At 35.6% G+C, this 72,089-nt stretch overlaps 5 protein-coding genes across 9 annotated transcripts; 2 read left to right on the top strand and 3 right to left on the bottom strand.

Moving 5' to 3' along the window:
• Nucleotides 1–12,201: 12,201 nt before the first annotated feature.
• Nucleotides 12,202–21,769, top strand: LOC140887730 (probable LRR receptor-like serine/threonine-protein kinase At1g53440). Its single transcript, XM_073295169.1, has 24 exons — nt 12,202–12,685; nt 13,771–13,948; nt 14,292–14,363; nt 14,457–14,525; nt 14,642–14,713; nt 14,797–14,868; nt 15,020–15,091; nt 15,377–15,448; nt 15,560–15,631; nt 15,764–15,835; nt 15,950–16,021; nt 16,190–16,261; nt 16,389–16,454; nt 16,712–16,771; nt 16,906–16,944; nt 17,031–17,080; nt 17,160–17,524; nt 18,836–19,031; nt 19,115–19,252; nt 19,370–19,488; nt 19,685–19,895; nt 19,985–20,222; nt 20,470–20,620; nt 21,257–21,769. The coding sequence occupies exons 1-24, from the start codon at nt 12,565–12,567 to the stop codon at nt 21,665–21,667; spliced, it is 3,060 nt and encodes a 1,019-aa protein (XP_073151270.1). The 5' UTR covers nt 12,202–12,564; the 3' UTR covers nt 21,668–21,769.
• Nucleotides 21,770–21,912: 143 nt separating this feature from the next.
• On the bottom strand, nt 21,913–24,072 carry LOC140887731 (uncharacterized). Its single transcript, XM_073295170.1, has 3 exons — nt 23,346–24,072; nt 22,639–22,756; nt 21,913–22,539 (listed from the first exon to the last, which is right to left on the bottom strand). Exons 1-3 carry the CDS (start codon nt 24,056–24,058, stop codon nt 22,300–22,302), a joined length of 1,071 nt encoding a protein of 356 aa, XP_073151271.1. The 5' UTR covers nt 24,059–24,072; the 3' UTR covers nt 21,913–22,299.
• A 1,353-nt stretch (nt 24,073–25,425) lies between these two features.
• On the top strand, nt 25,426–29,333 carry LOC140892903 (protein GRAVITROPIC IN THE LIGHT 1-like). Its single transcript, XM_073301940.1, has 2 exons — nt 25,426–25,554; nt 27,693–29,333. Exon 2 carries the CDS (start codon nt 27,693–27,695, stop codon nt 29,046–29,048), a length of 1,356 nt encoding a protein of 451 aa, XP_073158041.1. The 5' UTR covers nt 25,426–25,554; the 3' UTR covers nt 29,049–29,333.
• Nucleotides 29,334–29,603: 270 nt separating this feature from the next.
• Nucleotides 29,604–32,218, bottom strand: LOC140892017 (pathogen-related protein). Its single transcript, XM_073300743.1, has 4 exons — nt 31,998–32,218; nt 31,650–31,782; nt 30,116–30,414; nt 29,604–30,013 (listed from the first exon to the last, which is right to left on the bottom strand). Exons 1-4 carry the CDS (start codon nt 32,151–32,153, stop codon nt 29,843–29,845), a joined length of 759 nt encoding a protein of 252 aa, XP_073156844.1. The 5' UTR covers nt 32,154–32,218; the 3' UTR covers nt 29,604–29,842.
• Nucleotides 32,219–58,548: 26,330 nt separating this feature from the next.
• LOC140887056 (uncharacterized) lies at nt 58,549–64,348 on the bottom strand. 5 transcript variants are annotated; one of them, XM_073294070.1, is made up of 10 exons: nt 64,218–64,348; nt 63,979–64,025; nt 62,089–62,235; nt 60,895–61,011; nt 60,561–60,754; nt 60,372–60,477; nt 60,134–60,281; nt 59,778–59,917; nt 59,101–59,267; nt 58,549–59,015 (listed from the first exon to the last, which is right to left on the bottom strand). In XM_073294070.1, exons 3-10 carry the CDS (start codon nt 62,147–62,149, stop codon nt 58,722–58,724), a joined length of 1,227 nt encoding a protein of 408 aa, XP_073150171.1. In that variant the 5' UTR covers nt 62,150–62,235; nt 63,979–64,025; nt 64,218–64,348; the 3' UTR covers nt 58,549–58,721. The 5 variants fall into 5 exon arrangements, with proteins under 5 accessions (XP_073150171.1, XP_073150169.1, XP_073150172.1 ...); XM_073294068.1 differs by having other exon boundaries at nt 62,089–62,260; XM_073294071.1 differs by having other exon boundaries at nt 64,135–64,251.
• Nucleotides 64,349–72,089: the final 7,741 nt, after the last annotated feature.

Below are 72,089 nucleotides of genomic sequence, written 5' to 3' on the forward strand. Positions count from 1 at the left end.
CATCATCTTCCTCAACCGAGCAGCCCCAAGGAAGAACACCATAGCCACGTTTTTGAAGGTCCAAAGCAAGTCGTCGTCGTCCCGTCGTCCCGGAATCGTCCCACGCTCGTTTTTCTCTTCAAACTTCGGTGCTAGGCATGTTTTTATTCTACTTTTTCGTACAATATCAGTGAATATTATGTGTGCGTGGTGTATGCGTGATTTGTTCTTGAAAATTTTCAAAAATTTATTTGAGTTTGTTCTTGGTGCTCGATTTGATGTATTCTCCATTCATGCTCACGCTTCTTCATTCCATGGCACGTCTAGCTGTTGGCCGAGGGTCTAGAGGGGGTGTTGGTTTGGCCTGGACTCGAATGGCTCGAGTGGTTCGAGCCAAACGAGCCCAGGAGAGACGTAAAGGCGGACTGCACCTCTATGTGTGCAGACTAGGGTTTCGGGTTTGAGGCTTCGAGTTGGGTCCTGTGGGGTGCATGGGCCGGGTTCAGGGGCTAGGTTCAATCCGCCCAAACGTGGGCTACGTCTGGGCGGCGGCGCTCCGGCCAGGGGCGGCCGGAGCAGGCCGGCAGCAGCCAAGGAGTGGCTGCTGCTCACGGCCGCAGCCGAGAAGGGATAGGGCGACGGGTCCTATGGTTTTCAGTTGGGTCCGGGTCGGGTCAGTAGGGTAGTGGGTCGGGTTAAGTTGGTCCGGGTCCGGGTTGGTGGGTCGGGCTCGAGTCTTTTTATTTTTAAAGTATTTTATGAATTAATTGGTTTTTGGGCCAATTAATTAGAAATAAAATTATTTGGACTCCCAAATAATTTTATTTGGGTTTTTAAAATTTTAATTAAGTTAGTCCATTAATTTTATGGGCTTTTGAGCCCATAAAAGTTATTGGGCCAGTCTTTGGGCTTTTGGGCCCATTGGGCCAGTTTAAGTTGTTATTGGGCTTAGAACGTTTTATGGGCTTTAAATTATTTTAATTGGGCTTAGAACAATTTTATTGGGCTTAAATATGTTATTGGGCCAGATTTAAGTAATTGGGCTTGAGTGTTAGGGCCAGCAGTCCAGTACTGTTATTAATTATAACATATATAATAAACTCGTGTAGTTAGTTTAAAAGATAGACAATGTTTAATGTTTTAGGAAAATTCAAAATGATATTATATATCATGCACCAAGACTTATTAATTAATTGGCATAGTTTGAGGTCCAGAATTAAAATTATTATTCCTAAATTTGACAATAAGCTTAAAAAAAACTGTTTTCCAAATAAAATTCAAAGATTGATTTAATAATGCCTACCTAAATCTTTCAAATTGGAATTTATTTTTTTTATTTAAATCGATTACTGATGCGTACGTGCATGCATGCATGCATGGAGTCAAACTTGATGTGCGCAGTTGACATTTCCATCATTTCGGTCCTCCTTCTTTAACATAATTGCTTTATTAAAGCAGTATTTTCAAGAACTTTTTTTTAAAAAGAAAAAATAAAAAGAAAAAAAATAGGTTTTTGAACATTTTTTTAGAAAACAATGCTTTGAGAGTTTTTTTTTTTAATTAAAGAAAACTTCGGCACTGGTCAATTGCATTTTAATTTCGTGGGTTTCCAGAATTTGGAATAGTGGTCAATTTAAACTGACAGTGTTTACTGTTTAGAGCCCACCTACGTGGATTATTTGGTCCGAGATTTAATTTTGATGTTTTGCTTGAATTTTTGACTTGTTGGATAAGATATCAAAGAACCGTGTCATCATCTAATTAGATATTGGTTCACATCCATTGAATTGTTTTAAATTTTATGACTTATATTTTAATAAACAAGAAATAATAATATAAATTAAAGCATATGATTTTATTATATTTAAATCTCGATTAGTATGGTAGTTCACACACAAATAAAAAAGATATTTTTTTTAAAAAAATGTGTACGACTGAGAAATATAAAATTAGACTTCATTTTTTAAATATATAAATAATATTTTACGATGATAAAGTTTTATACTTTCTTAAGTGTTATTTGTAACATATAAAAATAAGTGATTTTGGATTTTTTAAGAAATTTTTAAAATCTTGAATTATAATATTCTACGTGACCTTATGACCCATGCATTTTAAAATTGCATTAATAGTATATATATACACACGTACACTAATATATAGTAGTTATATATAAATAATAGAAATACATACTACTGGACGACGTACAGCATAACAATTAAATCACGAGTGATTATTGTAGCTGTGAGTGTAACATGATTTTCAGTATTTCTCGAATCCGAAAATATTGGTTAATTAACATATATTTCTACAAAGAAATAATAATATAATAATAAATAATAATATACTACTTCGATCTATGTTATAAATTTATAATAATCAATGTCCTACGCAGCGGGTGGGCAGACGTCTAGCTAATAGAAAGGTGGAATTATTGGAAATGATGATGTTGATCTCCTAAAGTTCTTTTTTTTTTTTTCAAAGGCAAGGAAAGACAAGATTGATAATTTATTATTACAAGCCAACGTGGTATACTCGATGCGTGTCTCGTATATATAATTTAATAAAAACTCCAATTTGATAAAGATACCGACAGGAAAAATTTGAGTTTGACAAAAAAAAATGGAAAAGGAGGAAGGAGGTTAGAGGAAAAACCGATGAAAAAGTGGGAGGAAATGAGACATGGAAAAAGTTTTTTTTGAGTTAATGTGGGGTGTGGAGGTATAATGAGAAAATTTTAAAAAATTACCATGACACCAAAGACAATTTTTATAAGCCACACACACTTAATAATATAGTAAGATAATAAGATATATAGTAGGATATTGTAAGGTTATATTTTTTTCACGGGAGAAATGATAATTTAGATCTTTTTTGACCCAAAAAAAAAAACAAAAGAGTATAATTTGGATAGAGATATTTGAATTCATGATTATAAACATCCATTTGATTACTTGTACGAATTTATGTGATGTGAATTTCAAATACGAACAAATGTTTTTTTTAATATGGTAATTTATACTTTTTTCTATTTCTAGTCATATTAACTATGAGTTTGCAGTTTTTCCGTGACTTAATTTTTATGAATTGATTCGTGAATTATTAACACCAACTAATGTCACAACATCTATGTGGGATATGAATTTGTTGGAGTGCAATAATTGTCTCTGCTGGTAGAGCTGTCGAACCATGACGCTTGAGCTGTTGTGCGGTTTAAAAAATTTGAGTTGCACCATTATCATCAGCTATAACTTTTGGTAAAGCGTCAAACGCTCGACTTTACAATTGGTATCAGAGTCAAGGTCATACTGCTGTGTAGTTTAAAAGATTTGAGTTACACCATTACAATATACTGTTTAAAATATTTGAGTTGCATCATTACCACTAACTATAACTTTTGATAAAGTGGCAAACGTTCTATCCTAAAAAATTAATAACACAACATATTACATCATCACAAAAACTTCTTTCGCATTAATATGTTAATTCGGGGAAAATTTTTTGTAAAAAAAAAAAAAATTGCACTGAGAAGCACACGCGCTCCAGTGGGGGCGTGAGGTTGAGGACATGGTTGTCCCCACCTCAGTTCCCCAAATTGCATTCTCTTAAATTACATTAAAAAAAACAATTAAAATTATTAATTTTAAAAGAGCCGTCGAGGCTGTTTTAATTTACAAAACAATTATTTATTTTAAAAATAAATTAAAACGGTTGTTTTATTTTTTTTTAAAATAAAATAAAATATTTAGAAAGAATCATTTGGATCTTTTAATTTACTAAAATCAATTGAAAAATTTATAATGTCCAACAGTTTATTTAATATAATAATAAAAACTCTCACTATAAATAATAATCAATTTATGTCGATTATTCATCTTAACACATTTTCATTCATCAATCACATCTAAAAATAATTGTATTATTTATTTTCAATAATATTAATTTTAAAATTATAAATAAAATTATTAAGATAATATTTAATAAGAATAAATATGAATTAGTACTGGACAGTGAGATCCACAACAAGTATTTATATTAAATGAATGTGAGTGTGTATTAATAATGAGAACTAGCAACCGATGTACTGTACATGCTTTGCGTATATGTAAATAATTTAATATTTAATAAAAATTATAATAAATATGAAAATTTAATGATTTGAAAATAATATGTTGAATTTAAAAAAAAAACTGCAATGAAATTAATTGAAATGAATCCTTAACTTGAATTTAATTAGTATAGATAGTGGGTGACTTTAAATTTTTATGGTAGAAGTGAGAAATGCGGTTGTATATTTTATCATTTTAATCCAATAATACACGTGAAGTAGAATGTATATATATGTTTGAGCTTTGAGGGTTGTAATTGTGAATTAACATTGGTGTAATCAAACAGATCAAAACAGTTTTTAAATGTGTCTCAACCTTTATATAATACTAGTGGGCGATAACACACACATATTGCTTGTGTAATGTAATACATAAATATTATGTGTTGTGTGTATATTATAATTTATATATCATTTATTTTTAAATTGTTTGATTTAAAATGATATTAATTTTTAAAAAAAATTGACATTTTTATGGGTTTTTTTTTTTTTTTTTTTTTTTTTTGCAATTTGAGGGTGGGCATACCAAGAGACCAACTAAAGTGTTCTTGCTTAATATATACTGGTCACTTGACACACACTCTGCGTATGTAATGAAATATATATATATTTATAAAGATATATCATGTGTTACATACGTATTTTGAAATATTATATTTTTTAAATATATATATATATATATATATATATATATATATATATATAAATGAATGGAACAACTTAAAAATTATGAAGTAAATATAACGTGTAGTGGGTTGGAGGAGGGGGAAAGAAAATGGGTGAAAGTGGGTAAATAATGAAAGACATATAATTCTTATCTTTTATATGGGTAATTCAGTCCTTGCACATAAAAGATCAAAACAATAATTCTAAGGCATCCCCCGCACCCTAGGGTTCCCGAGGGTTCTTCAGATCTTTGTCACTTAATGATAATCCACTTTGGATGGTTCCAATTTCATACATCGACAAGGATGTGGGGCTAGATAAACTGTTGGTTCCTTTTGCTGCCCGCAGAAGGGCTTTTCTTGCATTGTTCGAGTCGCCACAAGCAGGCCTCCCAATGATTACGTCGATCAGTGTTTTAAAAACCGGACCGGACTGGCCGGTTCGATCGGTTCGACCGGGAACCTGTCGCTGGTCCGGTCCAGAATACCCCTAAAAACCGTTTTAACGGTTCAACCGCTCAGAACCGGTCAAGAACTGGTCAAAACCGGTCGAACCGGCCAAGAACCGGCTAAGAACCGGTCCCAAGAACCGGCCAGAAAACCGATTGAACCGGTTTTCGAATTTTTTTTAATTTTTTTTAAAAATTGTTTTTTTTTAATTTTAAAATCTTAATTTAATATTTTATTATATATATACACATGATTATTTGAAATTTGTACTTCGTTAAAAATATTATTTTTCTATTATTATATTTTTTTAATTAATTAATTTATTTATAAAAATATAGTATATATAACTATAATTAATATTTTGAATATATTTATATAGTTATTTATTTTTTAAACTATGATAAATATATTTTTGTTTATTTATATACATCTTTTAGATTTATAAAATTTAAAAGATATTATTAATTATATTATATTATATTATATAAACGGTTTTTCGGTCCGATCGTCCGGTTAAAACGGTTGAACCGATTGGACCGTTTTTTTAAGGTAGACCGGTTCGATCACCGGTCCGGTTATGAAAACATTGACGTCGATTACCCCTCTCGTGGGCAAATTTTCATCAGCTCATTCATGTTGTTTCCCAGTTTCATCATGGCTCTTTTGATAGTCACGTTTTGGTTGTTCGTGCCGACGTCTGTCATCTCGCTTCTCATCGCGGGACTTGTCCACAAAATTTCCCAAATGTCCGCGCTTTATGAGTTTTTCAATTTCTGCTCGTAAACTAAAGAAATCTTCTGTAGTATGACCTTTATCTTTAAGAAAATGGCAGTACTTGTCCGAACGTTGGCGCTTTGGATTATTTTGCATTGGGCGAGGAGGACGCAACAATCCTTGTTTTTCAGCCACTACAAGTATATCGGTCAGACGTGCATTGAGGGGTATATTCTGGAGGCGGGGGCTCTGTGCTGTCCGCTTCTCGTCTCGCTTTCTAATATCTGATTTATCTTCTTCTCTCTTTATTTTATTCTAGTAGTGTTGCTCTACAGATTCTTCAACCCGTATGTATTTCTTAGCTCTTTCCAATAATTCATCTAATTTTTTGGGCGGTCTTCCCGCTATTGATTCCTTGAACTTCTAATGACGCAAGTTTTGCTGCATTATTCCAGCTAACAATTCATGGTTTACGTGTAAGACTTTGTGCACCGCATGAGTAAACCGCCGAACATAGTCCCTCAAACTTTATCCTTCTTTTTGAATGATTATAAACAAATATGCTGTTGTTTTCAGGTATTTCTTGTTAATTGAAAATTGCTGGATGAAGCAGTCAGTAAGTTGCTCTAAATTGGCAATAGATCCATAGGGTAAATTATTGAACTAGGTTAGTGATGTTCCTGATAATGTTGTTCGGAAAATTTTACAGTATGCAACATATGTGATATCATACAAATTCGCTTTCGCGTAGAACTTGTCAATATGTTCTTGGGGGTCACTCGTTCCATCGAACTCAGGTAAGCTGGAGATTTTGACCCCCTTTGGTAATGCTTCAGATAGAATGTCATCAGTGAAGGGGCTTCGACGTGACGACAAGATTGCGGATGAATTCTCTCCAGTTAAATGTGTGCGAGACCCATCCTTCCGGGTTGGATTATTGGTTTCGTTTTCAACAGAGGTGTCGTGAACTGTGTGAAGACTTGCTTCACCGTCTTTCTGAGTAGTATTTTTCTTGGTCCCCTCAGGATATTTGTCATTCACTTTAGACTTATATTTATTTGGGTCTTAGTTATTAGGGTCACGCGATGATGAACTTTCAGACCGAGCCTTCTTCTTGGTGCTTTTGCGCTTACGGGTTTCCAGGTACTGAGCAACTGCATCTTTTGCTGCGAGTGTTGTTGTGTTTTTCATTAGCGTAGTCAAGTCTTCATGGGTGAGAGTAATGCTCGGCGGTGCGTTTTCATTGTTATTATTTCCTTGAGACATTTTTGAAGTAATATGTGCTCTCAATGACGTAGAGAATAGTTTCCCACAGACTTTGCCAAGCTGATGTAGCCAAAAATCACTTGTACCCCACACGTTGCTTCCGCAAAGTCCGGAGTATCAACAAATCCTTGTAAGCTCCCTGTGGAGATCTTCAGTGGGTTGTTCCTACGTCACAAAACAAATTTAGAGGCGCCGGGAGGGTTCCCGGTGAAGGCACTCCAACGCTCAAGTCAGTGATTATTCAAGGAATAATAATCAAGAGAAGAGCGCTTTAGTGCTAAAGAAAGTGTGTACCTTAATAATGAGGTGACTTGAGAGCTATTTATAAATATTTAGAGAGTTTCACGGGCTTGAGCCTCTTATGAGATTTTGTAGAATTTGGGGCCTGCTTAAAGTAAATATATATAATATTGAAACAAGCTTGGGCCTAAAAAATATTTGGAGTGGACCTTCGTGATTGGGCTCAGGCCCAGTCGAATTTTTAGATGTAACCCATCCGTAATACATAAATATTATGTGTTGTGTGTATATTATAATTTATATATCATTTATTTTTAAATTTTTTGATTTAAAATGATATTAATTTTTTTAAAAAATTGACACTTTTATGGGGGGTTTTTTTTTTTTTTTTTTGGCAATTTGAGGCTGGGCATACCAAGAGATCAACTAAAGTGTTCTTGCTTAATATATACTGGTCACTTGACACACGCTCTGCGTGTGTAACGAAATATATATATTTATAAAGATATATCATGTGTTACATACGTATTTTGAAATCTTATATTTTATATATATATATATATATATATATATATATATAAATGGAACAACTTAAAAATTATGAAGCAAATATAACGTATATATGGTTGGGGGAGGGGGAGAGAAAATGGGTGAAAGTGGGTAAATAATGAAAGACATATAATTCTTATCTTTTATAGGGGTAATTCAGTCCTAGCATATAAAAGATTAAAACAGTAATTTTAAGGCATCAAACTATTATAATATAGATATAGAAGATATATATAAGGTGCGGGGGATTCTTGTACATTCGTACCCAAAACAACTCCGATTGCTTTGAAATTTTCACTGTAGGATCGTCTCAAAAATACGAATCCAACGATATATCATATAATACCAATTTCAATCTCAATGGCCGGAATCGTGAAGATGGCCGATAATTGCAGATTTCATCCAATTTATTGTCATCTTCACGATTCCGGTCATCGAGATTGAAATTGATATCTTATGATACATCGTTGGATTCACATTTTCGTGACGATCTTACCGTGAAAATTTCAATACAATCGGAGTTGTTTTGGGACGCGGGTGCACATGGATGTCCCACACCCTAGGGTGCGGAGAATCAGGTCTGATATATATCTATACCTATTTATTATGTAAGAAGGTCATATCACAGTCTCTTGGTATGGTCACAAAAAAAATTTTAAAAAAAAAACGAAACAAAACTTAACCACACCACTCAATTAGGTTGGGAAAAAAAGGGAGATATGTTATACATTTACCCTCGTCTTCCCAAAAACGTGGGAAAGAGGCCGACTCACTTAAGTCAAAGTATATATTTTTTTTGTTACGTTTCACTTGCAATGCATGTGCTATGCCGCTAATATAATAGAATAGATCGAATATATTTGTTAATATAAATAGTATGACAAATGGACCCCACACGTTCGATATGGTGGATTAATGTGTATTAACAAGCACCAATGTAGATGTCCAAAGAATTATCAAATAAATAATTAAGGTGTATACGACGATTGGATAAGAGTTTGATTAATCGTATGATCGAAATAGCAGGATTGTTGTTTTCTTGTATTGAACTCAGAATTCGAATCACACATTAAAAAGTAGGATTAAAAGGATTGCATTTTCGATGTAACATATGCTTAATTCTATATATGATTTTGGTATTGTATAATGTCGAATGTCAGTTTTAATACTTTTATAATCTTTTTAGTAATTTTAGTATTACTTTTTGGACATGTTGCTAATGTGGCACTACTACATAGTCGATGTGCTAAATATCGGAAGATACAATAATAAAACTGAAATATGATAAATGAATAATTTGTTTTTCTATAATTTGCATTTTTTTACCTATCAACGACGAATTTGAATTTTTAATCATATACATTGCATAATTTTTCATTTTGAATCATGCTTACGGTGAATTGCATTTTTAGTCATGTGACCTTTTTTTTGTTTTTTGTTTTCCCCGTTTTTTGACTAGAATCATCGTGTTTTCCGAAAATGGCTTATATGAAATCATAAATGTTAACATGGATTTTTGAAAAGAAACTTGCAGATGAGTAATGTTTTTTTATATATATAATATTATGTGATCTTCTAAAAATCCATGTCAGTAACTACGACCATCCTTAAGCAATTATCGACCGACATTATACATTGCATTAAAAAAATGAGCAAAAATGAGAAAAAAAATGCAAGCTACCGTTACTAAATATGCAAACTAATTGTTAACAAGATCGAAACAAGTACCAAAATCACAAAGAAGCAAGCATATATGACCAAAATATAGTTTTTTATTTCGAAATGTTACACTATAAAATTTTCAGTTAAATGGTATGAATACTATTGTCTATACAATCTTCATCCAAAGATTATTTAATTGAACAAGTAACCCCTCAATGGTTGCCTTTGAAAGGAAGAAGCCAGCCGGCCAGAAAAATTTAAAACTGGATGGATAAGAACTAGAATATCGACAAAAGGTGTGGGTCAGATTAGAATTAAACAAAATATCTGTCCTCAAATAATAATTAATAATAAAAAAAAACAAGCAGCCACCATCATAGCCGCTGAATTTGAGTATTACTTCCATAATCCAAGTCAAACTTTCTTTTAACTACGCTTTTAGTTTCTACCAATCCTTAATTGAGAGCTAATTGAAATGTTTAAATCAAAGTTTAAACAAAAAATCTCCCTCCTTTAAATCGGCTTTGTAACATTTGTTTTAAAAAAAATTACTATACGGACACGTTCGGTTACATATTCGATTACATATTATCTTTGAAGCTACGAAACTATTTCAATAAAAAGATTTTCTATTATATTGTACGTAAAATAATTTTGTGTAATTTTATTATAAAACATAAAAGATTTCGTATATTGATGGTCAAACTCTGCTGCTTATGAACTAATTAATTAATGACTTATAAAGTTCAATTTCAAATTTGACCACATACTCCCATTTATAAATTTCGAGTCTTAGGTATGTTTGGAATAAATTACTCTATTTTGGTGATAGGAATTAATTTTTTTTTAAAAAAAAACTAACGAAAATTATATTTCTTAAGTGGAATCCTTTTTATTTTTAATATAAAACAAATATATTTTTCTTTGAAAAATATTCTTCATCCATCGTCACACCGACTCACACTCTATTTTGCGAAAAATAAGTGACAATTTAATTTTTAAAATTGTTCTTGTACAAAATCCAAAGGTCACATCAACACGAGACTGAATCTGATTACCGAAATAAATATCAGCAATTTAGATATTAGTCCCTAAACCCAAACACAATTTCATCGTCAGTCCATTGTCAGAAAAATATAGTTTAAACTCCCTGGGCCCACATAATTTTTCTGATAAAATTCGGTACAAAACGTTGAAAATATGATACAAATACACGATATTTGAGTATCAACTGTGGTATATCTGGTACAAATATATGATTTTTGATTACTAAGAAAATATTGATATTAATGACACATTTATCTTATTTTGATGAAAATCGGTACAAAACATTGAAAATATGGTATTAATATATGATTTTTGAGTACCAAATGTATTAGATCTGGTACAAATTTATTATTTTTGAGTATTCAAACATATATTGCAAGTTAATTTTAATAAAGATGGTATGAATTACTCTCAAAATCTTATTTTTATACCTGGTCTTGAATAATTAGTTCTTCAATATCATGTATTCGTACCATATTTTTATTGTTTTGTACCGACTTTGTATGATTTTTTTAGTATTCAAACATATATTAAAGTTCATATTAGTATTGATGTTCAGATTTTATACTCAAAATCTTATTTTTTGTACTCGATATTGAACAATTAGTGTTCGAATATCATGCATTCGTACCATATTTTCAATGTTTTGTACCGATTTTCATCCAAAAAAAAAATGTGGGTCCAGAGAGTTTAAACAAATTTTTTACCGACAAGGGATTGAAAAAATATATATGTTTGAATTTAGGGACTGATTTCTAATTCACCCAATAAATATCTAGCTAGGAGCGTACGTTTATTAATGACATGGTCCTTTGTTGGGGTAACGTACTTTTCATATAATTATTCTATAATTCTATTTACATGACTTTTTATTTTATAAAATAATATAACAAAATATACACAAAACCCTCGTAAGAGTATTTTACGGATTAATTTGTGAGACATATTTTCAATCTAATTAAAGAAAATGTTTATTTTTTATGTCAAAAATATTATTTTTCATTGCATGTATGAATCGAGTCTACTCGTCTCACTTGAGATTTACTCTACAATATATAAGCATCAATCATCATCAATCTAATAGAACCATTTTAGAACAGTGTTTGAGAGAGTTTTTAAGAAATACTTATCAGTTTTTTTTAACAAAATTTTAAAATTTTGTTAAGAAAAAACTAAGAAACTTCTTAAAAACTCTCCCAAACACTACCTAGTTAATTGTCGTTGATGATCTAGTCAACATCAAAGAACATTTCGAAGTAAATTTAAAATTTTATGTAATAAATGGATGGACTTACGAATAAAATGAGGGATTCAACGAAGTCAGACTATATAAATTATTTATTTCAAAAGAAACTATATAAATTATTGAGCACAAAAAATCATATAAAAATAATTTTATGGGACCGATTTGTTATTCTAATTCACGAAAAAAATATTAATTTTCAAATTTAAAAATATTAAATTTTATTATAGATATCAGTTTCACAAATACAGATCCGAGACAGTCGAGATAGACTTTTTGTCGTCGGCTGTTTATCCATCCCCCAATATGATATTTTAATAATGATTGCTTTTTGCAGCGATCTTTCGAAGAGAAGTTTGACCCCTTCAAACTCTTTCCTTTCACACCATTTTCTTAAAATTCCAAAGATCAATATATACTTTTCAACTGCTTCATTATTCTATTCTCCCGCCAGCCATCGATTTTTAACTACCTATTTCATCATCATTCTTGCTCAATTTGATGCAGGTTTGCTTGCATATAATTACAAAGCACATACAGCAGCAGTATTTTATACGTATACATACGTATAAAAGGCAGTTTAAGGTGGTCGGGAGACGGGATTTCTGGTGTCTGAATTTATCCCATTTCATACTTCTTTGATGGGTTTTTTCCTTAGAAGAAGGGTCTGTAAGAAGGCAGATTTCTTGAGAATCTTTTTCGTCAGTTTCTGTGCATTGTTTGTTTTCACATCTGTTGCTCAACTTCTGCCTGAAGATGAAGGTACACTGTTTAAATTGCTAACAAAAATCCTTTCCTTTTTAGTGAAGTTGTGCGTATATGAAGGTGTTATTTATTTAACTTTACATTCCAAGTACCGTTCGTGACGGATGAAAAGGGAATAGGGGTGTTCATGGATTTTTTGAACTTTAATTGATTCACGAAATTTGTAGTTTTTTATTATGAAAAATTGCTTTTTTGGTCCAGCACAAATGTTTGTCGCTTTATTTCAGTTCTTTATATTTTTAAATTTCAGTTTTAGTAAGTTATTTTGTCATTTCAGTTCATTATATTTTTATTTCAGTTCTTTATATTTTTAGATTTCAGTTTTAGTAAGTTATTTTGCTATTTCAGTTCATTATATTTTCAGATTTCAGATTTAGTTGGATATCATTATTTTTTGGCCAATTTTAGTCCATTTTAAGATGTGACGCTGACATGGCACCAATTCAGTGCTGACGTTGAGCTGACGTGTACATTTTCGAATAAAAAGGATCGAAATTGCCAAAAATCGGAACATGTAGAACTAAAACTGAAATATGAAAATATAGAATACCAAAATCGCAAAATGACAAACATGACCAAATTTGTCTTTTTATTATTGAGTATGTGTATACAGTTGATTCTTAGCAATAATATGAAGGTATATGACTGGTGTACATCCACATCTAATCTGTATTGTAATAGAGGCGTTTCTTGTTTTTCTGAATTTTATAGCATCATAAGGATGAAAAGATTGTAAACACACAACGATTATAACAAATAATGGATTATTTTCTCATCAAATTATTTTTTCCATGAAATTTCTGAGTATAAAGTGGAAATTTCTTGCTTTTATCATAAAATTGCACGTTTTGTTGAAAAAGAATAAGATCCTTGACGAATTATTGATACATTACTTTGTGCGATGCTTGTGGTTTTTCCTAATTCTTGTCACCAATCGGTTCGTGCCTCGTTTTCGTGATCTCCAAGATGCCATTTCATTAGATGTTAATTTCCAGAGCTCCTCTTTTAAATTCACGCAAGTATACGTATACAGATGAATTGACTCGTGACTTTATGGTTAATTGTTTGACTGTCATTTACAGTGCAAATTCTTCAAACAATATCTTCAAAACTACGCAACACGCACTGGAATGTCAGTCGAAGCTCTTGTACTGACGCTAGCAATGGATTTAACGTGACATATGTGCCTCGAATCATATACAGCGGTGTGGCTTGCGACTGTTCTTTCGATGGCAACACGACATGCCATGTCACTAACATGTAAGCTTTTGATTTCATACCCATCGGCATTTGATCATCTAACATATATGTCACAACAGATCAGATAGTTGGCCATCTTTATCTGTTAAGAAGTGATGTTGAGTCCATAAGCTAGTGAATGTTGTCTTAAATTGACACACGCATTCTAGAGCTCAAGGATTGCAGATTGTATGTTTGTTGAATCAAAGAGCAAACACAAATATATATGACTAAAGTAATCCTCGATATCGTTTAGATAACTGAGAAGCATGCATACCTGGCTCATGTTTTGAGTTTCTGGAATCCTCTGAAGAAATTCTCATAACTTCAATTTCAAATCCAAATATTTGTTTTGCATTTACAGCCAGTTGAAGGGTCTCAACTTGACCGGAACTTTGCCAGAGGAATTTGCAAATCTAACTTATCTCCGAGAAATGTAAGGAGAAGCTTCTATTTTCAGGTCATTTCATTGCTGTAACGCAAATGCATTGTGAAAGAAGACTTATATTTCGCTTCTTTATCGTTACAGAGATCTCACTCGAAATTACATCAATGGAACAATTCCGCCAAGTTTCGGGCAGCTTCGTTTAACTATATTGTAAGTTGCATCTTCTCCTCCTTTCAGAAAACAAAAGACAAAATAGTGGAAGCTATAGCCTAGATATAGTATATTGTTATGATAACTACTGGTTATCGTATCTTCTATAATTATAGGTCGATTCTTGGAAACCGTATAAGTGGTTCAATTCCGGAGGAAATTGGCAACATTACCTCACTTGAAGACCTGTAAGTTATGATTCATGAATAGTATGTCAATCGTAGAAGAAAATAGATTTGTATTTCATTGCACATTGTTACCTCTGCTCCAGGGTGTTGGAGGATAATCTGCTCGGAGGAAATCTCCCAATAAACCTTGGAAGCTTAAGCAACTTGAAAAGAATGTAAGATTTTTTGTCATAATTAAGATTGATTATGTAATTAAAACCGGCAAGTCTTGGGTTTACTTTTTCTTTTCTTTTTTTGCATCTTTCTTGAATCCTATGCTTGTTTTGAACATAAATTGGTCTCTTACGTTGAAAATTTCTGTTGCAGCTTGTTTTCTGCAAACAACTTCACGGGGACTATACCAGAAACATATGGAAAACTAAGGAACTTGACAAATTTGTAAGTGATGATTTTGGAGTGCACTGGATTTAGCCACAGTACCTTGGCTATGAGGCATTGAGTTATGCAGTTATATGGCCATTGGCCAGAAACCATAAGAATCCGTGCTTCGTCTTTTACTTTAAGCCAGCCATTTAGAGAGTGTTCACAGCCTCTAAAATTCTAAAATAAAGTGATTATGGATTTTTTCTTTTTTCCAAGAGAGTCATCACGACCTGAGCTAGGATTGCGACTTTTCTTCGAAATCTATACGAGTATCTGAAACTTTCATTACATGGTTTTCAGTAGGATCGATGGGAGCAGTTTATCTGGAAAGATACCTGATTTTATAGGAAACTGGACCAAACTTGACAGACTGTGAGTATCTGAGTTATACCATTGATTCTCTTTCTTCCCTAATTATTGTCTATTGAGAACAGCAACATGTGTTATCTTATCTTTATTACAAGCCATATTTAATTCTTGTAGAGATTTGCAAGGTACGGGAATGGAGGGTCCAATACCTGCTACGATATCTCAACTGAAAAACTTGACACAGCTGTAAGTTACGGTAGTCATTTAGAAAAACTTGCATGATTTCGCATAAATTTTCAACCAAATGAAGGGAGACGTCAAATTTGGTCAGCCATCAGTGCTCACTTAAATTTCGGTTATTGCTATTCTTTTTTTCAGGAGGATAACTGATCTTAAGGGAACGAGCATGACTTTCCCCAATTTGCAAGACACGCTATCCATGTCGGAATTGTAAGCATCTTATTCTTTTATTTTCTTTCATGTTTTCAAGAAATGTAGTGTCCTATGTCCATTTAGAGGGAATCTTATGTGGATGTACTGATGTCATAAAATCACTTGATGCAGGATATTAAGAAATTGCTCGATTACTGGTCCTATTCCACAATACTTGGCAAACATGAGTGAACTAAAAACAATGTAAGTCACATCTCTCTCTTATGTTTTCATGTTAAACTGGCACAAGAACTTGTCGAAATGAAGCAGCGTGCAATTTTTAATGTTTTTCAATAAAGATTATCTTGTTATGTTTTCCTTCTTTTTCTGGAGATACTTTACTAGGCTTATAAACGGAATATTTCTTTACAGAGATCTGACTTTCAACATGTTAAATGGTCAAGTACCGAATGAACTCGGGGGGCTAACTAAACTGGTTAACCTGTAAGTATCGTGTTCATGAAATATGGATCAGCGTGCATGGTTCTCTTGAATCTCCTCTCTTTATAGCTATGTTAAAAGCTCCATTCATGTTTCATCAACAAATTAAGATTTCAAGTTCTGTTCATAGGTTTTTGGGTCATAACTCGCTAACTGGAGAGATACATGGTTGGATTTTGAACAGCAAGCAGAATATGTAAGCATTTACCCTGCTTTGACTATCGTGTTATTAAATTTGATGCTAGTGTACCATTACTTGTTACCATGAAATCAGTTTCCCGCTCCCGCTCCCATTTTATTTAAGTCCGGCTATCTCTTGAGTTCTATTTATCATGCAGTGCTTTTTAGACTTTTATATGTATACTTACGCTTTTACGCCTCAAGTAATAAAAAGAAGGAAACAAGGAACTAACACGATGTATTTATGACCAATTTGACCTTAAAATATTGCAGGGATGTATCATACAACAATTTCACGCAAGCAGGTTCAGGTGGCTGCCAGTTCAACAATGTGTAAGTTTCTCTCTACAGATGCTTTTTTATGACATACGACATTGACGATAGAAAGAATGTGAAATTTATCTGTATCAATCCATTAAGTTGAATCTTTTGATGATTGCTGCTTCAATATGCTTGGACTTTCACAGGAACTTAGTTGCCAGTCATTCGGCTTCAGCTCCCGAAACGTATGTTCTCGTATCTTCCTTCAAGAGTTTTATTTTTTTTCCAAAGTTTAAATCCTCCTTATCTCTGGCACTTCTTATGTTGACAGAGTATCTTGGTGTTTGAAGCCGGACCTCCCTTGCCCTAGAAACGCTAATCGTAAAGGCTTCTTCTACCTTAGATATTTGATTAATATGTGGCTATAAACATGGGTAATCATCCTTTTCTGAACCTGCAGTTCATTCTTTGTTCATAAATTGTGGAGGAGGAAGGACCACCTATCAAGGCGATGAATATGAGGAGAACACGAGCCCTAGTGGCCCTTCGCACTTTGAATCCAATGACAGACGGGCTTATAGCAGTACAGGGCGGTACATGAATAACGATAATGCTAATTTTATTGCAAGGAGTTTTTCTCCCATGGTAGAAGCAGATGCAGAATTTTACCAAACGGCTCGTCTTTCACCTTCTTCACTCAAATTTTATGGACTTTGCTTGCGCCAAGGTAGCTACAGAGTACGTCTTCATTTTGCTGAAATAATGTATTCTGATGACAACACGTTTAGCAGCCTCGGAAGAAGGGTCTTTGATGTAGCTATCCAAGTAAGTGAATCCATGAAGGATACTTAACATATGATTATTCTTTACATTTTTTGATCGATAGTATCAACTTCCCTCACTTCTGTGCTAATTATATTGCATAGTAACAGAAATGTGATGTTTGGGTGGTTGTACTGATAGAGAACCGACATCAACATGCTTGAACCTAATAGGAAACTAGGGATATAAATCTAGACAACTCCGGTGAAAACTGAATACTGAAATTATAACAAAACCCAAGAACTCAAAGATCGCTTCAATTCGTGTTTTGACCTGTTACCTATAACCGAGATAGGAACCAAAACAACAAAAGGAAATGACGCCATGAAGCTTAAACTCACAAAGAACTTGTCTTGAAAACCTAAGGATGATCGGTCGATGAACAAAACAAAGTTGAAAACTTTGATAAACTCAATTTTTAGTGTTCCATGTGTAACTGAAAATAACAAGCACAAAGTTCACAATATGTATAAAAAGTGATGATTTCCTTTTATTGAAAATGAAATAGAGTATTTATAGACAACCGATCCTACTTCCACTAGGTAATAATGAAACCTAAACAACTAGGAAACTTTTTAAATAAGGACACCTAAACAAATACGAAACTCTCTAAGGGACACCTAAACAACTAGGAAACTTTTTAAATAAGGACACCTAAAACTAAAAGAAATAAACACGATCGAAGCCCATAAACTAACAAATTAGGCCTTCAACTAAATTAAATAATTAAACAAGCCCAATGATAAAATAAATTAAACTTCAAACCATAATCTTTCAGTTTCTTGAATTTCTTCGAATTGTCAATCTATTGATCTGAAGTTTCTTTCATCTTGAATTTATAAAAATCAAGACACTTGAATGTTCCACCGTTAATTTGCTTGTTGGTCATAGTTATGACCGCATCATGTACAAATAACAGTTTTCTGTCATATATTGTTATCATTAGATATATGTTTCATTAAGATAGTGATTGCTCAATCCTAAAATTACTACAAAGCTAAAGTAATGTGTCCAATCTCATAATAGTCGCAAGTTAGTACAATCATTCAAATGAGGGTTGTTGAGTATATCAATTGAACCTACTTACGCGGTGTGTTTGCCTGCATGACACATGGTGAAATGCGGCACTTGTACTATCACCATGAACTGTAGTTTTTAGTATAATGGTAGACACTTGATGCTATAATTTTATTCCTTCTCTTGTTAATCAAGCTACATGTATAATTTAGTAGAGAAGGCATTTAGATCACTTTATCTGGATTTGATATATTGATATTTGATTATCATTCAATATTAATTGGAATTCCTTTTCAGGGGAATGTGGTTTTGACGGACTTTGATATTGCAAAAGAAGCCAAAGGTGTTAGAAAAGGAATATACAGGGAATTTAATGTCCTTGTTAATGGTAGCACTCTAGAGATCCACTTGTACTGGACTGGGAAGGGAACCACTGCCATTCCCGATAGAGGTGTATATGGGCCCTTAATATCTGCAATTGCAGTTACACCAAGTAATATCTTATCCATAATCACTTGCTTCCCAAATTGACATTCTTCTCGACTGCCTCATGACAAGACACTTTTTTTTGTGCAGATTTTGATGTCAGTACGGGGGGGCTTTCAGTGGGAGCCATCACTGGGATTGTCATTTCCTCTTGTGCAGTTGTGTTGTTGGTTTTATTTGTTCTCTGGAAGAAAGGGTGTTTTGGAGGAAAAGATGCTCAAGAAAATGGTAAAATTTTCAAGCTTCTAAGAATTTATCCTAGTTTAAATTGGTTTTTTGCAATCAGCTGTGAAACAAACTTAGACCTTGGTGACTTACCAAATATACTATAATCTCTCGGTACAGAACTTAAAGCACTTGATCTACAGACGGGATATTTTTCTCTCAGACAGATAAAAGCTGCTACAAACAACTTTGATAATGCTAACAAGATAGGTGAAGGAGGATTTGGTCCTGTCTACAAAGTATGTTGGCATAAACTTCTATCTTCTCTCACTCTCTTTTAATTCAAAGCAAGCTCTATTTATTCCTGAAGTTTATTTGAACAAATTTATGGAACATGGGATTATGGTAAAGCATAAAGCTTCTTTTCTATTAGATTTTCAGGCAATATGGCGTGTTGGCATGTAAGTTTTTATGAAATCATTCTGTCTATTTTAGGGTATACTATCCGATGGTACGGTCATCGCAGTTAAGCAGCTCTCTTCCAAGTCGAAGCAAGGAAACCGAGAGTTTGTGAATGAAATAGGAATGATTTCTGCTCTTCAACACCCCAACCTTGTCAAGCTCTATGGGTGCTGCATAGAAGGAAACCAACTGCTACTAATATATGAGTACCTCGAAAACAACTGTCTTGCTCGAGCACTTTTTGGTAAATATTCTTCCCTATCCCTTGACCGTTCTACAACATGCCACAAATTTTCTCATGCTGGGCTTATTACTCCTGGTTTCCTTATTTAGGTAGCGAGAAACAACGATTAAACCTGAACTGGCCCACTAGACAAAAGATATGCATAGGAATAGCTAGAGGTCTAGCATATCTTCACGAAGAATCAAGGTTGAAAATCGTCCACAGAGATATCAAGGCTACAAATGTTCTTCTGGATAAGGATCTAAATGCTAAGATATCAGACTTTGGTTTGGCTAAGCTCGATGAAGAAGAGAACACACATATTAGCACAAGAATTGCTGGAACAGTGTATGCCATTTTCCCTTGATTCTTTTCTTGATTTATGAGTCTTCTAAAGATATGTATTAGTTTTTTGTTTCTTCTTGTACGTAAAATGCGAGCATTCAAATTATGAGGAAAGCTGGGACTCTTGTGAATCTTTCCAAGAAAAATTAGCCATGCCATTGGATCATGCGGCTTGAAAACTTGAATTCATGGATTTCTAATGATCTTTGTATCAGATGAAGAGTTGTAACATTTTTTGTTATGTTTTCAGAGGTTATATGGCTCCTGAGTATGCAATGAGAGGCTATTTGACAGACAAAGCAGATGTCTACAGTTTTGGAATAGTTGCACTAGAAATTGTCAGTGGCAAGAGTAACACTAATTACAGGCCAAAAGAGGAGTTTGTGTACCTTCTCGATTGGGTAAGATTTTGCTCAATTTCTTGTTCTCAAGTTAGCTGAAACTATGTGTGGAGCACAATTGATCTTGTAGGTATTTGTGCCAATAATCGAAATATAGGTCTGATTCGCAAAATTACTATAAACTCTTCTAATAATGCCACAAGTCTTTATTCCATAAGCAGTATCGGAACCAAGAGAAAAACTCAACTCTTAGCACTGACAAAACTTCTATTCTTTTGGATTTCATGGTATCAATCTTCAACTTAGATTATTGGGTACTCTCTCTGTTTTTTGGATAAATATAATTTGTCTTCAGATGTTATGTTTCATATAGGTTCCGTACCAATAATAATAAAGAAGGTAAGTAACACAATTACATGTTAAAGAGACTAGGTCGCCTTTACCGGTAGATGAATGAACAAGAGTTGGCGGTTCCGTTTATCTTGAATAATAAATCTTTATACATGATTGGGTATTAGTCAAATCCGATAATAGGCATTTGAAAAACTTTAACTCAATAGTCGAAGACTTGTATGATGTATCTCAATGACAATCACTTGGTCCTACATCAATAATGCAAGATCACCTTCAAAGTTCAAATGGACAACAATCCTTTTATTTCTCACTTACATTTGTATCTATTTGTTCAAATGTTAGGCTTATGTCCAACAAGAGCAAGGAAATCTCTTGGAACTAGTGGACCCAAGTCTTGAATCAAACTACTCCAAAGAAGAAGCATTGAGGATGTTAAACTTGGCACTTTTGTGTGCCAACCCTTCTCCAACACTGAGACCAACCATGTCCTCTGTGGTTAGCATGCTCGAAGGCCAAATCCCAGTTCAAGCACCATTGGTGAAGCGTGGACCAATGGATTCAGATATCAGATTCAAAGCTTTGGAGGTACTGTCGCAGGATAGCCAGACGAGGGCGTCAACTATATCTGCGGATGGTAGAGAACATAGAGGTTTTTCAATGGATGGTCCATGGATTGATTCCACAAACTCAGTTTCTAGTAGAGATTATGATAGCAAGGATCATTCTTCTGCGAAACTTATTTCTGATGTTTGAAATGCACATTTTTCGGTTGAATAATTTGGTTGGCGCGTTGCAAATTATGGGTCATGTAAATGAAATCTTTCCATTTTTTAATGTCGTGTTACTTGTGTTGTATATGACATCATACATCATCACTTTTTGATCAAGTTGTAATATTGATTAGCAAGAGTTTGTTTTTGTTTTTGGGGGAACTCCATTTGTATCATCTTACATAGAAATGTGGTGGAGCTAATTACGCTCGTTTCTTAATTTTTAAAATTAAAGAGTCCTACAATTTATTTTCCAATATCATTATCTTCATCACTATTACAATGATAATGATAAAAGAAAAAAATGGGTTTGCATTATAAGGTGTAAAATTTCATGCAAAGAAAATTCCCTGTGCGCGCACACATGTGTGTTAGCAAAGAAAAAAATGGGTTTGCATTATTGTTAAGGTGTAAAATTTCATGCAAAGAAAATTCCCTGTGCGCGCACACGTGTGTTAGCAAATCAAGAACCAGCGCAAGTTTCTAATAATGTTTAGCTTATGCAATGATGGTGATTTTTGTTACTGTTTTAACAGAAATAGAAGTATAGAACATGAATAAGTTATGGATAGAAGACGCCAAGATGATAACAGAGATGATAATCAACTGAATTACCTACAATGGGGTTCTAGGAAAGCTTCGGGTCACAGTTTTACTAAGATTTATGATCTCCTTCAGTAGTCGACTAACAGAATCCTTAATTTCCTTTGGAATTGCCAGCTGCTGAGGTAATGATTCCATAGCATACAAAACAAGGACCCTGATCACGTCAGGCAAACTTAACTTGGTAGCACCATTCCAAGCTCTTTCATCAGCCCGCTTGCACCATTGTTTCATTCTGCACTTTTGGCAAACCTGAAACGAGCACCTTGTGCTGTTAACATTTGACAACAGGTTTTAATGGTACACATCATAAGCAACAAGGCAATTGTTAAAGCATTGAAGGAGACTAGCCTCATGTTCTTCAATTTCGAAGAATCTGCGCAAATTCTTGGCCGCATTAACACTCTTATACCCAAAGGATGGACACCCAAAAAGAGCTATCGATTTCAGATCACCTGCAGACAACCATCTGGCATACGAATCCAGTGAACATTACAAGAATTTACTATGAATATGCTTTCCTGAAAGAAAATAATCAGACATCTTTTTTTCAACTAGCCAGACTCTTTAGCAAATAAACTTAATTCCTTGAATTATTATATCTTTCCAAGCAATAACAGGAAAAGAAAATAAATCATTGCAATAGGTCGTAGTAATGAAGAGAGAAACCAGATTCGGGGGATTCGACCTAAAAATGCATTCACATATTGGCATATTGCACACAATGATCTATCTTGCAGTAGTAAACAATGAGCTATTCAGATTCAAGATTAAAAACTCCTCAGGGCTAATCCTTCCGATTCACCTCACCGAACTTAGCCGGCTTTAATGGTTCCTCGTCTACACAATCTGATAAAAAAGATTATTAAATCTCTCTATTAACAGTCACCACTCACCCGTGAATAGCATTGGATGACCAAGTTCAATTCTTGATTAAAGCAGCATGACAACTATTAAAAATTCGGATAGAAGGACATAAAAGAATTTGGTCTGACAACTTTGAGTAAGAAGCCATGATTGCAGGTAAAAGTAAGCAACTAAGCATCTTTGGACCTTACTTGGCGATTTCCTGGTGATCTTTTCCAAACTCTACAGCCGCAAACTTCAAGAACTCACGGGAATAACCAACCCGAAAACAAGTGGAATCAAACCTATTTTCTGGCATTAAATTCGCGCCATCGAAGTATCCTTTCAAGTACAGATGGTATGCTAACATCTGCATATCAGAAGATAGTTCCTTATGAACAATCTGATTCTTGTTTCCCAAGTACATCTTCTTCTTATCACGAAACAAATCCCACAAGTTCCTTTTAGCCGCAGAACTCACACTTGACTCGTTTTCATGTCTTCCATTACACAAACTCGTCACTTCTTCCTCCAAATTTCCCAGTTCTTCATTCACTCCATGTGTTTCTTCACAGACCCTTTCAAATTCAATTTCTAAAAATTCAATCTTTTCCGATAGCCGAACATCTTCTTTAAAGAAAACCCGCGATGCTTTGTCATTTCCCAGGCTCTTCTCTACGGAATTTCCCGATTTTGTGGACACATACTGAGTCGAAAGCGAAAAGGGCCCCCATGAAATTGAAGAAGAGAAAAAGGGCGAGTTGGAATTGGAAAAATTCGAAGAGGAGAAGAGAAGGGAATTGTTTTGCGGAAGGTACTTGAGTTTGAGCGGCGAACTGAAATGGCCATTGCCGATGATTCTTTTTAGCAAAATCATCCACACCGTGTTTTTGCATCCCTTTGCCCCACAGGCCACAACATACATATTTTCAGTGCTCGTAAAATAGCAAAATAACCCCTTAAAAAAGATCCCACAAGTAAGCATGTTATTGTGAAATGGAGCAAAATTTATTTTGGTATACAAATTATTAATAAAATATTAAATTGATATATGCTATGAAATTGAACTATATAAGGTTATTTTAAAAAAGATCCCACAAATTTATTTTAAATAAATTAAATAAACAACAATCAACTAAAAATTATTCAAAATATTATTAATACAATAAATATCATCTTATAATTAAAATACATAATCTAAATACAAATATAAATAGAACTAAATTATCTAATGAAAATTTGGTTTTTTTTTTCTCGATTCGTTTCGACATATAATATGAAATCAAACAATATAAGTTTCAATTTTAAGATTTATAAATATATGAACTAAAAAAATTCGATTTGGGACTAAAATGAAAATTAATCGTTGCAGAACTAAAAATGAAAAAATGCAAATTACGGGACTAAAAATGCAAATTCAGTTCTAGCAAGACTAAAAATGAAAAATAATGCAAGTTATAGGACTAAATATGAAAATAAGTGTTAACATGACTGAAAATGAAAAAAAAAATAATAATTCAAGTCACCGGACTTAAAATGTAAATTTATTGTTAACAGAACCAAATAAAAAAAAAAGTGCAAATTTAATGACCAAAATTGTAATTTTTCCAACATCATCAACATCAATACATCAATACAACATGCCCATAGGGGCATAGGCGAGTTGGTAAGGCCTGAGGTGACGGGGAAAGAAATTTCCCAACGTTGCGGGTTCGATCCTCGTGTGGAGCATATTCCCTGCTGAAATATTGCGGGTATGCTCTGGGGATTGGGCCATGTGCTCCCTTCTTCAGGTCTCTGCCGCTCGTGCACATCCCTCGATTTACCCTCCGCATGAGCCAATGGGCTGGAGTACCCTTCGGGGTCAATCCTTTTATAAATACATCAATACAACATGCTGATACTTGATTCTTGAACTTTAGACATACGATCGAGTAGTAGCATTTCATCACCGACAAACGCATAACATTCGCCGTCGAGGGCATGTTTCCAGCCAACGTTTGTCAAACTTACCGAAATACCCTCAAATATTTACTCTGTTCCCTTCGCAATAGTTTTCGTATTCGTTCTCCCTCTACAGTCGGTACATAGTACTAACCCAACAAGACAAACGTGTTCAAACAAATAACAAATAAAGAACTTGTGGTCGTTTTCAATGTCCCCAGTCATCAGCACTGTTTACCATCGATCGAGTAACTTCTCTTTTTTGTCTTGTTTTCTTTCGAATTTTTTTTGGCTCGAAATTAATCCTACACCATTTTTGTTTTTCCCTTGAAACTTGCAAGGGCCAAAGCACATTCAGTACTCTGACTCACTCCACGGGGCCTGAAATTTAATTCTGAGCTAAATAGTTGCTTGTTTCTCTCTTCCAAACTATTCTGAAAGTTCATCACTGTTTGAAGATTCTGAACCATAACAAAGGTACGTAGACTTTGCTCTTTTGTTGCCTCACTGACTTGTTACCCATCCAAAATGAGGAGTTTCTTTCAAATGCAAGTGTTGTGAAATTTTAAAGTTATTTTAGGAAACTTCCCGTTATGCTGTTGCCTCTTTTTTGTATTTCTTTATTTCCCATTTTGTACCATTATTACATTCTTCAATCAAGACCTCATACGGCATATCATGAAATGGTGTAGTACTTGATTTTATATAGACAAGTTCTCTGGGTTTTTGGGGTTCTTGCGGAGTCGTTTCCATTTTGAGGTTGAAGCTTTCGTAATGCCCTGTGAAGATTCAAACTTTATTTGTTCTTCTTTTTGGAGTATTCGGGTACGATACATAAACAAAAAACAAGCTTACTGGAGATAATAGCAATTAATGGATTGAACCGGCTGCTGTGAACGGAAATCTTGATTTATCATCTCGTTTCTCAGAGGTTTTTCTGGAAAGGTGAAATCTTGAAAATTTTAGTAAATGCTTGCATTATTACAATCAAACGCTCTTCAATGTCGCATGATTCGAGGTGTGAATAGTGAATGTGGGGTCAAGAACTTTGCGGTGTTCAATTTATTTTCTGGCGTTTTGTTTTATGTCCGTTGGATCTCTGTGCGGCGTGGGCTGGAGTTACGCATTTGGTGTCTTTTCAGTGCAGGTCAAAAATAGTGTCTTTGAAATGGGTAATCGCTGAGAGGGCCCCTTTCAGATTTTCTTTCTGTAGAGGGATACCTGCTGACATGAGATAAATGCGGGCTTATCAACATTTATTTTCACCCTCTATAACATACTTTTTGAATTAACTTTTTACTGCTCCTGAGCTTCGAAAAATGCGCGATTTTTCTATGCTACACATGTAGTTTAGCATTGCTAAACGAGAGAGGGGTTTATAGTTCTAAAATTGTTGTGCTGATATCATAGGAGGTTGGTTAGCCGCCGGCTCAGTCGTGCTCGGTCGGCTTCCATTCCTGTGAGCGTAGGAATCCAATGAAATATGTTAAGACCTGATTGTGCTGGTCAATTATTGATGGTTGTTAACTTGTTTTGTCCAATTATGCTCTTGTTCTTTATCAGCTTTGAACTAGACTAATTTAATTGATGCAAAGGGCTGCCATGGAGGGTGGGCCGAGAGACTGTGATCATCATTCATCCTCTTGAAATAATTATATGACATTTTTCAATTGAACTGCCCATACATATGGGACTCATCTTTCCCCCAGAACGACATCTTGAGACCTGTGGCAATCACACCATTTTCAAGTCACGGCTGGCCGTTCTTTATCTTCCTGTCGTTGTGGGATGTGCGTTCTCGTATTGTTTATTTTTTATACCCCCCCAATGTCATGAACTGGTACCATTTACACCTGTGCTTTTATCCATTATTGATGGGAGATGTTGAGAGACAACTGCTTGGTGTTCAAATTTGAAGCTGTGGCTTTTAGCGTATTACTCGCGGTTGTCTTCATTCCGCGCTGGTACCAACTACCAATAGATGCTCCAGTTAAGTGATCTGTGACCATGAGAAAGACACATTAACCAAGGAAGAGGGAGATCCAATAAGGCTTTGTTAGGAACTTTAACGTGATACAATTTATTCATAGATAAAGATATAGTAGGCGATAAAACACAATCATATGGGGGAGGATCCATATAGCGAGCTCGCTTAGTGGGATGAAGGCTTGTTGTAGTTGTATCCATTTAGGAAAGCACTTGTACTGAAATGCACGATCGTTTATGCTAACAGAACTCCGAGCAATCATATATCTAACATCTGATCTCATTTCAGTATGTCATTTGGTTTGATTATTAAATTTATGTGCATTCTTTTTCCTCCCATGAACTTCTGTTTATCTTTCCCCTTTGTTGACATTGAACCTCAAAATGGTGAAAGCAAAAGAATTTTCATTTGTTTTTAGTGGCTCAATTTAAGCCTCAGAGTTTACAGGTTTTCTATTTGTTGAAACACGATCGTATACATCTTAATCATGGTAATCATTTTCTTTCATAACCACCCGCTAAATCCGTGCACTCTTTTTCATCATTGGTTGTATTAACTTGAATGTTAAAGCCATTTTATATATTTTATTCAGAAAGAGTTATAATCGTTCACCATTTTCTTGATTCAGATGGAGTCAGTTAAATGTTCTGCAGCCCCAAGTGAGAGTCAGTTGTCACACGCTTTAGGCAAGGTTTTGCACATTCGAGCTGTGACAGGAATAGCTCCCGATGATGGAATCCAAGATACTAAATACCATGGAAAGATAACGAAAGATCAAACGAAAAGTTTCCTAATACCATCCTTCAATGATCATGAACTCGAGGAACTGAAGGGCAGAGTAGTTAAAGAAGCTTTTCTTGCGAAGCTATTTGCTGGCATATCTTCTGTCAAAGCTGCATATGCTCAGTTACAATTTGCTCAGTTTCCTTATGATGCGGATGGGATTCAATCTGCGGATCAAACAGTTGTTTTAGAGCTAAAGAATTTGTGTCAATTGATGCAATCTTACTCGAAGAAACAGCTAAACAAGATGTCCCCAGATATCAATTTGCTACTAACTGAGATTCAGGAGCAGAGAAGTCAGCTGAAAACTTGTGAATTTATGAGCAAGACGTTTAAGTCTCAGCTTAAACTTAAAGGCTCCGAGATAACCTTTCTCAAACAGAAATTGACTGAAGCCAGTAAGTATAACAAGTTACTAGAGAAGAGACTAATCTCAATTGAACAGTTGATGATACCCAAAAGTATTCCGCTATCTTGCTTAAATCCGAGCCATTTTATCACTTATTCTCGGCAAGCTTTAAAATCTATCCAAGCATTTACTCGTTCGTTAATTAAGGAGATGGAATCTGCGAGCTGGGATTTAGATGCTGCAGCTGGTCTAGTTGAACCAGGAATTTCCTTTTGGAAACCGAGTCATAAAAGTTTTGCTTTTGAATCCTTTGTATGTCGAGAGATGTTTGATGGTTTCAACTACCGAGATTTTTGCACCCCAAACGAGTCCTTGCTCGAGCTTGAGGATTGTCCCACCCAGTATCTTGACCGATTTATGGAGATGAAGTCTGCGAAACTGGTAGATTACTTAGCTTGGAAGCCTAGATCAAAATTTGCGACATTTTTCCGCATAAAATACTTCAAACTCATAAATCCAAAGATGGAAGCGTATCTTTTTGGGAATATGGATCAGGGGAACTTGGTTGATTCTGGTGAAATCCCAGAAACGCCTTTCTTCTCGGCATTCAGTGAAATGGTGAAACATGTTTGGCTTCTACATTGCCTCGCGTTATCTTTTGATCCTAAGGTCTCAATCTTTCAAGCCAAAAAGGGATGTCGTTTTTCTGAAGTTTACATGGAAAGTTTGAACGACGAGGTTTTCTTGTTGTCTGATGGCCTCCTGGAAACCGATCCACAGGTCGGTTTCACAGTTTTTCCAGGATTCATAATCAGTAAGACCGTCATTCAATGTCAAGTATATCTCTGTTGATCGTGAGCTCGGGTTGATACACCGTCTTTGTTAGATGCTGCATGGCTTTTATTAATTGTTTTCAAGTTGGAGGTCGTGACTTGATCATCTTTTGTCCCTCCAAAAAGGAAAAAAAACAATTAACCATTGATCGAAAATGATTGCCTAGTTTTACTTGAATTTGCTGTTTTCAGTTGAATAGGGAAGTTTATACTCTAGCAACTCCTCTCTAGACTAGATCTCGTGTGTCCATCAGTATTTTTTTGGTTTTACACTTTGATGGTGGCGCGAACATCTTGTACAAACTCACCGAGAGTCAGAACTCCTTCATAGAATAGATGGTTAATTGTACAAATAGCAACTTTTGTTTCTTTTAGTACCCTATTTTGGTAATCAAATTTTAGATAATACTTGCCAGTTGCCATGGATTAAGGATGCATGAAATAAAAACCAATGAGCTAGGTGACTCTCTCTATCTCAAATAGATAAATACACTGCGTCACGTACGACCCATTCGAAAAACGTGTTCAAGAAACGAATTATGAGCATAGGAAATGACATGTTTAGGTAGTGTTCGAAAGAGTTTTTTGGAAACACTTTTCAGCTTTTTTTTAATAAAATTTCACAAAATTTCAATAAGAACAAGCTGAGAATTACTTCTTAAGATATCTCCAAACCACTACCATAATTATTTAGATTTTCACACAAAGTTCACATTTACCAAAGAAGCAATTTATTCTGCTTAATAAGAAGTTTCAGCAGTGAAGAGAGATGTGCTCCGAGCTCATGCAGAAGCGTTTGTTTGAAATTAAAATTCATTCCATTTGTGCATGCAAAGGACATGATTTACGCATAGCATCTGATAAATCTGTTTCTTCTTGCTCTGTGTTGGATCCCGAAACTGGTCGTCCTTTCAGCAGCCCCGCGAAAAGCTCCGCCGGGTCGTAGTAAATCTCTACATCTTCTGCCCTCAGAGACTCGTCGACCTATAAATATTCCATATGCACGAGTTCAAGTAGTACTTTCTTAGAAGCAATCCCAAACAAGGTTCAAATACATGAATATATATGTAGTAGAAATTAACTTACTTTGAGTATTCCGACTCCGTAAAACTGGACCAGTTCACCGGTGGGAGCATGGCCTTTGAAGGGACCTTCGAAGTAACCCCAATGCCTGAACTTGAAAGTGATCACCGGCGGGCCCGAGTACACACCCATCACTTCCCAGGCGAAACCGCGGGGAAGGGCCGACCGGAAGACGTCGTGGGACGACTCGAAGCTCTCCTCTTCAGCTTTGTAGTACTTGAATTCTTCCGGCATTGAACTTTTCAACAATGCATTGTAGCTACCCACCTTGAGTGTTTCTTCGGCTGATAGGCCCTCTCTCCCTATTTAGAAATTAGGTGCATATATATATATTTTAATAACGATATTTAAAATTCTAAATTATTGCTCATTTTGTTCCTGAAATTAAATATAAGTATAATATTTATTATTATTATTAATATTAATTTAGGTCTCGTTGAACCTGAAACATCATAAATTATATAGCAAACCATGTATTGATCATTCTCGATAGATCGGCTCAAAAATTTCAACTGGGTAGCTAGCTTACTAGCTTATATATATGTGTGTACAGTGTATACACATGCACTCGTCATTTTCATTTAATATTTTTCAAATCATTTTCAATTTTTTTCTTGAACAAAAAAAAAATCAAAAAAATTATAATTGTTTATAGTTTTATAAAAAAAATTATTAAAGTTATTTTTATATTGTGGACACATATCACGTGTGTGTACGGTGTATCACAATTACAAGTATGAGTATATACATATATAATACAGTGAAGGAAGTGTCGTGTATATTTAGTAAGTTCCCCTAAAAGTCAGCGAAGAAATTAATGCCAACTGCATGATAACCACTTGTTAATAATATCACCAGTCTGCCTGAAATTAAAATAACAAATCTATCCGACCTTATCAAGAACATACGTACGAAAATCTCAAATATATATAAAATAAGAACATACGTACGTACGAAAATCTCAAATATATATAAAATCTCAAATGTATAATCCAGTTTTTATATTTAATTTACACTTCGTCTAAATATAAATGTCACCTCGATCCTGTCCCAAGTATATTCTTACCAATTAATAATCTGCCCCATCCTTAAATACATTAATTATTTTCAACAAGTTTTTTTTTTCATCCTATTGCATAAAGAAAATGAATTTATTTATTTATTTTTCTAAAATTTACTTTTTCATTAACTTTCTACCCTCATTGTTGAAATCATTAACTGATTTTAACATTCATCGAATAAGAATAAAATGAATTAATTATAGATTTCTTTGTAAAATATATTTTTTTCAATTACCGCATCCTATTGTGCAAGAAATTCATGTATGACTGCTAAAACTCGATAGTCTGTAACAATCCCTATATAAAAAAAATATACATAAAACGTCTAAAACACAATACTGCGTTTTAGCAGTTGCCCACGGGTTTCCTACATAGGGTGAAGAGATAAAAACATTATATATATTAATTTAATTTTTTTTTAAAAATTTCATGGTGCTTATTTGTCCATGGAATTAGATGACGATGATATTAATTACCATTAACGATGAGGTTGAATTTGTGGGGATTGATGGTCTTGAAGTCTTGAACTCTTGTTTTGTGGGACAGCTCCATCTCCCATGACTTGATAGCATTCTGAACCACCTCTTCCAAAGATCCTTTTGCCCATTCCTACATCAACACGTATATATATAATTCACATGAGTGATGAGACAAAATTGATTTGTTTTTTTTTTAAGAAAAAAAAACAAATTTTTGCAAGGGAGATCAAAGTGATCCTGACAAGAAATATGCTCGAACAATCAAATAAACATGAAAGTAGTCATATAATAATTTTGTGGCCTTTGCGTTTCATCGATCGCGTGCTTATACGACGTCGTATATACCTTAGTCCGGCCCTCTTCGAAGAGCTTGTTGACAGCATCATATATGGGAGGGCCGCCATGTCTCCACTCTGTGGTATTTTGTGCTTCATCATGCAAGAAAGACCTGTATTTATCTGCTACCATTTCCATACCTCTTATTTCTTCTTTACTCGCCATGCCTGATCGATCTTGTGTGTGCTAGCTTATTCTTGCTGTTGCTTTGACAAATTAAGTTACAATGATATTGTGGTATATATATGTATAACACCTTATAAACAGGCACTGACGTGGATGTTTAATTTATCATGTGTGTGTGTATGGTAATATCACCATACCCAGGTGTAAAAGAGTGAGGTATCGTTTGATTTGGATAATAAGATAAATAATATAATGTGATAAAAAAAATAAATAAGAAATGATAGTTGATATAGTATTTGATTTGATTGATAGATTATAGTTTGTTTGATTTGATTGATTAAATTTTATATAAAATGATAAAATGACCATTTCGTCCTTTTAATAAATTAATAAAATATGAATAATATTATCTATAAAGGGTAATATAGTAATTTAAATTCAATGATTTGATTGATGTAAGAAAAATAATTAATAGATGGATAAATAATATGAAAAGAAGAACGTAGGATTGGATGAGATAAATTATACATAGATTAATAATACCTAAATCTATAATTCTGGTAAGCTTAAAGGAAATTATAGGCTTTGGATATTTTTGGTTACAAGAATTTATTTGAGGATCTCCTCAATTTGTTGTGGTACATTCAGGGGTGGATTGAACCGGGATTCAAAAGTACATGGGATTAGCTCTGCCCCGTATTAGACAATAATATGAGTAAAAATTCAGTTAAAATCGAACCAAAATTTCTAAAATTGAATTAAACGAATTTTTTTCTTTCGATAAAACGAACAGATCGAACTTTACTATAAAAACCAAAAAACTCAAACTAAAAAGAATCCATTATTTTGATCAATAACCAAATTAAGTGATCACTTTTAGAGTTTTTTTTTTTTTTTTAAAAAAATCAAGTTTTACTGAAAAAAATTTAGTTAAAAATTTAATTATATAAATTTAAATTTTGTTTATTAAAAACTATATTTTCAAGTCTAGTTATATTGTAAAATAAAATTTTATTAGAAAATTTAACAATATTAAATTTTTGTAGGTTTGTTCGGTAAACCAAAGTATTGTACTAAAATCAGAAACCAAAGCGACCTAACCAATATTTTTAAAATTTAAAACCGAACTTCTAAATAAACTGAATCGATTTTTCAGATTAATTCAACTCGGTAGGTTATTCTGATTGAAATTGGTAGTTTTTACTCATCCTAGACTGTAATTGATGTATGTCCTTAATATATCGATATATGCACTTGTAGTTTAAAAAACTTGATAATTTTTATTTCTTCATTTCCTGAGCTACTGACCGACGATTTCGATTGGAAAATTCTAGTAAGTGCACTAGGTCAAGTTATAATATAATTGGATTGAGTTCAAGTCAATCCCACCGAGACTATTGCTTAATTACTAAGATATGAATTATTTAATTTAATCTAGGCAAATCAAAATGAGGAGTTTTAATTTTATGAATTATTTAACTAATTAAAATAAAGTAAATTATTCTAAGGCAAATACTTTAATAAATTTAAAGAGCATAATAAATATAATTCAAGACGAATTCAAATTTTAAGAAAATGACCAGGAACGCACAACGGTACCAAACATCAATTATTGTCATGTGTTGGATTTAATCAAGCAAGAATTACCTACATTCACGATGAAATTCTCTATCATAATTATTAATTGATTTCTAGAATTAACAATCCTATTTTTATTTAACAGTCCAATTATTTCTAATTGAATTTAATTAAATAAAAAAGCATTTGCAACTATGGAATTTCAGCTTTCGCCTAAAATCACACACTGAAATTAAACCGAATACTATTTCTAGTCGATTTAACCATGCGTTGATTAATAATTTTTAAGCTAATTTAAATCTTTCTTTTTTAAGTCAAGATCAAACAACAAACATGCGATTAATTGACCAGATTAAAAACAAGAACTCTGTGTAAATATTAATCAATAAACATAAAATATATCAAAACATCAATCAATACAAAACATGAACAAAAATCAATAGTTTGGCCCTATCGTGGCCCCGATCAAAGGACGACTACTCCATAATATCAAAAATAGACAAAATTCTCATGTTTGAATTCATGACAAACAAAATAGAAGAAGAAGAATAAGAAAATTATCAGTGATGGTGCGCGTGTCTTGCTTGTGTTCTTCGCTTATTCTCTTCTCCAAGTTCTAGTCGTCGTTCCAAAAATTTGGCAAAAGTCCTTTCAAAGTTGTACTCTATTTTTCTTTTATATTCTTCCTCTCAAAAGGCATTATTTTCGTCCAGAATAAGTGTCCAATATTGCCCAAAATAACAGAGTTCTGAAATTTCCAAATTCTGCGCAATATTATTTTTCCAACTCTGCGACATGCACAGACCCCGGACATGGATCCGTGCATAGGTCCATGTATTTAAATTCAGTGCCAAACTTTTTACGAAGATGCATGGACTCTTATCAAGACCAGTGCACAGGGTCCGTGCATTAAACTGCTCTGAACAGTTCTTTCTTCGAAGGTGCACGTAACCTCTTCCAGAAATTGCACAGGGTCCGTGCATTAAACTTTCTTTAATTCTCATGGCTTTTTATGATTTTTTTCCTTATCTTCCGGCCAAATTCCAACGTGACATCACATTAATGTTTGACTTCTTATTCAATATTCAAGATTCCTCCAATTTCAGTCAAACCTACAAACAAAAAAAGTGTGACAATTTATGCACAAAACTAGGAATAAAAACACCAGATAAACACGAATACGACAAAATAGAGTGCCAAATAAGCTATAGAATTTGTGCTTATCAGTTACCTAACTAGAAAATTTCACTCATCCAAAATTTTACAACAGTCATTTTTCGAATCTCATAGTTATTCAGTTTTAGTTATTCTAACTAGAAAAATCGCAATACAACTCCAATAATAATTACAATGTCAATAATTTTCAAATATTTCAATCTTCAACCAATTGATTATTTTTCTCAAAATTCGTAACAATAGTTTTTAGGGTAAAAATTCAAACTTGAAAATTCATATATATTATAAGTCAATATTATCACAACTAAATATTCGACATAATTTTAGAGTTGTCGATTTTACATTAAAATCGTATAGTTTCAAATCTTACCACAATAAAGCAACCAAAAGATGTAATTGGGTGTTCTATTTTTTTTTATGGGGCTGATTTTTTTTTAAAAAAAATTAAAACTATTAATTTTTTTTTAAAAAAAAATGGATGGGACTAAAGCCCACCCTAGCCCAAGGGTGACTCCGTCCATGGGTACATGGTATAGCTTGTTGTCATAATTTTATATATTTTTTAAATTTCTCTGAAACCTCTTAAGAATTTAGAGAAATCTAGGATAATTTCTAAGAATTTAGAATCTTTAATCAATTTATTTATTTGGAGGGACAAATATGATTTATCTTTGAAGGATGAATCTCAAATGACATTTAAAACCCACTATAAATTTTTATTAAAATTGCATAACTTGATTTTGATTGGATTTGAAATCAAGCGAGTCCATAAATTTGAAATTAATATCACCTTCACACATCATCGTATACAAATCACCTTCACACATCATTTTAATTGATATTGATTCTCAAATATATAATATATGAAAATAGGAAGTTAACAGTTGGTTTTAATTGAATGCATGTAGATTGTCGGCTGCTCGTGTGAAAGTATAGGAACTAGTATATAATGAGACGGTCTCACGAATTTTTATTTTTATTTTTATTTATAATAAAAAATATTTTTTTAACATAAAAAATAATATTTTAAACATAAAATAATAATATTTTTTCATGGATAACCCAAATAAGACATTCGTCTTACAAAATTGAATCGTGAGACCGTCTCAGAGGAGTTTTTGTAAAGTTTATAATTCAAGTAAATTGATGTCACTTTTTGCAAATACTAACATCTCACCTGTCAGGATCGATTGTAACGACCCACGTCCTTCCACCGCATCCTTCCCCAGCCTATATCATGTCCTTTTATAGTATATTAGTTTTGGCAGGAACTTACTATTTTTGACAAAAACTCTGTTTTATATATATATATATATATATATATATATATATATATATATTTTATTATTTAATTTTATTAAATAACCAAGCTAAAAATAGGTAGAAATAATCTTTTGATGTTGCGTGGAGATGAAATAATTTCAAATTCATGGCTTACAAATGTATTCAAATCAATGTTCTAAAAAGCGGCCTAGGCGGTTTTTTTTAAAACCTAAATAATAAATAACTTGGAATATTCATAAGTTTCACTATAAAATATAATTTTTATGTATTATGGTTTTCAGTTTTTGTACGAAAATCTTATAAAATTTTAATAATAATAATAATAATAATAATAATAATAATAATAATAACAACAACAAAAACAACAACATAAATATTAATAGATATCAAGTCTTCATATGTAATATGAGATTTAATTTTTTGCTTGAATTTATTTTCTGTGCTTTTTCTTTCTTTCTGTGTTTGTTTCTCGCTTCGCGTCTCTCTTTTAGTTTTTTTATTTTTAATTTTTTTTAAAATAAAAAATAGTAACCGCCTAGACGGATTTCTGTCAGCCTAGGCGGCTTGGATGCTGCCTAGGCGGGAGATTAGGCGGGCAACACCTAGAGGCATAGCCTAGCAAAAAAGCGAAGCGAGGTGGTGGACAACCGCCTAGTGCCTAGGCGACGCCTTTTAGAACACTGATTCAAATATAAATTTGTTGTTTTGAGAAGTAACATCATAAACTTGAAATTCACCACATACGTGTTTATATAATATTTCATGTTAATTATGATGAATTTCAAGTTCAATCAATAAGTGCGTCATTGAAATTTATTATACTTTGTACGTATTACTACTATGTAAATAGAAAATTATGATTTGATATATTTTCATTGTTAATAATAAAATTATAAGGGAATTAATGTATTTCAAATCAAGATCTTCCCAAAAGTAACCTGAAATCTTTTAAAATTATCTCATTGATATATGCCAATATTTCTATTAGCATATGTGCGGCGCTCTGCAAATCGAGTGGCTAATTTTATTGCTACTTTTTCTATAATTTCCTTCTCGATCTCCCCAGTTTGTGTGGAAGCCTGGAGATTTTCCACTTTGGTTGATTTATTTTGTAATTCAGGACCTATTGAGTGATTGCTAAATTACAATAGGTTGCCTTCAAAAAAAAAACATGCATCAAGTTAATTATCATGGAAAGATATATTTTCAAAGTTCATTATACCTTCTTTTTTCAAAGTTCATTATCATGGAAATATATATTTTCAAGTGGATTAGTCTAAAGAAATCAATTAATTTGTTGTCATGGATTTGAAATCCTTGATCGTTTAACATAAAAATTCTTGTAAGACCATTTCACGGATTAATTTTATGAGACATATCTCGTACTTAATCCATGAAAAATATATTTTTTATGCTGAAAATTTATTTTTTATTATATCTATGGATTGGATCGACCCGTTCAAATGTAACCTAAACTTTTTTGGATCGACAAAATTGAATATATATTTATATTAATATTAAAGTTAAACCCCTTAGTTGTATGTTGGTGAAGTAGTAAAACTTATCATTTTTAATTCTCTTAATTTTCTCCCTTCAACCTGCTCATCTCTCAAACTTTCAATCAACCAACCAACCAAATAAAATTATTTATTGTTTAATTTAGTTATATATATATTTACATTTTTTACACTCCACTTTTTTGCTAAATTCACTTCATATATTTAATTATTTTTAAATCTAAATTGACAAGAATACACTTTCATGATTCTTCTATTTCATTTCATTTCATGTATACACATTAATTATGGAATGAATGTAAGCCATGGATTATATATATACATATACATATATATATATATATATATATATATATATATATATATATATATATATATAATCCATGGATATATATACATATATATAAACACACACAAAATGTCTAATGATCAACCGTACAATTTTAATAACTTAAGATATACTGTAAACAATATTCATTTGATGTGGATATATACATTAAATTTCAAAATCAACTTTCGGTCATTTTTATTGTGAAAAATAATTGCACGCAAACATATTAATTTTTTTGATAAATAAAAAATTGTTTTAAAATATAAATTCCTTTTAATAAGATATATAATGTAATTAATTGAAATTTTTTAACCTTTTGAAGTTGTTTGGATCAACCGATTATCATTAGGCCAAAAACTATAGTTGTTTTCTCTGGCTAACGTAGTTTGCAGGCTATTGTGTTAGTTCGGGGGTTTATCCAGTGCGCACAGAAGGTAGCGGCTGCGGGTTCCCACGTCACAAAAAAACTATAGTTGTTAGTCAATGCACAACTTAATTTATTTATACTTGTGGTAGCGCAGATGAGTCGTGTTGTTAAGCCCATGAGTACGAGGAGAAGCATGACTTACTGCTGGTGCTGTCTCATATCCCTTTGAGATCAATATTATCTTTTTCCTACTGTCGACCTTAGCTTGTCCCCAACAGAGACAGTATTACCCGTTAAGATCTGATGTCTCTATTTTACGGTCCACCTAGCTTGCCAATCAGATCAAGCAACGCAACGTCAGCAGTTTGACGCACTAAAACTTTCCAGAAGGTCACTCATCCTAATATTACTCTCACTCATGCATGCTTAACACAACATAAATTATAATAAAATTATAAGAATATATTGTAAATATTAAAGTATAAGGATGAAATATCAAGTCATTCGAAAAATATAATAATAATAATAATAATAATAATAATAATAATAATAATAATAATAATAATAATAATAATAATAATAATAATAATAATAAAAACAAAACAAAACAAAAAAAGCAAAGTAAAGCAAAACAAAACAAAAGTGACGATTAATTTAATAATTGTTAATTTGTATTTTTGTTTTTTCAATTTTTGTATATTTTTCTACATTTAATGTTCTAAGCAACTTATTTTAGGAATCGAGATCATCATTAATATTAGTCAAAAGAGAATAATCAGTAAAAGGATATCATTGTCAATACATACTATAAAAAATAAAGATGGGGCATATTTAATTAAATTGGAATGTAATTAAATATCACTCATCATAATGTGTGTGTGTGTGTGCGTGTGCGCGTGCGCTCATGTAATGTATTATGTGCATTGTGCGTTGACGACTAAGTATATACATAATAATTTTTGAACTAGTCTACCGCATAGGGTCTATCCAGTATGATTTACCTAACTAACGTGGTTTACATGATATTGTGTTAGTTGATAATTAATTTATGTAGTGCGTTCCGAAAGATAAGGGATGCGAATTTCTACGTCATAAAACAACAACAACAACAACAACAATAATATAGTAATAATAATAATTTGGAAGTGCAATGAATAATTAATGATAATTATTGCTATAAGTATTATTTTCTTTTTTTTTTAGAGTACAAGTCTGACTTCTTGCCTCACAGTAATTTAGGATATACTTAACATAAAATATTATTTTGTTAGCTTCAAAATCGTATCAAGATAATAATTTATTGTTTATTTGATTGTGCAAGAAGAAAATGATTTGATTTTGTACACGTATAGAAGCAAACGATATGGGCTCGGGTAGGGATGGCAATTTTCTCCGAACCCGATTGAGAATCCGATACCCGACCCGAATAGAGGAGGGTATGAAGGTGTTTTTTGGATCCGATTAAATAAATAGGTAAATGGATATGGGGGATCTCGTATATGGGTATGGAGGCTGATGTAGTGATATCCTACCCATACCTAACCCGATACCCGATTAAATATAATATAAATTTATATTTATTTACATATAAATTTATATTATAGAAATTCTGATTTAATTTTTTTTGTTGAATTATGTTAGTTGGATTTAACAATGAAATTTATTAATATAAATCTAACGCTATTTTGTAGGATAATAATGTTGAGATAAATTATTTACAATATTTTGTTATTTCTTATAATTTTTAGGTTATTAGGTTATTGATTTCTTTTATGTTGAATCCGATATTTTGGTGATAACAAACAACGACTCATTGTATAGGAATGTGCTGCCAACCATTGTATTTCAGGAATCTACTACAACTTCTACCGGAAGCTTGTCAACCGCCTTTGCTCTCGACCGGCTGAAGTCACAAGCCTATCGACTGGCTATCAAAACCAGCAGAGGATAAATCTATCTACCGGAAGCTTGTCAACCGCCTTTATCTCTCGACCGGTTGAAGTCACAAGCTTATCGACTGGTTATTCAAACCAGCAGAGGACAAATATCTCTACCGGTAGAATGCCAACTGCCTATCTAGATATCTCGAGACAAGTACCTGTGACAAGATGTTCTTTGCAGGATCTTTTATTAAAAGCAGAACCGGCGTTTCAGAAGATTTGTTGACTCCTGCAAATCAAGACAACAGGTTGTACCAAAATGGCAAAAACACAGAATGACTGCAGATAAAGCATTCGACCGTTTATTCCAGTTTTGGACCCTGGAAGATGTCTGCAGTGTACGATCCTCATGCAGAATCATCAATGCATTTATGAGCATTAAATGTGCATTCAATGCAGCATCAGAACGTTCAAAATAAAGACGTTGATGATTGACCTATATAAAGGGAAGATTGCTCAAAAAGAAAAGAAAAACAACAAGAACAACAACAAGTGATACGAGACAACGAAGAGAGACAAGCAACTCAGAAAAATTTCAATCACTTGAATAATATCAGAAGTCCTCATCTGATATACTTGAGCACACTTACAAGATCATTCATCTGCTGCTCAAATAAACCCTCGCCTACAGTTCACATATCTGATCGTCAAGGATCATCCTAGGGTTTTCAAGCCTCTCGACCGCTCTGCAGTTTGAGAAGCTCAACTCAACTATACTCATTGTTGAAGAGAATTGAAGCTACTCTGAAAGCTTCCACCAGTCTGATAAGAACTGAGAATCTTATCTGTGTAAATCTAGGAGTTTCGGATTAGGCATTGGATAAGTCCTAAGTCTGAAGTGGGTGTATTACAAGACGTTGTAATAACCAAAGTCTTCTAGTGAATTCCTTCCTAAGTGGAAGAAGGGGAGACGTAGAAGGATTAAGCCTTCGAACTTCCATAAATCGTGCCTTAGTCTTTACTGCTATTTATCTTACATCCTGCTCATACATTGCATTATAAACTTTGCATCACTAAAACCTCTGAACTATTTCCGCACTATTTAAGTTGTTCAAAACGTTTTAGAAGTTGAGAAAACCGATTAAGTGAACTAAACCTCACTTGATCATTTAGAAGAAAAAGAAGAAAAGTTTCAGAGTGTATTCACCCCCCCCCTCTACCCTCTGAACCGATCCCAACAAGTGGTATCAGAGCGGGTTCCTTTCTCAACTGCTGATCTGAAGTTTTAAAATCATGACTTCTTTCAACAGAATTCCTATGTTTTCTAAAGAAGAGTATGATGATTGGAAAATTCGCATGCAGGCACATCTTGCAGCACAGGATGATGACATGCTATATGTCATAACAGACGGTCCTATCAAAATTATGAAGGTCAACCCAGCTCTAGCCGATGGTGCAGGACAAATGATTGAGAAACCAAGAGCTGAGTGGACCACTGAGGACAAAAAGAAGGCCAATCTTGACAATGTGGCCCGGGACATCCTATACAAAACACTGGACAAGAATATGTTCAGCAAAATCAAGTCATGTTCCACAGCAAAGGAGATTTGGGAGAAGCTCACTCAGCTGTGTGAAGGGAATGATCAGACAAAGGAAAACAAGCTCACCTTGGCCATTCAAAAATATGACAACGCCAAAATGAAGCCAGGGGAAACCATGGCTGAATTTGATGAACGGTTCAGTAGTATCATTTGTGATCTTATTGCCTTAGGTAAAACTTATACTAACCGTGAAATTGCTGTGAAGGTTATGAGAGCTCTGCCCAAAGAATGGGAGATCAAGACAGTGGCCATGAGAGAGTCAAAAGACTTGAGCAAGGTTGAACTGCATGATCTCTTTGCTGATCTCAAAGCCTACGAGTTCGAGCTCAACATGAGAACAGAAGATGAACCATCTACATCTCAACCAACCAAGGCCTTAATCTCAACCGTGATACGTCCACCGGTCGAGGAACCTCCAAAGAGATCAGCTGAGCAAATCAGCAATGAAGCCATGACACTCTTTGTCAAGAAATTTGGTAAATTTATGCGTAAAAACAATTCTAAATTTAAAAATTATCATAAATCGGACCATACAAACGATGGTCCTACTTGTTTTAACTGTGGAAAGCCAGGCCATTTCATTGCAGACTGCACCAAGCCTAAGAACAATGATCAGAAGCAATTCTCCGAAAGAAGAAGGGGTAAGGAGGATAAAAGGACGTTTAGAAAAGGAAAAGACCAAAGGGTTCTAGTAGCAGATGAAAGCAAAAGCAAGTGGGCTGAGTCTGACTCTGACAACTCCAATACCGGAAGCTCTTCAGATGACAGCGATGATGAAAAAGTGGAATGCCTTATGGCCGACATCGAAGAAGAAGCTGAGGAGGTATTTGACTTTGGCTCACCTGAATTTACTCACAGTGATTTAGTTACTGCTTTACACGAAATGGCTAATGAATACAAAGCATTATCCAAGGAGTTCGAGGAAGTAAAGGCAGAAAGAGCTGACCTAAAAGATAAGTCAAGCAAATCAAGCTGCATGCAGCAAAAAGAGCTTGATGGTCTTAAGGTCAAGCTAAGTCTGCTGGCTACTGAGAACGACACTTTGAAAAGAGTATTCCAAGCTACCTTGATTGAGAATAAAAAACTACTTGAAACCATTAAGGCTTGGAATAAATCTTCTGTAACCATTGACAAGATTCAAGAAATCCAAAGATCGGTACATGATAAAACCGGTCTAGGGTTTGGAACAAATGAACAGTCTATGGAATCCTGTATTCAGTCAAGCCTGGACAAAGGCAATCTTAACAAAATAAGATTTGTCAGGTCCAGCACGATATATGAACACGATAAGTGCAGCTTTGACAAAAATCAGAAAGTATCGAACGAACGAAGCTCTAAGCATAGAGGGCTGGGATATGTGGATCCCCAGACCTCTAATCAAAGAGGAACTTGGATCAAACCAAAACCTAATGAAAGAAGAAAGGGAAACCAATCTAATTTCAAAAGGCCATGGAATGAGTCTAACTACTCTAAGAAAAGATGGTCAAAGGAGAAGCCTTACCAGTACTTTAATTGCAGGCCAGTTCAAAAGAGGTACAGGCTAACTGATGAAAATCAAAAAGGCAAGCAGCACACAGCAACCTCACAAGCACACACATTTACTGCCTATCGACCGCACAGATTTCTGGACACACACACGGGCAAACCTGTAAGGGTGTTCCAGGTGTGGGTCCCGAAAGGGCTAATCCGACCTGGACCCTACTAGATATGGGTACCAAAAGTTCTTCACTCTTTGCAGGTACTAAAAGTCCAAACGGGCGAGAAAACCACTTCTATCAAGGACACTACCTGGTATTTAGATAGCGGTTGCTTACGACACATGACAGGGAATCCAGAACTTCTAACAGAAGTGGTGTTGTGCAAAGGACCAAAGATCAGCTTTGGAGACAACTCCAAAGGTAAAACCGTGGGTAAGGGTAAGATTATCCATGGTAACATCATTATTAAAGATGTGTTACTTGTTGACAAACTATGCTATAATTTGATAAGTATTAGTCAACTATGTGACAATGATCATTCGGTCGAGTTTCACAAACACACTTGCCTCATAAAAAATGACAAAGGTGAGACTCTTATGACCGGTGTACGAGACCTAAACACCTACAAGGTAAACTGGTCTTGCTCACATATTTCTTCACCTACTTGTCTTACTGCTCATCATGATAAACATTGGTTGTGGCATAAGCGGTTAAATCATCTAAATTTTAAGTCCATTTTTAACTTGAGGAAGCATGATTTGGTTTCTGGTCTGCCCGAAGGAGATTTTATAAAAGACAAAGTTTGTCCTGCTTGTCAACTAGGAAAGCAGGTGAGAGCAACCTTTAAAAATAAAGGGTGTATGTCTTCTTCCAAATGTTTAGACTTACTTCACATGGACCTATTTGGTCCTATACCAGTAAGAAGCATAGGGGGAATGAGATATGCTCTTGTTGTTATAGATGACTTTTCTCGATTTACTTGGGTCATCTTTCTCTCTTCAAAAGATCAAACTGCACCTCACCTGATTAAGCTTTTTAAACGCTTGAAAAATGAACAATCTTCTGTGATAGATAGAATCAGGAGTGATAGAGGGACTGAATTTTTAAACACCACTCTTATGACTTATCTAGATGATCAGGGAATCAAGCATGAGTTGTCAGCTGCTAGATCCCCACAGCAAAATGGGGTGGCTGAAAGAAGGAACCGTACTTTAAAAGAAGCAGCCAGAACTATGATTGCTGATTCAAATGTTTCTCAAAGACTTTGGGCAGAAGCAGTTAACACAGCTTGCTATACTCAAAACAGATCTATGATTAATAAACGATTTAACAAAACTCCATATGAGATCTGGAATGGCACAAAACCTGATATTTCTTACTTCAAAATTTTTGGGTGCAAATGCTTTATCCACAACAATGGCAAAAACCATTTGACAGCCTTCGATGCCAAAGCAGACGAAGGAATTTTTATTGGTTACTCAGCCGTTAGCAGAGCTTATCGAGTGTTCAATCAAAGATCACTAACGGTCGAGGAAACCATTCATGTTGTTTTTGATGAATCTACTCTATGTACAGAACAAACTCAAGGGAGCATAAATAATCTGAGTCACAGACTGGAAAACACAAATCTACAGGAAGAGAGTGACAGTGATCTATATCCTCCAAAGAAGGATGATCCAGTTCCCTCTACCGGGTGTGATCAAACAAGGCCAGAAGTGGATCCACCGGTTGATAACAATCCTCCAGCCAATGATGATCCAGTAAACGAGGACGTTCATCAACCAATTGATGACAACCCTTTAGGGAATTATTTTAGGTGGAACAAAGATCATCCACCTGGGTTGGTCATAGGTGACCCTTCTGCTCCTCGAAAAACACGTGGTCAAATGATTAATGAATTCTTGCATACAGCTTTCATATCTCAGGTAGAGCCCAAGAAAATAGATGAAGCTCTATCAGATGCCAGCTGGATTGAAGCTATGCAAGAAGAGTTGAATCAATTCACCCGCAACAATGTTTGGCATCTAGTTCCTCGACCGAAAAATCAAAATGTGATTGGAACTAGATGGGTGTTTCGTAACAAGCTCGATGAACATGGCACTGTTGTGCGTAACAAAGCTCGACTTGTTGCTCAAGGATTCAGACAAGAAGAAGGCATAGACTTTGAGGAATCTTTCGCGCCAGTTGCAAGACTAGAAGCAATCCGCATCTTTCTTGCTTATGCAGCCTTCAAGAACTTTAAAGTTTATCAAATGGATGTGAAGTCCGCATTCCTCAATGGTCTACTTCAAGAGGAGGTGTACGTTGAACAACCACCAGGTTTTGTCAATCCTACTCATCCTCAATATATCTATAAACTTGACAAAGCTCTCTATGGATTAAAACAAGCACCGCGTGCTTGGTATGACACATTACTAAAATTTTTACTGGAACATGATTTCCAAATTGGAACGGTCGATAAGACCCTGTTTAAATTTGTAAAAGGTGATCATGTGTTACTAGTACAAATTTATGTCGATGACATTATATTTGGGTCAACTAACCCCAAGTTGTGCTCAAAGTTCTCTAAACTGATGAAGGAGAAGTTTGAAATGAGCATGATGGGCGAGCTAAACTTCTTTCTTGGACTTCAAGTGAAGCAACTTGAAGCTGGAATATTCATCAATCAGTCCAAGTATGCCAAGGAATTGGTAAAGAAGTTTGGAATGGAACAATGCTCAACTGTATCTACCCCCATGAGTACATCAATTAAGCTTGATAAAGATGAAGGGGGAATTCCGGTCGAGGTAACCATGTATCGAGGCCTTATTGGTTCACTGCTCTATTTGACTGCCAGTCGACCGGATATCATGTATTCAGTTTGTTTATGTGCTAGATTTCAAGCTGCACCTAAGCAATCTCATTTCATTGCTACCAAACGAATACTTAAATATATTAAAGGAACTACTAATGTGGGTCTTTGGTATCCCAAAGATTCAAATCTCAATCTTATTGGCTATTCAGATGCAGATTATGCAGGTTGTAGAATTGATCGCAAAAGTACAAGTGGCACATGTCAATTCCTTGGAGATAGACTAATTTCGTGGTCAAGTAAAAAGCAGACATCAATTGCTACCTCGACCGCCGAAGCAGAATACCTTGCTGCTGGCAGCTGTTGTGCTCAAATACTCTGGATTCAACAGCAGCTTAATGATTATGGGATTCGGTCGAGTGAAGCTCCAATCTACTGTGACAATACAAGTGCCATAGCCATCACTCACAATCCAGTGATGCACTCTAGGACAAAGCACATTGATGTCAGGCATCACTTTATCCGAGATCATGTCTTAAAGAAGGAAATCAGGCTGGAATACATCTCTACCGATCAGCAAGCAGCAGACATATTCACCAAGCCTCTACCGGACGCTAAGTTTTCATATTTTCGAAATATTCTTGGCTTAGTAGATTTAAGTTAGTATGCATGTGTTTAGGGGGAATGATTGTCAATATGACATTAATAGATTAGCTGTTACGTTGCCATTAATATTGGCATATCATCCGCCTTTCACTAGTCTCTGACAGGCTTCGTACTAGCAGCTTGGTGCTTTGAACCAAATGACATTAATTGGGCGCCGTGATTATGCTCTTCAAAACTTTTTGAATTTCAAAAATACTTTTCATGACATCACCCTATGGCCCATAGGTTCCTATATATACTTCTTTACACTCGTATATCAATCCTTCATCTTTGCTAAAAGCTTTCATATTGTATTAAACGCATCATCGAATTACTCTCTAGATTTTGCTTACTCTTTGCTCGAGTTCTTATCTACAGCTATCATGTCGATCCAGAAGACTTGCCTCGCAATCAACTTTGATTCCGTTGTTAAGGCAAACAACGCAGGAATATCTGAGGTCTTCACCATGCTTGAAGCCTCTGGACTAAAGAAATTTCTGGAATGCAGCGCCATCTGCGATTTGCCTGTTTTGAAGGAGTTCTTCGCAACCGCTCAAATCGAGCATGGGACTGTCAAATGCTTGATCAAGACAGAGGCCTACTCCTTCAATCAGAAGTTCTTCGCCAGCACATTTGATCTGCCCTCCAGGGGTTTGACAAAATGCACAGATCTTCCAGATGGTAACTACTCTTATTGGTTGAAGGAGTTCTCAACTACTTATGCTCCGATCAAACTGCCGGCCCAGAAGACAGCTCTCAAAGCTCCATTCAGGCTACTGACTAATATCGTGGCCAAGAATCTTCTGGCCAAGGCTGGATCTTACGACAAGGTGACGCTGGAAAAATTTCAATACATGGCTTGTATTGCCTCCAAGATCAACATAAACTGGTCAGACATTCTATTCAATATTCTATGTGAAATGATCAGGGGCAAAGGGCAATCCGAGGGATTTGCTTTGCAAATCTGCCACATCTTGGGTGTCCTTGGAGTGGACTTTTCCAAGACTGAGCCTCTGCATCCCACCAAATGGCTCAACAAGTCTACGATTCTCAAATTCCTGAACAAGAAAGAGACTGCGGTCGACACCTTGCCCTCAACCGCAAAGGTTATTGCTATCCCTCAACCGCTTTCAACGGTTTCGGTCGTGGCCAAACCAGTCCATACCAAAAAGTCTGCCAAGCGTCAACTGATCATCAAATCTGACTCTGAAGATGAATCACGTGAGAATGTTCCACTGATTCAAGCCTTCAGCAAGTCATCCCCTTCGGTCTCCAAAGCAGCTGTGTCATCAACGCCTGCAGGCGAGAAGAAGAGGCAGCACAAGAAGCTAAAGTCTCTTTCTGGACTTGCTCCTACCCTGCCAACGGTCGAGACTACTACCGTTGTAGCTTCTACTGCTCCTCGTCCTACAAAGGGTGTGATAATCCGGGAAGGTGCCTCATCAGCTCCTGAGGTCACTCTAGCTGATCCCAAAGACAAAGGGAAAGGTGTGATGATCTACACACCCAAGGCTCAACCAGCAGCTACGATAGAACTCAATATGATCATCTCTCACGTGCTCCGTACTGTCAAGCGTCATCTACAACGTTTTGACAGATGGCATCACTCCCGCACTCACTTGACACTCGCTCAAATATTTCCCAAATGGAAATCTCTAAACGTCATTGAGCAGAAGATGCTTCTATTTGCTGATTCTGAAGACATCGTGGAGGCTCTGGGAAGAAGACATCTCATAGACTTGAAGCTTCGAGGAAGCCTGCTATCTCTGCTAATTAATGAGCGTGTCAAGAATTTCAAATCCAAGAGTCCTACCGCTGCCGATGACTTTGTGATTTTGACTGGACTACAGGATAGTCTACGTCAAATCACTCAACTACTTCAGCACTTCCAAGCTCTCAACAATGTCAAAACACCAGCTTCAGCCGCCTGTTTGCAAGCTTATGTGCTGGAAGCACAAGTGATGATGAAAACCTTTCTCACTCAAGATCAGGGTGAAGAAGACGTCTATGCTCTCCCTTCTTCAGATGGGATTCTGACCGATCTCATCACTGCTGACCTCTTTCAATCATCTGCTCTAAGATCGAATGTGGCAGCATCTTCATCGGTCGATCCCTCCTCAACCGCAGTCCAAGCAGTTACTCAACCGGAAGCAGTTGTGATTGCTCACTCCTCTCCCGTGACGACCGCTCACACTTCTCCCGGTCATTCACAAGATGTTTTAGAAGTGGTTGCACAAGAGATACCTGTCACCTCTGTGACAGAGGTTCCTTGCAGTAGTGAAGCAACAGTGCTCCCAACGGAGATATCAAGCACTATTGTATCACCTGCATCTCCAGAACAGCAAGTGACTGATGCTGATCCAGCACTTCAACCGTCTCCATCTACTGAAAAGTTTATGGAAGATCTCATTATGGATGAACCAAGTGCTGATCCTGATACTCCACCAACCATATTGGCTGCAGTCGAAACTACTACATCTCCAACTGTACCATTATTGGAAGGTCCATCGGGTAGCTCTCCAGCCAGTTCACCCGCACCACATCATCGTGAGTCTAGCCCGGGTTCACCAAGAAATGACCCAGAAGGGCAAATGATTCAGACTGATGATTCTTTAATTGAAGCCATGGCCGCAGCTCTAGATCATACCTTGATAAATCGGCTTCATGAGCTCATGCAAACGGTTAGGTCTTTCTCTCAAGACATAACAAACTCATCCTTATCGGTCGATAATTCACGCCAGACGATGATTCGGCATTTCGAGACCGTATCTCGAGACCTTGCTCGTCTGTCCACAGAGATCACTAATCATCATCGCACTCAAATCAACACGCTCTCTACCGTTTCCGAACAAGTTATCCGATCCGAAAACCGCCTTCATAAGCAGTTGAATGATCGGATGGACACTATGCAAGCCACTCTACTTGCTCAAATCGATGCAAAAATCGATACTATGCAAGCCTGCCTTGGAACTCAACTCACTGAGGTCATCCTTCGACTCAACCAAGGTGATGACAAAAAGGGGGAAGAAGAGCAACGTAGAGCAGCAGAGGCAAGAAGACGTGAAGAAGAGTCCAGAAGAAAAGAAGAAGCCGACAGAAGAAGAAGAGAAGGCGATAGGTCAGGAGGAGCCAGTTGGTTCAAAAGATGAACAACTTATCTCTTCTTTACTTATCGCAGCCGCATCTTATTTTTTTCTGTAGGTGTAATAAAAATGCTTATTGTACTTAATGAAATTCATTCTCTCAATGAAGTTCATTTTAACGCTTTCATATTGTTCTTGGAGCACTTAAGTTTTGTCATCACCAAAAAGGGGGAAATTGTTGAATCCGATATTTTGGTGATAACAAACAACGACTCATTGTATAGGAATGTGCTGCCAACCATTGTATTTCAGGAATCTACTACAACTTCTACCGGAAGCTTGTCAACCGCCTTTGCTCTCGACCGGCTGAAGTCACAAGCCTATCGACTGGCTATCAAAACCAGCAGAGGATAAATCTATCTACCGGAAGCTTGTCAACCGCCTTTATCTCTCGACCGGTTGAAGTCACAAGCTTATCGACTGGTTATTCAAACCAGCAGAGGACAAATATCTTTTATTTTTTTTCTCTTATAAATTTGATATAAAATCTGATAAATAAGCATATTTTTATTAAAATAATTCAAATTTGAACAAATGTATTTGTATGAGGTAGATAGATAAATGGGGGATGGGTAGGGTATGAATATCCGATACTCCGACGGGTATGGGGATGGGAATGAAATTGAATACCCGACGGTTATGGGTATGGACATGTGGATGGATTTAATAAATGGGTATGAGGATGGATACGTGATATCCTACCCATACCCGACTCATTGCCTTTCCTAGGCTCGGGCAAGTTGCCCCCGTGGTTGAGCTCACCTCAATGTATAAATTGGCCCTTGTTCGATGCGGCCCCCCACCCCTTTAGACTAGGAATTTTAAAAAAAAAGAAGCAAACGATATTATGCATTTTAATTTTTTTTTTACAAATTCTAATATATTATTATTTTAACTAAGTTTTTCATCGTTTCAAAAAAAAAAAAAACCAACAATTTATTATACAATTTTAATATGTTTATGATACAATTTAACTAAAATATGATATTTTTAAAATTTTGTTCAACAATTTACGATAGGTTTGGCATATAAAAATTTTAGATCCGTAGGATTGTTTCAGTTGAGATGGGTGAATTACCGTGAATATATATGTAAGCATACCTTTGGGATGTGTAGTAAATATCTATTCTAGCAAATCCTTCATTTTTGTCACCATCAGACTCATTACTGCAGACCTTGCAAAAGCGATGAGAGAATGCTTGAAAGTTTTTGCAAAGGTAGATGCAGTAATTAAATTTGGTGTCGACGAGGATTAAGCTAACAAATTTTCAAACGCTTCTTAGAAGCAATCTCGAACACTATTTTAATCCGTTAGGACTACAATCGATCCATCGACAGTACACAAGGAAGGATAAAACCACAATTAACCCGTTGTTATTTCTTCTAAATAATCTATAGGTTTCCGATAAATTCTTCTAATAATGGTTGTGTGTTGCTCCAGTATTAAATCTGGAAAATGGAAATAAAATGCAACCTAGACAACCAAAATTCCATAAATATATGGCGTCTGCAGTTCACGACCCTCATTACTGGTCATGATCTGCTTCGATTTGTTGATGGTTCTCATCTTTGTCCGGCCAAATTCGTCACAACCGATACCACTTCAACGCTGAATCATGCGTACACCGCCAGGATCCGCCAGGATCAACTGATATTGAATATTCTCATTGGATCACTATCTCCGTCATTGATTCCGTTTATTGCTACTGCCAACCACATCCGCAGACGCTTTGAACACCCTTGCCCTCACTTATGGCTAGCCCTCCCGTGGCCGCATAACCCAGTTAAAAACGAAACTTCGCAATCCAATCAAGGTCTCTCAGTCCATCACCGAATTCATGCAGTTCATCAAATCCAAAGCTGATGAACTGGCTCTCATGAATGCACCTGTTGACATCGAGGATCTCACCATCAAAGTTCTTGATGGTCTGGATGATGATTATAAAGAACTTGCTCATGCTATTCAATCTCGCGATTCTGCAATCTCGTTTGAAGAGTTGCATGATAAAATCCTAAATCATGAAGCTCATCTGGCTGCTCGCAGGGACACCCAAATCACACTTCCGGTCACCGCCAATCCGTCTGCCAGATCGGATGGGGGCTTCCGTCATTCGCCGCCCGTCTCGAATAACCCCCCCGTCGCGCACCACCAACCAATCCGCCACCCTGGCGGTTGGTCTTCCCAGCAGCCGTAGCAATCGTCTCCGTCAGCAAACGGGCAGCGTGTCCCTCGACCCTATCTTGGGCGCTGTCAGCTCTGCGGTCGTCAGGGGCATTCTGCCAAACGCTGCCCGGATTTTCAGTATCTGCCAGCTCCTGCGGCACCTTCTGGGCAGTCTTATTTCGCCTCTGGTCCTTCTGCTTCCCCAACAGCTTACTTGCTTGCACCGTCTTCTCCGTCTGACTGGATTCTTGACTCTGGCGCCACTCATCACGTGGCATCTGATCTTGCCAATTTCTCAATGCATGACCCTTATGTGGGTTCTGATGGTGTAATTGTTGGTGACGGCACTGGTCTTCCCATCACCCACACAGGTTGTCTCTCACCACCCATTAATCATGCTTCTCTTCAATTTCCTCATGCCTTTTGTGTGCCCTCAATTCAGAAGAATCTTTTATCAGTTTCACAACTGTGTAAATCTAATGATGTCCTGGTTGTTTTCTCTTCCTCCGCTTTTCAGGTGAAGGACCGTCGCACCGGGGTAATTCTCCATCAGGGTCCACTTAAAGATGGTGTCTAATCCTGGTCTGCGCCCACACCGTCTTCACCATTGGCATTTACTTCCTCTTTTGTGTCCCTGCCCGTCTGGCATCATCGTCTAGGTCATCCATCTGATCGAGTCCTATGTCAATTAGTAGTGTCTAAGTCATTGTCGTCCTTTAATTCTCCGTTGCGTCGTTTTAATTGTAACTCTTGCCAGTGCAATAAAAGTCAAAAATTACTTTTTCATGATTCTTAATTATGCTCTCAATTTCCTCTTGAACTTATTTTTTTTTTATGTATGGACCTCCCCTGTTCTTTCTAGTGATGGCTATAAATATTATGTTATTTTTGTTGATCACTACAGCAAATATATTTGGCTTTATCATTTAAAACATAAGTCGGACGTTCTCCCTGTTTTTCGGTGTTTCAAGTCACTTGTGGAAAAACGTTTTGGTCGTCTCATTCTCACCCTATACACTGATAATGGTGGTGAATTCCTTGCTCTCAAAGACTTTCTTAGTCTGCGTGGGATTTCTCATCTGACCACCCCTCCCCATACTCCTGAACACAATGGCTTCGCTGAACGTCGTCATCGTCATGTTGTTGAGACTGGTCTAGCGCTTCTCCATCATGCTTCTGCCCCTACCAAGTTTTGGCCTTTTGCCTTTGCCATAGCAGTTTACCTCATCAATAGACTGCCTACACGCAATTTGTCCTACAAGTCGTCCTTCGAATGCCTGCTCGATGGCCCCCCAAATCTCTCTAAACTTCATATCTTTGGTTGTCTTTGCTACCCCTGGATTCGCCCATAATCTTTTCACAAGCTTACCCAACGCTCATCACCTTGTGTATTCCTTGGTTACTCCCTCACACAGAGTGCCTACCTGTCTTTTGAGTTCTCATGATCTGGCAAAATATTCGTCTCGCGTCATGTTGTTTTTGTCGAGTTTGAAGTTCCCTTTGCCAGTGGTGGTTATGGTGCTGGTTCATCTTTGGGAGTGCCGTTTGATGTGCCGATAGAGGATTCCCTGGCTGCTGATCCTTCACTAACTTGTCCACTTGAGCCGTGCCCTGTGCCAAACACCTGCACCCCTGCTACACCACCCCCGAACCCGCCACCTATCGCGACCAAACCACCACCTCCACCCAACCAAACGGTCGTGCCCCCTACCCAACCATCTAGCACCCATCCTATGGTTACCCGCTCCAAAAACAATATCTTCAAACCCAACCCTCATTTTGGCCTCACCGTCGTTCCTGACTTCACCACATCTGAACCAACCATACATACTTTTGCTCTCAAGGACCCTCGCTGGCGTGCAACCATGTCTGAGGAGTTTGATGCTCTTCTTCGTAATCACACATGTGATCTTTTTCCCTCTGACGTCTCTCAGAATGTGGTTAGCTGCAAATGTGTGTTTCGGCTTAAACGGAAATCGGATGGCTCTGTTGATTGCTACAAGGCTTGCCTTGTTGCGAAGGGATTTCATCAGCGTGCAGGTCTTGATTACTCTGATACTTTCAGTCCTGTGGCGAAACCCACTACTGTTCGCATTTTGTTGTCTCTGGCTATCTCTAATGGGTGGTCTCTTCGTCAAATGGATGAGAATAATGCTTTCCTACAAGTTCAATTGGACGACTGTGTCTATATGGCTCAACCGCCCGGTTTTGTTGATGATTCGCTACCCTCCTATGTCTGTAAACTGAACAAGGCAATCTATGGTCTCAAACAGGCACCGCGCGCTTGGTACACTGCGCTTCGTCAGTTTGTCATCAGCGTTGGCTTTTCTTGCTCTCTCGCTGACACGTCTCTATTTATTTATCGTTCTGGCGATATTACTATGTATCTCCTTGTCTATGTTGATGATCCCATTCTCACAGGAAATAATTCTGGTGCTCTCCAGGGCTTCATCGATCGCCTAAGCAGTCGTTTTTCTGTCAAAGATCTGGGTTCCTTATCGTATTTTTTAGGTGTGAAGGTTGCTTCATATGCAGGGGGCCTTTGTCTATCGCAGAAAAAATATCTTATTGATGTTCTCACCCGGACGAACATGACTGACTCCAAACCAGTTCAAACTCTGCTTGCCACGTCCGTAGCTCTGCACCTGCTGGATGGCTCTTCCCTTGCTGATGTCACCTTGTATCGTCAAACGGTGGGGAGTCTGCAGTATCTGTCTTTTACTCGGCCTGACATTGCCTTTGCTATTAACAAATTATCTCAGTTCATGCACTCTCCTTCTTCCCTGCACTGGGGTGCAGTCAAACTTCTCCTGCGCTACTTAAATGGTACTCGCTCCTATGGTCTTCTTCTTCGAAGGCATTCTTCTCCGACCTTGCATGCCTTCTGTGATGCGGATTGGGCTGGTGATCCTGATGATCGCACCTCCATTGGTGCCTATATTGTGTTCTTAGGTTCAACTCCCATCTCGTGGAGCTCCAAAAAGCAGGGGACTGTTGCTCGCTCGTCTAATGAGGCAGAATATCGTGCCATTGCATCTACAGCTGCTGAAATACAATGGGTTCGATCACTTCTTGTAGAACTTGGGGTTGCTGTTGGGCTCTCCCAGTCTCCATCTACTGTGACAACATTGGGGCCACTTATCTCTGTGCTAATCCTGTTTTCCATTCTCGCATGAAACATATTGCCATGGATTATCAATTTGTTCGTGAGCTGGTTCAGAGTAAACAAATTCGAGTTTCTCATGTATCGTCATCTAATCAGCTGGCTGATACTCTGACAAAGCGGCTTCCAAGTGCTCGTCTGCGTCTCTTTTGTTCCAATATTGGTGTCTCTATGAGTTCACCATCTTGAGGGGGCCTATTGGAATATATTCTATATCTTGGACTATATTCTATATTATCTTCTGTCTATTTTGTATTTTGTATTTTTCTTTTATCTCTTTGGTTTTCTAGTTGTATATAAACTAGTTTTGTATTCATTCTTGAGAATATATCAAAGTAATATTATTCCATCAGTTTCTACACTTTCGAGGGTATCGAGAGGCTCCAGATAAACGCCCACCAGTTGTAACGAGGAAAATCGGACTGGTTTACCGGTGACTCAAAAAGCCTTGATGTAATCTATATCCATCCCGAACCGAATATATGTCCCTTGGATTCAAAACGTCAATATTGTGAATCTGCGGCGGCTGTGGAGAGAAGTGGAATTTTTAAAATCTCTCCGGTAACTAAAAGGTGTCAAAATGGGCTAGGTCCATCGGGTTTGTCAAAATAGGTGGATTGGGTTAGATTGGGTTGAGTTGACAATTTTTCAACCCACCTAAAAGGTTGGCCGACCCGGTTCGCCTAAACTCGCAAAATTACACGTAGTCTCGTCGAGTTGGCTCGCTCCGCCACCTAAAATAGGTGGGGTTTTAGGTGAGTTGAGTTGGAGTTTTCCCAACCTGCCTAAAAGTTGAGTAGACTCGCCCCATCTAATTGTGGGTTATGACGGGTTAAAACCCGTCTGCCCGTTTTGACAACTTTGCGGGTAACAAACACATGCATTAAAACTGGCGGAGATTATTTCAGCATCTCATGCCCCAATTCTTAATCAGCGTACTGACTTTTGGCTCAAGATTCCGTGGCACAAGGGAATTGCCTATCTCAGTGTGCATGCCGGTATCCATTTATCTTCAAATATACTGATCGAAGCTCCATTACTTACTCTCCATTACTTACTCTCCACAACAGCCCCTAATCTAGAATTTCTCTTCTCTATGCAAGCGACCTCCAGATATATGCTCGGAAAATATGGATTTTAACAACATTGAATTTTTTTTAAAAAATCTAACAACAATATAATCATATTTTACTAATATATCCTAGTTACGTTTGTAATTGTAAATAACTAATAATTTATGATATCGACAACCATACATAAGAGTCTTCCAAAAATTATTTTCTTACTAATTTATTGAAATTATTAAAATAGCATATTGACCAAGTTATTTCTTGTCTTGCCCAAAAACTTTATTTATTCTCATTGGACCGAGAAAAAAAATATTATTTTACATAAATTATTAATTTATCGAATATATGTAAATTATAGATGTTTATTGTATAAGACTTTAATTGGTGTAATTGGTTTAACCGATTTTCGGAAATTCAAAATCGAAACAAATCGATTGCCGACCTTTTTACATTCACGCGTTTATATGTGGATCTTCAAACAACCCACAGGCCCAAATAAATACCCTATGGATCTTCAAACAACCCACGGGCCCAAACTAAAACCCAAAGTAATATATGGATCTTCAAACAGGCCACGAGCCCAAATAAATACCCAAAGCCCGTTTCGCCATCATTCACGCGTGAGCGGGACTCGAAGATGATACCTGTGCCGGTCGGCGAGGAGGTCGGCCCGAAGCTCCTTCGACTGCTCTACTTTGTTGGAGCTGGAGGTATGCGCACAATCATCTCTGTGTAATTCATTTTTCTGCTTCAATTTTGTGCTAATCGAAAAGATATATTGTGTGTTTGGGTTCTCAAGTTGTGTGCACTGCGGGGATTAACAAATGGAAAGAACTAGAACGAAAGTCAATGATTCAGAAGCAGCAAAATGTTAGCGGTGGATCGCCTCTGCAGAATCCGTCTAATGTGGTACAAGAAGTTGCTAAATAATGATGATTTTGTTTTGTTTCGTTTTGTTGCCGCAGACTACAGAGATATTGATTTAATTTATGCAATAGGTCTCTGTATCTGACAAAAAGCTTTGATTTTGCTTGTTATGGTTTATGGATCGAATAGTATTGTTCGTTTAATGTTTCTGAATATAGGATGATTTGATGATAATTTCTGTCATTGTGATATCGAGTTTCCTATCCAAGAAAAAAAAAAGAAAAGAAAAAGAATCAGATGTTATCAGTGTGATAATCATATGTTCAGTCACCGTTTGACGTGAAGCATAGCACATTGATTTTTGCTTTGTCTGATGGTTGGTTGGCTCAAGTTCTTTCAAGGATTAATGTCATGTATCATTATCTAATCCAAGTTATATTGATTTAAAATCCTTATATTATTAATCCATCGTCGTTCAATCCATGAACCAAACGGTGCCTTAATCCTTATGATGGGATGGGATGGGATTCAATCTGCGGATCAGGGGAATTTGGTTGATTCTGGTGAAATCTCAAAAACGCCTTTCTTCTTGGCATTCGGTGAAATGGTGAAACATGCCTTGCTTCTACATTGCCTGGCGTTATCTTTTGATCCCAAGCTCTCAATCTTTCAAGCCAAAAAGGGATGTCGTTTTCCTGAAGTTTACATGGAAAGCTTGAACGACGAGGTTTTCTTGTTGTCTGATGGCCTCCTGAAAATCGTTCCACGAGTTGATTTCACAGTTTCTCCAGGATTCATAATCAGTAGGACTGTCATTCAATGTCAAGTATATCTCTGTTGATCGTGAGCTCAAGTCGATGTTGCATGGCTTTGAGTATTTGCTCGTAAGTTGGAGGTCAGTGACAAAGAACAATTAACCATTCATGAAAATGTAATTGCCATGGTTTCGCTTGAATTTGTTGTTTTCAGTTGAATAGGGAAGTAAGTTTATGAACTTAAACAATTCCTATCTACTTCTCGTGTGCCAATTCATGCTCCGAAATCTAGCAATATGTATAGATGGTTACTACATGCAAATAGTAACTCTGTTTTTTTAGCACCCTATTTTGGTAATTAAATTTGAGTACACTGCTTCACGACCATTTCAAAAACGCATTCAAGAAATGGACTATGAGCAACGGAAACGACAGATTCAACCATTTTTTTGTAGATTTTCGCATCAATACCACAGTAGCAAACCAGATGCAACTTATTCTGCTTAAATAGAAGTTTCAGCAGGGAAGAGGTGCGGAGCAGAGAAACGTTTGAAAAATCATTCTATTTGTGCGGAGGCTTTTAAATTATGATGCACGAGTTCAAATTTTAAATCTTCAACAGTATTGGAAGCGAAAGTGGTTGATGCTCAAGCTTAAGTTTGTATAAAAAGGAAATAAAAATGTCCCATTATCCTACCTAAGCAACAACTCTGAAGAAAAAAAAAATACACGTTTCAATAACCATCAAGCAGCTGTTGACTCGTAAAGGTCATAAAATTCGATGTTCTGTAGCCTTTTCATTCTCTCTTTCTCCGAGCTGTGTCGACTAGATATGCATTCAGATGTTGGCCGAAAATCTTGGTAGAGAATGACTGCACCACGTGCTTTCGAGCATCTCTCCCCATTGTTTCTGACATCTGAGGATTCCGAATAAAATTTGCCATGGCCAAAGAGAACTCTTGGGGCGTAGGGTCACACAGGAAGCCTGTCACACCGCTCTTAATTGTCTCTACTGGACCCCCACTGTTACATGCAATTACGGGCTTATGGGCTGCCATTGCTTCCAATGGAACGATTCCAAAATGTTCGTCCTACATCAATTGTATACGATATTAGACAATGCTAGATTGTTTCAGTTGAGATGGGTGAATATATATTTATAAGAGACAAACAGACCTTTGGTGTGTAAATAACACAGAGGCATTGGGACAAAAGGGTATTTCTCTCAGACGTAGGACAAGATGTGACAAAATGAACTCGATCAAGCACGCCTTTGCCTTTTGCCAAGTTTTTCAAATCTTCCAGATACTCGACATTCTCTCTGAGGCGTTTATCAAAACCACCTGTCATTCAACATAGTTGCATCAGGCTGCCCCAAGCATAAAAGAACGGCACTAGTTAATCGAGAGAGTAAGGGGGGAGGTGTAAATTTTCCAAGAAGGAAACTTAAGGATTGAACTGTCAAAAGGAGCACTCTTTTAGATAGAATTATTAAGTTTCGAGATCAAATGGAATGACAACAATTTTTCACCTTTTCAGGTTAACAAAGCAGATTAAAACTTTTCTTCAACAGGAGTTTTTTTGTCTCCTCTGGAACATAACATGCAATTTGTCGCAATTGCAAAGATAGGTAAAAACGTAGTACCGAAAGAAAACTTTTAATTTGGTGTTTCATAATTCTGTGACCGCTAAAAATGGTAATCCTTTTCAACACGGTCATCATAAATGTCGTCCAAGTCTGATATAACCTGTCAAGAATTCTTTTACTAACTTACAAATGTAGTAGTAAACACAAACACAGAAACACATACTTATGGTAAAAATGTTTTTAAACTACTTTCAAACTAACACACCTGCAATAGTCAAGGTAAATTCTTCATTGTTGGCACCTTCAAGGACATCGAACTCGTTATTACATAGCCTTGCAAAAGAGGATATAGCCAGGTCTATATTCTTCTTCCTTTCAAACCGATTGATGGATAGAAAATTCAACCTAGAATAGTGTGCAGCATAATAAGACCACATTGGCTTGAGAGTCCATGTGTTCATCTATTTTTCAATTTTTCTGTCATTTTGTTGATATACATCATTTGAATACAAAAAGCATAAATTTGAAGAAAAAAACAAACAGAATTAAAATTCAATATGGGGAACGGTGTGTCTTATCCTAGAACTAGAAGATACCGAGAATTAGAATCATGTCTGTTACTTGGTAGCATTGACTTCATCAAACTGATCCACGTTGACAGCAGGATAGAGCACAGCAGGTCTAATTCCACTCGCATTGAGAATTTTGAAAGTTCTTGCAAAGGTAGATGCAGTAAATTTGCTGTTGACCAGAATTAAATCTGCCATGCCTACAATTGATAAGACAGTTCAGAAAAATCAAATTGTGCAGAGAAGGAAGCATAAAATATTTAATGAATAAATACAATGTTAGACACAACCTGTTGTTATTTCTTCTAAATAATCTATAGGTTTCCGATAAATTCTTCTAAGAATGGTTGTGTGTTGAGCCAGTAATAAATCTGGAAAATGGCAATAAAATACAACCTAGATAACAAAAATTCCATAAATATATGTCTAATCGAGCATAGCAAAAATCCAATTCAAAAGTAGTATTAAATATGTCAAACCTTCGAAGCCTTCTTCAGCTTCATCAATGGAATGACAACGGAGACCTGATCCACGAGTATAACGTCGAATGTAGGATACATGAAAAACACACATAGAGCAACAAAAATACACCGCAGGTAGGCGCATACTGCATGAAGACGATAGAAGATATGGCGCGGTAGAAAAGCACCATACACAGTTACTGGAAAGATGCCTGTTCAATATTTAATGTCCAAGATCAGAGTGTTTATTGACTTAAAAAAGGGTGTAGTTACAAACTTTCCAGAAAAGGAAAACAAATTTCAAGTGATAGAGAGATAAAGGAAAAAGAAAAAACAACAAATTGTAGTGCACCAGAAACTGTTTCCTCAAAACATCGGTTTTTATCATGGTGTGAGGTAAAAATATGAACATTGTGCCCATAAGATGTGAGTTCAACAGCAGCATCGACAACTAATCTTTCTGCTCCACCTACGCATGTGAAACACAGAGAGTTAAAATTCAGCGGATGCATTTTGAATCAGGACAAGTTAAAGACAACATAGTATGTGATACTGCCAACGTTGAGAAATTCTATTTTTGCATAAATTTATAAAATATCATCATGGGATCAATGCAAAACTCAAAAATCATTTATACCATTATCCCATATTATTTCCTTCAACAAAAATTCATAACGGATGCCAAAAAATTAAATAAACAACATTAAAATCCAAAAACATCAATATGTATATCTTAAGAATGCAGTGTCAAGGCTGTAGTAGTACCCACAAATTCGCCGAATATACATCGCACATTCTCATTGAAATAAAATAGTTATCATCCAAAGTTCAAACAGGAAATCAAAATGTGATGTTAGAGCTTCATCCTCACAAAAACTGCATGACTACGTAGCACTTGGTTTTGATAAATCTTGAAATTTGGTAACCTTTTTAATATAAAACTTGCATTTTTACAAAAGAACTAATCTGAATGAAAAAACTGTCGTCCTCACACCAAATAAGCCCACACTTACATTTCATGCATTCCTGAACAAGGCTTCATTTTAAAAAATAAAAATAAAGAAAAAAAAATGGCTTTCTTGAAGCTATGCATCAAGATAATAAACCGTGCTTTAAAAAAAAATGTATGGCACGATATTTTCTTTTCAGCTTGCTCTTAATTGTATCCATAATCGAATTCACTTTACTTTAGCACACAGGAAACAATTTTTCGATACCAAGCACCAGAGATATCAAAGCCTTGATCTTTATCCCAAACACAGAAAAATAATCTCTCTCGCAAATATACGCTAAATCCTACAGGGTCCTAACACTGTAACGCCGACAAATAACCTCTCTCGGGTCGATTAATCTCCCAAAAAAAATAAAAAATTTGTGCTCACATCATCGAAAACACCTAAGCCCATAAAAATTCCCATTAAAATAGATAGATTAATTCCACAAGCTCCCAAATCTAGAAAATTAAAGATAAACGAATGCAAAGAACTGTATAAGAACTTAAAAATGTAAAACTAGTCAAACGAAGGATGCAAGGAAATAAACCTACCTATTCCAAGATCAGGGTGAATAATTGCGATGTTCAACTTCGAATTTTCCTCTCTGCCCATATCTGATCCTGCTTGTGATCTTATTCAAAGATGAATTCTGACGAGTATTTTAATTTGGGATTCAGTGAAGATCGGTGGCCGATCATCTGTAGATGAAAGTGAAAAACTTGCCTGTTGGTGAAAGTGTAAGCTCATTTAAATTTCGCCCAAATATAAAAAAGCCCAATACAAAATACAAACAAATTTAATGCAAGGATTTGGGCGTTGGTCTCGGGTTTATCGGGTCGGGTAGAAAATTTGACTAATCGAACCCGATCCGAAAACCAAAGATCATGGATTAATGTTGTAATATTCTTTGTATTTTGAATAAAACACTAGGTAGGGTCACCACAATTCTTGAGGTGTTTACCCAAATTTACAATACTATAATCGAGAATGAATGAGAGATAAATTAATAAAGCTAAGATATGTAGAGAAAACTCTCAATCTATAAATGATAAGAGATTCATTTATTATGCCACAGCAAGGTGCAAATGAAAGCCTCATTAACTACAAATCAACAAGAACAAGAAGAACACAGGGAGGAAACCTCATTATTCTTTCCTACAACTGGTTTTCCTTCATCATGCTTAACCTCGAAGTCTAGGCACTTAGGGCTCGATTTTGGAGTGCTTGTGGACTTGTTTGATGTGTTTTGATCTTTTGGAGCTATTTTGCTGCTTGCCCTGCCGCTGAATTTCGATTTGTGCATTGTTTTGGAGTGATTTTGTTTTGTTAGGAGTGTTCTTTGGTGTTGGTTGGCTGCCCTATTGCTCCTGGACGTGGGTTAAATTTCTGCACGCTAGGTGTTTGATTATTTGCTTTTAGAATCCGATACAGAGGAAGTGCAGGAAAAATATGGCGGCGACCCACCGCCAACGCTTTTTAGAACATTGTCCACTATACACATTCAGAATAATAAAACACTGGGAAATCAAGATCAAATCTTTGACAAGAAAAACTACTATTCAACTCTCAATTGATTGACCTAAATTCCCGACTGATTTAGACATCTTAAAAATTCAATAGGATAGATCCAGATATAGAAATCCAACAAAATTAAAATTTGAGTATGAAATTGTAGTTAAGTTAATAGAGGAGAATTCAAAAACATTGTCATATAAGCAAGGTAACGCACTTCCAACTGTATTCCATCACAACTTAATTCGATTTTGCTAAAAGAAGCCCAAACAAAAAACCCAAGCAAGAACAAAATAAAATAAAACTAAAGACAGAAACCAAGAATGAACGAGGAAAAACAAAAACACAAGAAGAAAGCCAACCCAGTAGAAGAACGATCGAAGACGAGGATATCGTACGCTGTTAAAAAATCCACTCACACAATGCAAGGAACAAACTACATGATATCACTCTATATTGATAGCAAACCTTTTGAATCAAGCTTGTAATAAGTAAAACGGTTCATGACCAAATAATGCAGTATGTTATTTAGTCAAACTTGCAACTATTCTTCACATGTCAAAGTGTGCAGTTAAATAGGTACAATATTTACATATACAGAATTCCACCAATTTCAACAGTTCTTTGTGTTTGCATATGTCCGCACCCAAAAATTCCAGAAAATTCAAACGATAACAGAAGTTCAGTGGAACCCTGACACTGTTAAAAGGAGCAAAAAAATCTGACTTTATGAAGTCCCGGAAGATTATCAAACTCCATATTGATGACACAACATAGCCTTATATACCAAAACCCGTGAATTGCTCAATTCAATCAATAACAAGTGAAAAAGAAAATGCTAATCAATTCCGAAAGAGAAATCAAAACCAAAATCTTAGGAAGAAAAAATTCAAAAAATTAGTTGGAAAACTGAGTTAGAACATGGTTACCTTTGAAAAGCAGCTCGATCGAGAGACAATTAACCACAAGAATTGCACTGAAAACGAAATGTTTAAAGGGGCTTTAGTTTCAGTCGTAATAATTAGGGGTTTGGAAACAAAAAACCCAAACAAGAACAAAATATAATAAAACCAAAGAAAGCACACTGAGAATGTCAAAGAACGAGGCAGAACAAAACAAAGACAAAAGAAGAGAGCCAATAGAAGAAGAACCAGCGCAGATAACCAACCCAAACGAAGTTCTGAAGACCAGATCTAAGGCAGACAGAGGAGGCCGAAACGTTTAAAGCGATGAACGAGTTGTTTCTTTTGGAGCGGTGTGAATTGACCCGTGGTTTTTGGTTTACCTGTGACTCGCAAGAAACTGGCTCGTTTTAAATTATTAACGCTTTAAGTTATGTAGAAGATATATGCGTTGTCAAAAAATAAAATAAAACATATATGTTTTTGAATCTTTTTTTTTTTTTTAAAAAAAAGTAAATCAAATGCATTAAAGCAAAATGTCTTGATTTACAATACTAATTAACCAAGATTCAGCGGCTTTGCGAGTCAGGCTGTGTGCTATTTTGTTTATCGATCTTTGCATGTGTTGGATAAACACGAAGGATGTTGACGATTCCATTAAATCTCGAATATCTAGTACTATCACCCCATTCGGACCCAAATCTGTTTCTCAGCTGTTGAGAGCCTCTATAGCTTGGATCGAGTCCGAGAAAACACACACATCTCTAGCCCTGAATTTTAAACAAAGCTCCAATCCATGTCTAATAGCCAAAAGCTCCGCTCCTTTCACGGATCCGGGATTGTGTATAGCACAAGACAAATCACCCCTAACCTTCCCTCTGTCATCTCTGAAAACTGCCCCAGCACCATATTTTTTTTGTCGCTGTCAAACCCGACGTCCACATCAAGTCTCAGTTTGTTAGGGGCTGGTGGTGTCCAAGCATAGATCGGTGTTTTACTGTATCTGTTCTTATGTTGCAATCCAAAGTATTCTGTCGAAAAACATCAAAGAAAGATCCCTCCCATTCAATGCAATGTAATCAACACTGATCCAAAGAACCGTGGTTACATCTACAGACCCAACACATGACCACAAACAACTCAAATTCCGCCTTCTTAAATGTTTTGACAACATCGACACAATCTCAATAAATTCTACTCCCCTGACTTGTTTCAAATCTTTCCAAAAAACAGAGTTTTTCCATACATCTCTATCACCCGGACAAAATAATAATACATGACAAGTAGTAGCATAATTTATTTTACACAAAGCACAAATACCATTGACTGGAACATGACGAGCAAGTAAATTCATCGACGACGGAATGAAATTTTTCGAAACTCTCCAAAGAAAAATCGTACCTTGGGAGGGAGGTTTAGATTTCATATTATTTTCCACCAATCTTCATATGGGTGCATCGACTGGTAGGGAGGTGGCGTTGTAATACTTATTTTGTTGGTCTCAAGTGCGGCATTACGAAATAGAAACTATGAAAATTGAAGAATAAATAAACACCAAAATTTATGTGGAAAACTGTAACGGCCGAAAATTCATTTACGTAAATCCGCATGCATAATTAGGAAAATTAATTATTTTAAAATTTAGAAAATGGGTTAAATGACTTTATGTGAAATATGTGAATTTATTTGCATGATTTAAATATTATTTTTATCATTTAACCTGCATCTATGCTATTTATGAGATTTTTAGAATTTGCGTTTTTCGATCGCGTAGGCGGAACCGTGGATGAACGAGATATATGAATTTTATTTCAAATATTTTTATGAGCCTTAAAATATTTTTTTAAATTATCTTTTTCAAAAAAATAATAGTTTTTATATATATAGATATATATGGAATCAATTTTCACTAAAATAAGTTATTTTAAAGGCTTTTGAGGGACTTTTAAAATTATATAAATATATATTACGAAAATATATCATAATTTATTTAACTTTTAAGAGTTATATATTTTTCTTTATTAAATATGATATATTATCTTCCCCAAAATTCTAAATAATTGTGATAATCACCAAATAATATTTTAGCCTATATTTTCATTCCTTCTTCACGTTGAATACCCTAGCCACCATCTATCCCCCTCCCCTCACACTCATCAGATTTCATACACTATCACACACAATTTTTGAAGATTATATCCAAGGGTTTGTAGCCGTTCGTCCCGTGTTCGTCGTACGCGTTGCGATCACGTTTTTGGCTTCGAAAATCAACCAAGACACGTTTGAATTCTCTTTTTGACCACCATTTAAGTTTTATATTCTGATTCTTGCATGAAAACCATTGATATTGCATGTGTGTTAGATTTTTATAAAGAATATGTAACCATGTTGAACCGTATATGTTCTTTTTGACCACCATTTAAGGGGGTTAGGGACGTGTATTAGGGTCCTTAGGGTTGAGTGGTGTAGTCGGTTTGGGGCTGGAATGGTCAGACATGAAGCTGTTGGTTTCTGGTGCATGGTTCGCGCAGGTTCAGGATTATGAGGAAAGGAGGTTCGTTCTCTTTCCTCATACCATGGACTTGTGCGTGGTTTGTTGGTTAGAACCGTATGGATGTTAGCTAGGTCTAGAAAGTGGTTTCATGGTCATTGGTGGTCTGAGCAAGCCTCACGATGGAAAACGCCGCAACTGCTCGCGTCTGTGCGTGAGCTGCAGATGGGCAAGATTCCAGAGCTTCGTTCTCACTCCATAGTCGATGGTTTGGTCTGGTTTTTGGCTTGTTAGAAATATCTGGGAGTGGGCTAGACTTTGGTGGTGGTACTCCGGTCATTGGTGGCCGGAGTTGGCCGGCCGAACGCCGGACTTAGGTGTTGCACGCGGCAGCAGCTTGGGAAGAAAGGGGGGATCGGGTTCTAGGTTTTAGGGTAGATCGGGGTCGGGTCTGGGTCCTGGGTCCTGGGTCAGGTCAGTAGGGTCATGGGTCATGTCAGGTTGGTCCGGGTCCGGGTCCGGGTTAGGTGGTCCGGGCTCGGGTATTTTTATTTTTAAGTATTTAATGATTTATTGTGTTTTTTGGCTAAATTAATTAGTTATAAAATTATTTGGGCCTCAAATTTTTATTTAAGTTAGCCCAATGATTTTTATGGGCTCGTGGGCCCATAGAAATTTTTGGATCAGTCTGTGAATTTTTAGGCCAGTCTAAAAGTTAATGGGCTTAAGTCTAAGGAGTCAGCAGCCTGAACAAATCCATGAAAATTATGCATGGTCCGTAAATATATATTTAATTATTACATAAATATTTTAAGTATGAAAAAATATTGTTTTTACATTTATTATTAAATAATTAAATATATATTTACGGGCAATATTTTATGAAAATAAGATCATGAAAAATTTTATGTATGTGCATGATGCTATATGTATATGTGTGATGCTGAGCAATGAAAAATATTTTAAGGGAGTTGAAGTGGGTGTGTGACAACCTACGGGATTGGAGATGAGATGCCTAGGCCCGGAGACCTTTCCATATGACACGGGTCTGTGGGTCGAGATACTGGGGCCCGATTGCCTTTCCATACGATTATGATTATGTTGTCTACAGATCCGGGGTCAGCCTGGTGAAGGGGCCAAGAGGTGGGGATCCCACCGCCACGTACGCTGGTTTTAGATTGATCAATCGACATGACACGTCACACAGCATGGATATAACCTTCAGATTTTTAAATGATGATATGCCCTTATTATGATGCATGATGATTATGTATGAGTATGTATGTTATGTTATGTGATGATTATGATACATGTCTTAATAAGACATGCATGAATATATATGTATTATTTATTATGTATCTTGTATGTATTATATGGTGCATCACTTTTATTCATGTTATTATTATGAGATAGAGCGTGCTGAGCCTCTAGGCTCACTAGACTTAAATGGTGCAGGTGAGCAGGTAGACACTGATTAGAGCATTTTGCCCAGACTGGCGGTGAGGACGTATGAGATCCCGACAGTTGGCTAGCCCCTGACCATCGCTCTAGTCATGTTTTCAATGAATTGAATATTATTATGTTTTTCGCACATGTTTTATGATTTGATTATGGGTTTATGGATTTTAGGTGAGAATTTTTAATGAGAGGTTGATGATGATTTTATTGCATGGGTTATACTTATTTTATTTGCATGCAAATTCTTATTATGGTTTTTTTTTTAGTTGAAATATTTTTATGGAAAATTGTTTATGTTTATAATTATTTTAGAAAGTAATTATTTAATATATATATTTACACGTTTCAAGTATATATATATATATACATATATATATATTAAGTATTAGTTATTTATTTATTCATTTATGGATGCATAGTTTTTAAATATATTTTATATTAAATATTTAGTTATTTATTTGTAAAAAAAAAATTAGTAGTAGTAGGATCGAGTCGTTTCATTTGGTATCAGAGCGCGGTCCTTGGAGGGTACTAGACTGCTACGTGGAGCTCAGAAGTCGCACTACCAGTCAGTACCAGTCAGTAAGTTTTAATGTTTTTTTTAAATAATTATGTTTATGGGGCTTATGATTTATGCTTTAATGATTTATGTTATGGAAAATTTTAAATTTAAATACTTAGCTATGCATAACGGTTACGTTAGGAATTTATAAAAATTACAGTATGCCTCGAGTCGTGTTACAAGCGAGGATGACCTTAACATTATATTTTTGAAAACTAAGTTTGATAAATTATGAGATGTAAGTTTGACATATGGACTTTTGTAGTAACTTATTGATTTTAAGTTAGAATGATTTAATTAATGAATCATTGGTTAAATCGATTGTGAGATTAGCACTTATAATATATTATAATGTAATTATTTAACTCGTGAATTTGGGATTTATGAGAAATTATCTGGGAACTATGGTTTGCACGTATAGCATTAGAATTGTTGCTTGAGGCGAGAGTAGGATTCCTCGCAAGAAAGATTAATCGAGGGTTGTACCATTTTTCTGCTTTGATAAATTTAAAACGTTCCTTTATAGAGGCTAGTATATATTTTTGGGAATTAAGTCCACATTGTGTCAAATTATTAGTTGGGTTCAAAGATATCTTATTGTCATTCATTTAACTATTAAGGTTTTTCCTTTGACGAAGAAGTCATGATTTTCTTGGAGATGACACCTGTACCATAAGGTTATAGTATAATGATTTGTGGTTTTAAGTGTGTACTTTTAATTATATGAGTCATAAATTGATGATATGTATGTCTTGCGTTAGGTTTTTGAATCTTTGAGAATAAGAATAATCATGGAGTTAGTTTGATAAATACTTGGATAATCTTTGATAATATTTAAGGGTTCGTGTGGTTGGTGTTACCAAGTAAGTTGTATTGGGTTTGACGTTCAAGTCACTACATTTAAATAAATAGATTTAGGAACTTGACAGCCTGACTCATAGATGTTGTGATGACTGAATGATGAAGGTGTAAATTTTTATAGGCTCGTGTAATTGGTTAGGTGTGGCATAACACAATTGTTATAAATTTTGGTTTCGATGTCAAGTATAATATAAGCTTTAGATATGACCTAAGAGTTAATGATATATATATATATATATATATATATATATATATATATATATATATATATATATATATTTTGGAGTGAGTTCTGTTGTTAAGAGTTGAATCTTTTGAGAATTTGGGTTGTTGGTTCTACGCATGTATTGGTATTTGAGGCACTTGGGAATAATCACGAGTAAGCGTAATGACTTGATATTATAACAGTTATCACGATACTTTCGTTTTACGTTGGGGTTAATTGTATATAAGTATTTGTATTGATGTTCTTTTAGTATCCTTGAGTTGTATAAATTTGAATTACGGGGTCATGATATAGGAGTGTCTCCACCAAGATTTTTGTGATGCATGAGCAAAAAGGTACTAGTTGTGTTTTGACTGTATATGGGACCAACATGTGTTACTTGTGAACGAATTATTCAGTTTATTAGGTAATTGATTTTGTATTTTGATTTTGAGGAGTTTAGATTCCATGGACTATAAGTAGAGGCAACTAGGAAATGATATGAAATTAACTACTGGATGCTATATGATTACGCTATTTAGAGACGATGACATGTAAATACTGTTCGGGGAATTTCACTCTTCCAATGGGAGAATCTAAGTGTCTTAAGCCTAAACTAATCACAGAATTAGAATTCATATATTTTAAGCATATTCCTGACGTTAGGAGAATTTATGTTGTATGTGAAGTTTGACACTAAATTCACTTTTTGGATTTTATGGATTTATAGCACTCAAGATTTAAGACTTTCAGGTGTTCAATAGTTGGAAGTGTAGTTGTAAATGGATAAGTTGATGAAAATTGTGATGAATGACAGATGTTCGACTCAAGGATGTTAAACTTGTTATAGAAGGCTAGTATGTGGATAAGCTTTACAAGTTGAATTTATTGGAGTTGATATTGGAATCTTATGCTTTAATAAATAAATTTGGGAACAAAAGTTCGGCTCACGAATGTTGGTGGATTGATAAATTGAGTATATAAGCATATGTAATCAGTCAAGTTTTGGCATAGTGCGATTGTTATGTTTAGGGAGATGAATAGTAGAGTTAATATTTGAGTTTTACGTATAAGTTGAGGTAAGTATGTGGTTGTACTTTCATTATAGTACTAAGATTTGTATAAAATGTCAAATTTTGTTTACAGTGGAATTTAAGTAAAATTGTAATGGTTCTCTTTACGAGGTGTTTCAGCAGCGAAAGTTTATAAATAGGTTTGATGGAGATGAAGAGGACACCTAGGAAGGATAAAATATTTTGTTTATCAGAGTGCGCAGTGGAAGCATGACTTTTGGGATACTGAAACTTGGGAACTAGATAGGTAATCGTAGATTTAGTAAATTGAATTTTTGAGAGACTCCATTATTAGAGTTTAATCAGTCGAATTTCGAGGATGAAATTCTATTTAAGGGGGGGAGAATTATAACGGCTGGAAATTTATTTACGTAAATCCGCATGCATAATTAGGAAAATTAATTATTTTAAAATTTAGAAAATGGGTTAAATGACTTTATGTGAAATATGTGAATTTATTTGCATGATTTAAATATCATTTTTATCATTTAACCTGCATTTATGCTATTTATGAGATTTTTAGAATTTGCGTTTTTCGATCGCGTAGGCGGGACTGTGGATGAACGAGATATATGAATTTTATTCTAAATATTTTTATGAGCCTTAAAATATTTTTTTAAAGTATCATTTTCAAAAAAATAATAGTTTTTATGTATATAGATATATATGGAATCAATTTTCACTAAAATAAGTTATTTTAAAGGCTTTTGAGGGACTTTTAAAATTATATAAATATATATTACGAAAATATATCATAATTTATTTAAATTTTAAGATTTATATATTTTTCTTTATTAAATATGATATATTATCTTCCCAAAATTCTAAATAATTGTGATAATCACCAAATAATATTTTAGCCTATATTTTCATTCCTTCTTCACGTTGAATACCCTAGCCGCCATCTATTCCCCTCCCCTCACACTCATCAGATTTCATACACTATCACACATGATTTTTTAAGATTATATCCAAGGGTTTGTAGCCGTTCGTCCCGTGTTCGTCGTACGCGTTGCGATCACGTTTTTGGCTTTAAAAATCAACCAAGGCACGTTTGAATTCTCTTTTTGGCCACCATTTAAGTTTTATATTCTGATTCTTGCATGAAAACCATTGATATTGCATGTGTGTTAGATTTTTATAAAGAATATGCAACCATGTTGAACCGTATATGTTCTTTTCCCATATTTTCTCACGTTTTTCTTTGCTTTTCTGATATGGTTAGGATCAGGCTGTTGGCAAGGGGTTAGGGACGTGTCTTAGGGTCCTTAGGGTTAAGTGGTGTAGTCGGTTTGAGGCTGGAATGGTCAGACATGAAGCTGTTGGTTTCTGGTGCATGGTTCGCGCAGGTTCAGGGTTATGAGGAAAGGGGGTTCGTTCTCCTTCCTCAGACCATGGATTTGTGTGTGGTTTATTGGGTTAGAACCGTATGGATGTTAGCTAGGTCTAGAAAGTGGTTTCATGGTCATTGGTGGTCTGAGCAAGCCG

The sequence above is a fragment of the Henckelia pumila genome, chromosome 3 (assembly GCF_033568475.1).
Source record: "Henckelia pumila isolate YLH828 chromosome 3, ASM3356847v2, whole genome shotgun sequence".
NCBI lineage: Eukaryota > Viridiplantae > Streptophyta > Magnoliopsida > Lamiales > Gesneriaceae > Henckelia > Henckelia pumila.

Coding starts and splice junctions, on each gene's coding strand:
- LOC140892017 (XM_073300743.1), bottom strand. CDS start 32,153: ATGGCGAGTAAAGAAGAAATAAGAGGTATGGAAATGGTAGCAGATAAA. Junction 31,783..31,997: donor TCGAAGAGGGCCGGACTAAG/GTATATACGACG, acceptor GTGTTGATGTAG/GAATGGGCAAAAGGATCTTT. Junction 30,014..30,115: donor ACGGAGTCGGAATACTCAAA/GTAAGTTAATTT, acceptor GAATATTTATAG/GTCGACGAGTCTCTGAGGGC.
- LOC140887056 (XM_073294070.1), bottom strand. CDS start 62,149: ATGGGCAGAGAGGAAAATTCGAAGTTGAACATCGCAATTATTCACCCT. Junction 60,282..60,371: donor TTTAGAAGAAATAACAACAG/GTTGTGTCTAAC, acceptor TATCAATTGTAG/GCATGGCAGATTTAATTCTG. Junction 59,268..59,777: donor ATTTACCTTGACTATTGCAG/GTGTGTTAGTTT, acceptor GTTGAATGACAG/GTGGTTTTGATAAACGCCTC.
- LOC140892903 (XM_073301940.1), top strand. CDS start 27,693: ATGGAGTCAGTTAAATGTTCTGCAGCCCCAAGTGAGAGTCAGTTGTCA.
- LOC140887730 (XM_073295169.1), top strand. CDS start 12,565: ATGGGTTTTTTCCTTAGAAGAAGGGTCTGTAAGAAGGCAGATTTCTTG. Junction 12,686..13,770: donor ACTTCTGCCTGAAGATGAAG/GTACACTGTTTA, acceptor TGTCATTTACAG/TGCAAATTCTTCAAACAATA. Junction 16,455..16,711: donor TTGAACAGCAAGCAGAATAT/GTAAGCATTTAC, acceptor AAAATATTGCAG/GGATGTATCATACAACAATT.
- LOC140887731 (XM_073295170.1), bottom strand. CDS start 24,058: ATGTATGTTGTGGCCTGTGGGGCAAAGGGATGCAAAAACACGGTGTGG. Junction 22,757..23,345: donor GATCACCAGGAAATCGCCAA/GTAAGGTCCAAA, acceptor TTCGTATGCCAG/ATGGTTGTCTGCAGGTGATC. Junction 22,540..22,638: donor TCGAAATTGAAGAACATGAG/GCTAGTCTCCTT, acceptor TGCTCGTTTCAG/GTTTGCCAAAAGTGCAGAAT.